The sequence below is a fragment of the Galeopterus variegatus genome, unplaced genomic scaffold, assembly GCF_000696425.1.
Source record: "Galeopterus variegatus unplaced genomic scaffold, G_variegatus-3.0.2 Scaffold4603, whole genome shotgun sequence".
In the NCBI taxonomy this organism is placed as follows: Eukaryota; Metazoa; Chordata; class Mammalia; order Dermoptera; family Cynocephalidae; genus Galeopterus; species Galeopterus variegatus.
Window position 1 is genome coordinate 24,758 of NW_007730714.1, and position 72,089 is coordinate 96,846.

At 36.5% G+C, this 72,089-nt stretch overlaps 1 protein-coding gene across 2 annotated transcripts; it reads right to left on the reverse strand.

Moving 5' to 3' along the window:
• Nucleotides 1-898: 898 nt before the first annotated feature.
• SNX16 (sorting nexin 16) lies at nucleotides 899-41,558 on the reverse strand. Of its 2 annotated transcripts, XM_008587936.1 has the most exons (9): nucleotides 41,455-41,558; nucleotides 39,124-39,371; nucleotides 38,897-39,036; nucleotides 32,825-32,911; nucleotides 28,062-28,210; nucleotides 16,525-16,594; nucleotides 3,143-3,279; nucleotides 2,417-2,536; nucleotides 899-1,705 (listed from the first exon to the last, which is right to left on the reverse strand). In XM_008587936.1, exons 2-9 carry the CDS (start codon nucleotides 39,269-39,271, stop codon nucleotides 1,609-1,611), a joined length of 948 nt encoding a protein of 315 aa, XP_008586158.1. In that variant the 5' UTR covers nucleotides 39,272-39,371; nucleotides 41,455-41,558; the 3' UTR covers nucleotides 899-1,608. The 2 variants fall into 2 exon arrangements, with proteins under 2 accessions (XP_008586158.1, XP_008586157.1); XM_008587935.1 differs by having other exon boundaries at nucleotides 38,897-39,371.
• Nucleotides 41,559-72,089: the final 30,531 nt, after the last annotated feature.

A 72,089-nucleotide genomic window follows, 5' to 3' on the forward strand; every position in this document is an offset into this window, starting at 1 on the left:
TTGTTCTTTTGTAAAGTAAAATAATTTTAAAATAAATTAGCTTACCTGTTTGTTTATTATATTAATTTCTGTCTCTAAGGATAGTAAACACATTTCTAATATACTTTGTGGAAAGTGTGCATTCTGACAAATACTTAAAATTTTTTGGTACTTTGGTAAAAAGTAGTCTCCTTTTTGGATCACAGGTTAGCAACAGCCATTGGATATGATGATCTATGTCAGTAGAATTTTAAACAACCACATCTTAATATGTACATCTAGATACAGATAAACTTTTAGATAGTAAAGAAAAAAAATGGAGATTGTTATGCTATTTCCCCAGTAAGTTTCCCTCAATTTTTTAGAAAGCATATGCAGTTCAATATGGCAACTGGGATTTCCAAATGCTAGAATGATTACAATGCATATTAACAGCAATATGCAAAGCAGTAGAAATAGAAAATAAATAACTTCATACTATAAAAATGAAACAAGGCACTTTCAACAACTGTACACAAAGCTGAAATAAGCATGAACATTTTTTTTTCATAAAGCTGACTCATAGGCCCTAGGAGACTTTTGTAAAAAGTGAAATGTAAAGGCACTACATAATTCTTTCTCCTCACTACACTTACTAAAGAAATTCACCAATTAAACTTGGCACAAAAGAGTTTAATTATCATAAAGTGCATCACTTGGCTAAATATATTAACAGAAAAATCAATACAGTAAAACAACATCTTCACATATACAGAAATAAAAATGCAATTCCAGGAGTTAGGAATGTTGCAGTATATATGGCTTTTTATTTGTTTTCTTTTTTTTGTATAACTCCCTATTTGCTTAGAATCTGTAGTATATTCAAAAGAATATGCCTTGATTAGCAAAAAAGGTAGTGTTTTGAAAGAGGCGAACTTACTGAATTCCCAGGTAGAGATTTAAGATAAAGATCATGTGAAAAATAAACAAGTATAACATATTTTATAAACTGGAACACTAATACTATCTTGATATTAACGAATCAGCTTTTAGAATCAAGGCTATTTTCTCACTTTAGCTATAAGACTACGGCTTTTTCAAATAGTTTTCCTTTGGTTCTAGGAAGTCTTCTTTTAAACACCATTAACATTTCAAATAAGCATTTTTTATTTAGAGATGGTAAACATGTCAACATTTAAAACTTAACTCATCTTTATCTTTACTATGATGTTCATTGATTTAAACCATCAATGAAAATATGTCATGACAGAGATACAAAGAAGTATACATATCACCCAGATAGTAACATGCAAATAATTTCTGTTTAATATAACTGGTGATTTAAAACACACACACACACACACACACACACACACACACACACACACACACACACACGTGTGGAGCAATATATAGGCAAAACATCAATAATTTATGCACAGTATTTAAGAATACAGGCCTTGATAACAGAATTCTAACTAGATTTTTTTAGTGTAATAAATACAAGTTTGGATAAAAGATAAGCAGCAGCAGTGAACATATTTCCTATTCCAATAACTTAAAAAAGCTTTATGTAAACTTTATATATGTGCACTCTTGCTCTTTTCTGTAAATGATTCCCAGTCCTTTTCTCTTATCCTTTATAAAGAATTAGTATTCTTCAGCATTATATGCTACTTCTGCTACTTCTATCTCTGATACAGCATTTTCAGGTTCACTAAAATTTAAGCATGGCTTATTATCAGCTCTGCAAAAAGAGAGAAACATTTCTGTCAGTGAAGGGATTGGATGCATGCTATTTTGCTTCATGTTACTTTTATAAATATTTTACCTTATAGAAAGAATATATAAATATTCAATCAGAAATTTAATATTTTTAAGTTGTCACTGCCAGGTAACATCTTTGGAGATATATTTTTTAACTCAGCTCTCCAAATTACCATTTACCAAGAAAAATCTAGTTTGTAACAACCTCTACACTAACATAAAATTTGTTCTCACATTTATAGCTCAACCCCATTACCACTCCAGTATTAACAATTACCTTTGGATTTATATGAAATAAAAATTGTACATGCTTTCAAATACATTATCTTTTCCTTGTTCCCATTAGGTAGGCACAGTTGTTATACTGTCCCATTTTTTGAATGGAAAAAGAGTGATATGAGGGAGATGAAAATAATTTGTCAAGATTTACAAAATTAATGAGTTAACTGGATCAGAGCCCAGTTAATTCATACATAGCTTCAAAGTAAATAATGAGAAAACTTACAGCCAGATGCCAAAGACACATTTTTTGGGAGACCCTAGAATATTTATAGCCCTTCTCTGTTTGCTCAGTAGATTCATGATACAATAGCACTGAGTTCATAAAAAAATAATGACCTCTACAGCATATTAGAACCACTTCCCTACAATATTCAAATGATTAGGCTATAATAAACCAAACATTACATACCGAGATTCTTCATCCAAGACATCTTGATCAGTCTCAAGTGCAGAGGACTCCACCTTTAGGATCTGTCCACCTTCTGTTCCTGACACATACAGTGACTCTTCATGTTCTAAAGACAATGTTCTAAAAGTATGTTACAGCAACAAGTTATTTTCTTTAAACAGGTATGTTTATTGTTGTGAATACATGTAGCTTTAGTAGTCTTCAGCTGTTAAGTCTTAATGTAGTCATATGGCTAACAGCTCACTCTGGGTGTTAGCAAAGAAGTTTGTATAGTTTAAAATGGGTTTTTAGCATTAATTCAATATATGCTGAGGAGAAGGCAAACTAGAGCTTTTATATGTGAAAAGTCAGCATAAATGCCTTGATTTTGTTAAGATGTGAACAGATATGATGATGTGGGGAGAGGGAGGAAAAGGAGGAATTGTTAAAGGGACATAAAAATTAACTATATTGTAGATAAATTAAAATAAAGCTGACATTTAAATGGGTGAAATTGAATAATGTTTATCTTGTTGAAGAGCTAGAGGCTTTTATATTCCTCAAGTCTCCCATCTATCAAATTTTTAGCCTCCTAAATAATCAAAAGACAATTTTCTCAATCTATAAGAATCTACCACTTTCAGAATCAGAAATTTCCTAAATCATATTAAAACATAAAGGGCATTTAACCTAGAATATTAAAAAAGTTAAGTTAGTCAGACTAAAAATGCAAGTATCACTACAAACCTGATTCTGTTCTCTAAAATGTCTATATGAATTTGCTTCTCATTAAGCAGTTTCTTCAGTGACTCCACCTCTTTTTGTTTTTCAAGTAGTTCTTTCTGTAAATGGTAGTTAGTCTCTTCTAAAGTCTCACAGAAAGCCTTGAATAAACAAAACATATGCAAAAAAAAAAAAGAATAAAATGAATTACTTATGCATTATCTTTCCTAAGAGCATTACTGAAGAGTTAAGCAATACAGACAATCAAAATAATATATGTAAACCAAATGATTGTTCTCTACCCTCATGATTTAGTTCACTGTTATTTTGACTTTTTTGGTCCTTATCCACCAGGGGGACTTATAAGTACAAGTTCCTTTTCTTAATAATTACAGGAGTAAACTAGCATTCTTGAAGAGAGTATGCGATATCCCTCTAGTGCAGAATTTGGAAAAATAACCTGTATCTTCTGCGTTAGTTTTTATTCTCCTTAATCTATTTTTGCCTAGTCCTACATAATTATACCTAAAAAAAAAACCCCAAACAAACTGGCTATTGATTCCATTTGTTAAACTCAGTAGAGATACTACTGTAACACAGTATGGACAGCACCTGCAACACTGCTTGCCTCTTGCTTCTTTCACCATATTCACTCAAAACTGACATTCTATACATTATACCCAGTATGCTAAACACTGCTGAAATAAAGATTAAAACAAATAAACAAATCATACCACCACAAAGAGTGATGCCATGAAAATACTTTGGTCATTTACCTTGATGAGGCTTTCAGTGTTGCTGATCAAATTCTTTTTTTTTTTTTTTTAAAGATGACCGGTAAGGGGATCTTAACCCTTGACTTGGTGTTGTCAGCACCACGTTCACCCGATGAGCCAACCAGCCATCCCTATATGGGATCTGAACCCGGGGCCTTGGTGTTATCAGCACCGCACTCTCCCAAGTGAGCCATGGGCCGGCCCGAGATCAAATTCTTTTAATTGCTCCTAGTTATCTGTCTAGTGGTAGTTATCTATCACTCCCTCTGTGACTATTTTAAACCAAACCCTCCTGAAAATCTTCCACACTATGTTACTATTGCTGTTCCCAAGCTGAGCTTATGATTTTGATTCCTACACCAGGGGAAAAAAAAAAATTACTGACTCCCATTATCCTAATTACATTTTCATCCTGTCCTTGTCCTCAAGAACACGTGGCTGTGAAGTTAAGCCCTACCTCCTTTGGAAACTTGCTGTATCACTTATATTCTCTCTCAAGTATTTAACCTTTCTCCCTTTTGGCCCCAGTACTTAATTAAAGTTGGTTAAAGTTTATGAAGTAAACCATAAAAATATCTCTATGTAAAAAACAAAGTCATTTCCATCACTCTCTTGATCACAAGTCTCTCTGGATACTAATTCATTTCCTTCGTCTCAAAATGAACTCCATGAGAAGTTTATTTATAAGTTCAAATTTAGCTACATTTATGCCACCAACTTCCAATTGTTTTTATTGATCTCCAGCCTAGACCTTTCCCAATTATATGGACAATATTCAAATGCCTACTGGTCCTTTTCAATTGGATGTATCAACAGCAAGTCATATAAAAAATGTTCCCAAAGAACCTCTGCTCAACCATTTAATCATTGAGCTACAGGTAGGAATGTTAGATTACCTTATTTCCCCATTTTCTATGGCTCAAGGGTAACCCATTCTTTTCTACTTTTTCATTCCTCTCCTTCCCCCATACCACATCAACGTCTCTTGTGTTTTTTTTTTTTTTCAACGTCTCTTGTGTTTTTGACAGTACTTTTCTATCCCCATTTCCACTGCCGTTAGTTCTCAACTAAACTACATCACCAGTGAACTAACTGGCTTACTTTTGATGTCTGTGGCACTAGTCCAGTACAAATGGTTTTTTACAAAATGGATCTGAGTGTGTTCCCTGTGACTCAACCCTGACTACAGGATCAGGTCAAGTGGCTTAACTTGGCACATGAGGTACTTTATGATGTGGAACATGCCTCATCCTAACTTCACAGCTTGCTCTATTACCTTTGCCTTCCTCTGGTCCTCCACAAACCCAATGTTCCAACCAAACTACTTTCAGTTTTCTCAAATATTTGTTTATATATAGATGAGAATATATAATACCTGTTACTCTGTGTCTTGTTTTTTCACTGAACCATTTCAGATGGATATTATAAATATTCCTACATTTAAAAATCTGGATATATTCATACCATGATGAAAAAAAATGAATAGTTTTCAACTATCACACAAATAGAAGTTAAGGCCATAGAAAAAAACAAATCAACAAAAAATAGCTTCTATTAATAACACTAGATAAACTGAAGCCTCTAGCTATAACATACCTAGCTAAACCCCCCATTTTTTTTTTTTTTTTGTCCTTTTTGAGACCGGCCGCACCCCGCACTCAGCCAGCGAGTGAACCGGCCATCCCTATACAGGATCCAAACCCGCGGCGGGAGTGCTGCTCTCTCCCGAGTGCGCCACGGGCTCGGCCCTAAACCCCCAATTTTTAAAATAGCTATATGAACAAGAAATACAGGTAAATCACGGAGGTAATAATGAGGAGAAATGAAAACAAGTGCCATAAATATGTGCATTGACACTATAAGCTGTAGAGAGTGGGAGGAGAAGGGGTGAGGAAAGGCTGCTTTTAGGTAACTTTGACACTTGGAACACCAGTTGGGTTGGAACGCCAGGATCCCAAAGAGCTAAACCAATAATAAAAGTCACTCATCAACATAGGAATATATTAACAAAGATTTTTTGTGTCATCCTGGTCTCTAGGAGAGTGAAGCAAAGTTTCCCTTGAAGAATCTAAAACCATGGGTCAATGCTTCATGTGGATTTTGGGAAGAAGAATGCATCTCAAGGAAGACAAATAAATACATACCTAGATACAAGATAAAATTCCAAATACCAAAATCAAATGGAAGATCTCTAAAATGGCAGGAAGAAAAAACAGTACTATAAAGGGACAATAATGAACTGAGAGTAGACCTTTCACAACAACAGTCTATGTCAAAGGCAGTGGAAAACACTTCACAGAGCCAAGAAAATTATCAAGGTAGAATTCTATACTCAGTTAAATTATACTTCAACAATAGAGTAAGCTTTAAAAAAAATTCAAGCAAAGACCTACACATTATCAACACAATTCACTGAAAGAACTGTTAGATGCTATACATAAAGAATAAGTTAACTGGACCCCAAAGGAAAGAGTGAGATGAAAGAAAATGGTGAAGGAAAACAGTGATAAATACTCAGGTAAATCTAAAGAAGCTCCAACTGTCTAAAACATAATAATGGCTACCTTTGGGGAGGGCTGTAAACAGCTTGATTTTAAAATATTAGATGAGAACAACATATGCCATTAAAAGTTGACTACAGAACTTTGAAACCAAAAGTAGAGAAAAAAAGGGAAGAAAGAAAACCCATTAAATAGTATAAAAGGGAGGAAAGAAAAAGCAGTATTAAAAAAGCAGTGTAGATGTGGTGTATCACATTTATTGATTTGCGTATGTGGAACTATCCTTGCAATCTGGGGATGAATTCCACTTCATCATGGTGTATAATCTTTTTGGTGCGTTGCTGTATTCTGTTTGCTAGTATCTTGTTGAGGAGTTTTGCATCTATGTTCATCAAGGATATTGGCCTGTAGCTTTCTTTTTTGTTGTGTCTTTGGTCTTGGTATTAGGGTAATGCTGGCCTCATAGAATGAATTTGGGAGAATGGCCTCTGTTTCAATTTTTTGGAATAGTTTGAGAAGGATTGGTGTTAAATTCCTCTTTAAAGGTTTGATAGAATTCAGCAGTGAAGCCATCTGGTCCTGGGCTTTTCTTTGTTAGGAGAATGCTGATAACTGCTTCAATCTTGTTACTTGTTATTGTCTGTTCAGGTTTTCTATTTCTTCTTGGTTCAGTCTTGGTAGTTTGTATGTGTCCAGAAATTTATCCATTTCCTCCAGGTTTTTGAGTTTGTTGGCATATAGTTGTTTATAATAGTCTCTAATGATTCCTTGTATTTCTCTAGTATCAGTTGTAATGTCTTCTTTTTCATTTCTAATTTTTGTTATTTGGGTTTTCTCTCTACTTTTTTTTAGTTAGTCTAGCTAATGGTTTGTCTATTCTGTTTATCTTCTCAAAAAATCAACTTTGTGTTTCATTGATCTTTTATATCATTTTTGGGGTCTCTATTCATTTAGTTCTGCACTAATCTTAATTATTTCTTTCCATCTACTGATTGGGTGGTTCGATTGTTTTTGTCTTTCTAGTTCTTTGAGATTTAATGTTAGGTTGTTTATTTGAAGTCTTTCCATTCTATTGACGTAAAGCACTTATTGCAATAAACTTCCCTCTTTGTACTGCTAATAGTACTGATTTGATTATCACATACTGTACACAAATACTGATAGGTCAACTCTGTACCCCATAAATATGTATTTAAAAAAGGCTAAATAAAAAGCACAAAATAAAATGGCAGAAAGAAATACAAATATATTGGTAATTAGTATATGTATTAGAATATACTCAACTGTTCTAAAATATAGATTTTTTCAGATTGTATCAAAAAACAAAAATATACCTCTATGATGCTTACAAGAGACACATTTAAAATATAAAAGTAGAGACGCACTTATCAGGCAACAGGCAAATATTTGCCCCTCCATCCAAAATTATAGTTTTATTAATATCTGACCAAATGCATTTCAAGGTGAAAAATATTTTTAGGCATAAAGAGTTATTATCTAATAATAAAAGGAATGCTTCACCAGAAATATTTTGACTACATAATTACAAGGAGAAATTTAACAAATCCACACCATGGGCGAAATCAATATAATACTCTCAGTAATTAATGGATTAAACATAAAAAAAATCAAAGCTTGATCCAACAGACATATATTGAACCCTGAGTATAATAATAGGGAAATACACATTCTTTTCAAGCACATATGAAAAATTTAGAAAATTTATCACATATATGCAGATTGCAAAGACTACAAAGAACTCTCAAAAATAACAAAGAATCAATGTCATAGAGAACACAGTCTCTGAAAAAAAATATGTAAGTAGAAGAAAAGAGTCAATACAGAAAAAATGCTTGAAACACTTAAAAGGATTCTAAATTTATGGAGCAAAGACGATAGTATAAAGAACATTATAAAATGTGACTGGATAATGAAAATACTATTTATTAATATTGGTAAGATGCAATTTGAGTGTAATTCAAAAGAAATGCATAGTTTAAATGCATGTAATAAAAACTTAGAAAGCACCCAACTCAAGTAGTCAAAAAAAGAAGACTAAAACCAAATAAAAGAAAGAAATTAATAGGGATAGGAGAAGAAATTAGTCAAGAGAATGAAAACAAAAAACGGTTCTTTGAAAAGACTATTAAAGTATCCAAATCCAAGAAAAAAAGACTGGTAGAAAAATAGTAAGATTAAAAGTGGATATATCATTAAAGACATATTAAGAGATTTTAAAAAAACCATCTGAGCATACTAAGAACAGATTTTCATCAATGTATTTTAAAACCTGTACAAAATGGTCAATTTCCAGAAAAATACAAGTTATCAAATTTGATCCTTCCCAAAATAGATAATCTGAATGAACTATAGTCATTAAAAAAATGGAATTGGTTATGAAAAATCTACTTGTAAAACTAACAAACAAAAGAAAATATCAGACCTACGTTGCTTTACAGATGTGTTCTAACAATCACTGAAGGAACAAATAATACTAATCTAATTCAAATGGTTCTGGAGAACAGAAAAAGAGAGATTATTCCTCAATTTATAAATTATAAAAAAATTTATAATTTCTCAATTTATAATTTATAAATTATAAAACTGGTATATTTTGATGCCAGATCCAATAACAGCAGTAACACAAAGGAAAATTATAGATGCAAAAATTCTAAATAGAATCATTACAAATCAAATCCAGCAATTAAAAAAAATGCTGAATTTATGAGTCAATCCCACAAATAATGGTTTATCACTTGAAAATGTAATTTATCACACTAACAGATTAAAGAAATTAAAAACCCATATGATCATCTTTATAGATGCAAGCAAAAGCACTAATCACATACACCCCTCCCCAACCTTTTAGCAAACTAGGAATAGAACTTCCTTAACCTTAAAACAAAAACAAAGACAATAAACAAACATAACCCACAAGTATCAACAGCCTACAGAAAACACCATATCCAATGGTGAAATATAGGATCATTTCCTTTAAAGTTAGGAAGAAAACAAAAGGATGATCACCATAATGGCTTTGATCCTAGCTAGCACAATATAAGAAAATGAAATACAAGATGTTAAGGATTAGAAAGGAAAAAATATAACTGTTAATACTGCAGGGGAAATGATTATCTTATATATAAAGGTATCTACAAGGATCCAAAAGGATCTACAGACTAATTAGAGGTTTCAGCAAGGATGTGACAAACAAAATAAATACACAAAAATCAATAATACAACATTAATAATTTAGAATATAATAAAAATACCAATTATGATATCAATAAAATAAGAATGAATCCTATGGCTTTCCTTGGAAGTTTAAGTAAAAAAAATTTAAATCTTTATTAAAGAACTTTTAAAGAAGACCTAAGTGAGCAAAGATATATTAATAGGAAGATTCAATACCATAAAGATAATACTCTTCAAATTTAATCAATAAATGTATTATAATTTCAAACAAAATGCCAACAGTTTTCATAGAACTCACAAGTTGATTCTAAAATTCATATGGAAGAGCGAATAGCCAATCTGATGAAGAATAAGAAAGGGAACCAGTATCTCTGTTAAATACTAAGATTATTTATAAAGCTATAGTAATTCACACAGTATAGTACTAGAAGAGGGACAAAGAAAGAGACTAATGAAACAGAACTGAGTGACCACAAATAGACCCATGCATAATGAACGATTTATAATAGAGGAAGAATTTCTAATTAGTGAGGGAAAGATGAACTTTTCAATAAATGATGTTGGCATGGGATGAACTTTTCAATAAATGATGTTGGAATGACTGGTCATCTATACAGAAAAAGCTAAGTCAACTAAAGGACCTGAGTGTGAAGAGCAAAAATTTAAACATATTAGAAGGAAATTTAGGAGAACATCTTTTATGTCCTGGGGTATAGGGAAGAACAAAAACCATTGAAAATATGACAAAGGATGTGAATGTGAAATTTACAGAAGAAAAGTCCCAAACAGCTACAAAACATAGAATAAATGTCTAAGCTGACTAGTAATCAAGAAATTAGGCTAAAATAACAGTAAGATACTCTTTTATACCCATCAGACTGACAAAAAATTAGAAGTTTGACAACTAAGTATTAGTGATGATATGGAGCAACAGGTGTAAACTGATATAACAAATCTAGGGAGTAACTTAAGCATATGTAGTGAAATTGAAGAGAAGAATATCCAACAACCAAACAATTCCACTCCTAGGAATCTACATTATATAAATCCTTGGGTTTCTTCCAAGATTAAAAACCATCCCAATAAGAAAGTATTATTATCTTAGAAAAGATGTATATAGGAGTAGCAGACTGTGTCTTTAGAACAGTAATTCGAAGAATATCTTGATGTAACTAGTTCTAGTAATGAGACCATTAAAATAATTTGTATTCCTAGAAAATAAAAAATAAAAAACAAAACTGTATTATGCAATTAATTATAATGTTAAAGGAGAATCTGTGATATATATAATTTCTTCTGTAATAGAGATCAAACTGCTCCATCAGTACTGAAAAAATTTATTTATTTTTGGTAAAAGGGCAAATATAAAAATAAACTAAAAACTATCTTGCAGGAAAAAAAATACTATATTTTAAGGAATAAAAATCGAATCCTTGAGCTAAAAAAGAAGTGATAAGCAATTATCTTTTTTAGCCCAGTGTCCACCTAAAACAGAACTCTAACTTTCCAAATTCTAGATCAAAGCAACAAAACTAAAAGTATCCCAGAGGGTGAATGGAGCCCAAGACATTTTGTTTCACCAGTTTTTATATATAATTTTAATGCCTTTAGAGAGGACATGCATTCTATATTTTGCCACTGTACACACATAGGCTATCATCATGACCCCTAAATGAATTTTTTATTTCTGATCCTTGTTCTAGATCATTCTAGGGATGAAACTTTTTTGAAACAGAATTCCATTATTTGCATTAAAGATTCTAAAATATCCATGTCTAAGTTAGAGAAGATACATATTTCTAAATAAAGCTGGATTTTTTTTTAAGATTGCCATCAATGGCACATAATGGTAATATAATCATACATATGACATATGTGTGTATATAGGCTCACTTAAGAGAACATGTTTATGTGAAACTGATCACTGACAATCTTGAATAATTGATTTCAAATGGAGATATTTTACTTCAGTCTGCATAGTATAGAGAGATGGCAAGACCCATATGTAGGGCATATTACCTATCTGACTATAGTTCAACTAGGGTAGAGCAGGCCATGAAAACCAGCAGCTAATGTCAGAGGGGCTCACTGATTTGGAGTACTGTTAGTTAAAGTGGCAATCTTTGTGGTAAGCAATGATCTAGCCAGGATTTGATAGGAAGTTCTGGGAAATGACTATCCATGGGTCCTTGATAAGCTCTTCACATATCCTGTGTTTACCCAAGGCTGTGTGCATGCACAGCAAAAACCAGAGTGAACCCAAAGCCACCCTCAGTGACAGAGCCTACATGCATGTGCCATCTACAGAGCAGATGGGAGAGGACCCAGCAAAAACTAAAAAAAGCTGGGCATACTTGAAAATGACCTTCACTTCAAATGTACCCTCCAGCCCATACATAGATACTTTACTAGTGAGTAAAAATCTTACTAGTTTGACATGTTTAAGCAAAACTTCTGACGAATTATTGGCTGAACACCAGGCTATGCAGAAATAGGGATGACCATAAGAAAGCCATGCTTAAAAAATAAAATGAGGGCCGGCCCGGTGGCGCACTGGATAGTGCGCCGCTTGGGAAGCGCGGCGGCGCTCCCGCCCGAGGGTTCGGATCACACGCACCCAAAAAAAGCTAGTAGGGAAACTTGCCAGAATTTGAACCCAGATCTGCCAAAACTCCAAAGTCAGACCATAATTGTGTCTCCCAGTGTGTAAATATCTATCAAATACTTTGTGCACATGTGTGAACATGCCAAACTTTGAATGATTTAAGTATAACCTGTATTTTAATACTTAGGACAGCATCATAAAATTAATTTCTAAATGAATATTGAAATTTATCCAGTTTCTATGTTTAGCAATTGGTGTTAATTTACCTCTCATAAGTGCTAGAAAGGTTCTACAATACCTCCTCCAGCCCTTTTATACTATTCAAGCTTTTTATTAGCCCTAATGTTGATTGCCTTCCCAGGGCATCTACTAGTTTGAGTATAATTTGTCTAATTAAATTTAAAGCTTGAGTAGAGAAATTAGTGACCACATACTGCTAGGGAGACAAACATGACAAATTTAATCCAGGCGAGCTACTAAACAACAGACAAAACAACAACCACTATCACTCTAGTGCGGCAAAAATCAGAATCAAGAGTTGCTACAATATAATACCTAAAATATCTAGTATTCAAAAAAACTTATGAGATGTACAAAAAAACAAAGCAAACTAAGCATATTCAGGAAAAACAGCAGTCAGTGGAAGCTATCTCTGAATGATCCCAAATATTGGGTATATTAGACAATGATTTTTTTTAAAGCAGTTATTATTTACACTAAATGAGCTAGAATATTGAATTAAAGGTAAGGATGATCACAACAGCTCAACCAACAGAGGATCTCAATAAAGAGAAAGATTGACAAAAAATAAGCATATGGAAACTCTGGAAATAAAAAGGACAAAAACTGACACAAAAAATTAACAAGAGGGGCTCGACAGCACATTTGACATGACAGAAAAATGAATCCATTAATTTGAAGACATACCAATAGAAATTATCCAATCTGAAGAACAGAGAAAGAAATAACTGTAAAGAAAATGAATAGCACTTCAGAGACATGTGGTACAACATGAAGTGTACAAATATATAAGTAAAGGGAGTCCCAGAAGAAGGAACAGAGAAAGGGTTTGAAAAAATATTTGGAACAATAATGGCTAACAAATTCCCACATCTGAAATAGAACGTTAATCTACCAAGTCCAAGAGGCTCAAAGAAGCCAAAGTATGTTAAACACAAAGAAATCCACACCTTGATACATTATAATCAAACTGTTGAAAGTCAAAGAAAGAGAAGATCTTTAAAGCAGTAAGTGCAAAAGACTCATCATGTACATGGAAACAACATAACTAAAGGTTGACTTTTTGTCAGAAACAATGGAAGCCAGAAGGCAGTGGAATGATGCATTAAAAGTGAGAGAAGAAAAAAACCTATAAGCAAAACTATTTTTTGAAAATAAACATTTCCAGATAAACAAAGACTATGAGGATTAGTTGCCAGCAGACTCGCCTGACAAATTCCAAAGGAAGCCCTTGAGGCTGAAAAGAAGTGATAACAGATGATAACACCAATCCCAAGAAGAAATAAGAGGGCCAGAAATAGTAAATATGTGGATAAATATAAGAGTCTATATTTTTTTCTCATTAAAAGACAAAAGATTGTATAAAGAAATAATCGTTACACTGTATTATGGGGTTTATAACATACACAAATGTATAATATGTAATAACAGCAACACAAAGGATGGAGGGAGGAAAAGGAGATATATAGGAGCCAAGTTTATATTTCACTGAAATTAAGTACTATTCTGAAGTAGACTATGGTAAGACATATACTCTAATACCTACAGCAACCACTAAAAAATAACTAAGAAAAACTAAAAAATTCTACATAGTAATCAACATGGCATTTCACACAATACAAAGGTACTTCAAAAGGTTCATGGAAAGATTTATACTATCTTTTAATTCTTCTTTCAACAAACTTTTTGCAGTATCCTCCTAGTAGGCAATAATGGAGGAAGAGGACCGAAACTGATGAGACAAATAGAAAGCAAATTGCAAAATGGCAGATGTAAAAGACAGAGAAGTCTGAATGAAGAGAAGACCAAGACCCAATTATATACTGTGCACAAGAGATAGAGCTTAGATTGAAAGACACAAAAACATTTAAAGTAAAAATCCAGAAAAAGATATATTACGCAAACGGTAACCTAACCATCAGAGAGTTGCAGTAAACAAGAAAGTATCATATTGGCATAAGGACAGGCAAATAGATCAATGGACTAGAATTAAGGGTCCAGAAACAAACCCTTCTTTTTATGGTCATGTGATTTCTGTCAAAGGTGCCAACAAAATTCAATAAAAGGTACTAAAAAAATTAAGATATCTATAGGAACTTAAGACCTTTACATCATACCTTTTAAAGAAGTTAACTCAAAATGGATCATACATCTTAATGTAAGTACTAAAACTATAAAACTTCTAGAAAAAAATATATGAGAAAATCTTTGTGAACTTGGGTTAGACAGAAAGTTCTTATGATACAAAACACCAAAAGCATAAGCCATAAAATAAGTGATAATATGAACTTCATTAAAATTAAAAACTTTTGCATTTCAAAAAACACCATTTAAAAGATGAAAAGACATCATACAGACTAGGAGAAAATATCTGCAAGTCATAGATCAGATAAAGAAATTTTATCCAAAATAAAGAACTCTCAGAGCTCAGCAAGATAAACAGCTCGGCCTAAAAAATGGGCGAGACTTGAACAAGACATTTCATCAAAGAAAACATAATAATGGCTGAAAAGCACATGAAAAGGTGATCAATATTAAAAATCATTAAGAAAATGTACATTAAAACTATAATGAAATGTCACTACATATCAATGAGAATGACTATAATCCAAAAGGCATGTTTGTGAGGACATGGAGAAATTGGAACTCTTCTACATCATGAGTGGAAATGTAATACTGTATAGCCACTTTAGAAAACAGTTTACCAGTTTCTTTAAAAAGTTAAACATAAACTTCCTATATGACCGAACAATTCCACTCCTAGGGATTTACCCAAGAGAAGTGAAAACATATGTCCACACAAAGCATTCTATGAAATTGTTTGCAGTACTTCTCAGAACAGCTCAAAACTGGAAACAATTCAAATATCCCTCAACTGGTGACTGGATAAACAAAATGGGATATATGCATATAATGGGAAACCATTCAGTAATAAAAAGTAATGAAATAATGATAGAGGCTGTAACACAGAATACCCTCAAAAACATGCTTATTGAAAGAAGCCAGATGCAAAAGATTATATATACTGTATATTATTTGATGCATTCAGTATGCATAAAAGATTATGTATATTGTATACTAATCACACACACACACACACACACACACACACACACACACACACACACACACACACACACGCAATGTACAATTATATTCATATGAAATATCCAGAAAAGGTAAATTTGTAGAGACTGAAAGCAGATCAATGGTTGCCTTGGGCTGGGAGTGTGGACTGACTGCAAAATAGTTTTTACAAATTTTTTTCAAGGTAATGGAAATACTCTAAAAATGGATTATGGTGATGGGGGCAAAGCTTTATAAATTTACTAGAAATTATTAGATTGTATGTTTACAATGGAACAGCAAACAGCAAATGTGTAAATTCTACGAATGAAAATGTTTCTTCAATAATGCTGTTTTGAAAAAGCTGTGGCACTCACTTTAACACAAAGAACTGACTCAGATGAATTGAAAAACATTACAAACCTATCAATTAAATCTGTTCCATTTAAACACCATTAAACATTTGAGGGAAAACTTGCATAAAATCCTAGCTAATCTATTATTACCAAATCTGTTTTGTGAATCTAGCCTATTGCTTGAAGAAATAGGCCACATGAACACGTCAATTAATGTAATTTGAGTAGCATAAGCATGAGCTGAACTGATAATGAGACTATCACTTCTACCTTTGAAGATAAGTTTTAAATTTGATTTTTAACTGTAGGTTCTTTACTTTGACACTCAGACGTAAGAAAACTCAGCATACAAATAGTACTGTTAAATGCAGTAAACATAAATTCCCAAATCATTTTATTTTTTCTTGAAACAGTAAAAATTAAGAATGCAGGACTTAATTTCAGAGCTTCATTGACTATATGACATGTACGATTTTTATTTTTTCATAACTAGGTCCGTGTATTTCAGTAAAAGAAACCTTTGACTCAAACGTTAAAAGCTTTCTGTGCAAAACTACCATAGTCTGAAATTATATTTTGCTGTTTGCTATTCCATTCAAGAAACAATGTAGTTATTGTAATGTATTATTTGTTCCTCTTTTCATGTGATACATAATACAGAACTTACCCTGCTTTCTTCTAGGCTATCAAATGGACCAGGTGGATCATCCAGACAAAGAAATTCTCTCACTGCAAGGCTTTTCAAAAGAAAAAAAAAAAAAAAATTAGCTGGGGTAAAATAACTTTACCAAAGATAGCAAAAAGCAAGTTACTTTGAAGCTATAGTGTTTTAAGTATACCAAGCTGTACAGTGTTTTATTAATATACCAATAACAAGTTGGTATGTGTTTTCATACAAGGAGCCAAGTACAAATATCAAACTACAGGGGAGACAAAGATTTTAAGCTAATTTCTAAGATCTTATAAACAGAGAACGCAAATTTATTGTTACATATAGTACAAACTACAGGACTTAAAACCTAATATGGAATAACGGTACAAGAGATCAACCTAAATATTGAATACCCTCTTTATGACCTTCAAAGAAACATCAGACTGAACTAGTCTAACAAAGTCATTATCCTATAATAAATAAATACAATTTCTAATTTATACTTCATCTGTTTCTCCTTCAGTGGAGGCTTCTAAAGTAACTTAAAAGCATTTACTCTAAAACAAGTTAAAGATTGACTTTGCAATTACATTTATTGCATTAATTTACTTGAATATTTTCCCCAGGTAGTGCAAGAGAAAATATTGTGACCATCCCATTTCTGTATTGCCACACATTTTAAAATAACAATAAAATAATATGGTATTGTTGGGCTTATACTTTGCAATGATCAGAAACTTGATCATTGGTTAAAATAAACTTCCTTAACAAAAATTCACTTCAAAAAAAGCAATTTTGAGCTGAGAGAACTCTGTGTGCATGTCAAAGTATAAATGTGGAGCCTTAGATTTTTTTTCAGTTGTGAAAAAACAAGAATATGATTTCTTGATGTACCACATAAAGGAAGATGTCAACCTGTGCTGAAAAGGAAATGGAGCTTTTGGGTTCATATTGGAGCTGACAGATTGATGATGACAGGGGGTGTTCATAAGCAAATGAGATTTCTAGTGAAAACTTTCCAAAAGAAAAAAACAATATAAATTAATATAGAGAAGTGGTGTTAAGAAAATAATTCAGAAGGTCCCATAGACAGAAAAAGGAAGTTGTTGGTGATGTGCCACTCGAAGAGCAGATTTCTGTATTATAAAATCTTGATAATATAGGTAAAAAAGGACACATTTGGGAAAACCAAGAATAGGCTTGAATATTCACAATGATGGATAAATACAGATGGAAGGGATCTAAATGTGATCTTCAGTATGCTTTTTACCCCTTTAACATGTTCAGCCAAGAGTATACCTAAACATTGCCAGAGATAGGGAATATACTACTTCTTGAAATAAACCATCCCATGTTTGAATAACGCTGAAAATTAGAATGAATTTCTTTCACTGAGCTGAAATTTTTCTCCCTGTAGCTTCTATTTACAAGTCTTAGTTCTGCTTTTGTGGGCCATTCAGGGTAAATCTAAGTCCTCTTTCACATGATAACCCTAAACACATATCAAGAATGTTATACTATTTCCTCTAATCTTTTATTCCCAAGAAGCAATGCTAATACAATAACACTTTCATAGTACACTGTACACACAGGGCTTCCACATACCCTATTTTATTTAATTTTCACAACAATCATAAGAGGTTAGGATATGCATTATATCTCTATTTTACAAATGACACCAAAGTTCAGAGCGGTAGAATGGCGTGCCCAAGATCACACAGTGCAAGCAGTAGAGCTGGACCTTCAATGTGTCTTCTGAGTATAAATATGTGTCCTTTTCTACCTTTAAATTGTTTTGTCTTATGTTTTGATTCATTTGGATTCTTTCTCTTTGCTGGTCACTTCTCTGTGAACACATTTAACTTGTCTGTATTCCTCTTTAATTGTAGCCTACGGAATACTAATAGTCTAATAGCACAGAATATAACAGAACTACCACATGGTCATCTGGTATTGTACTTCTATCCACCTATTATTTATACTGGAGTACCTACGATTAGATAAAAACGAGCTACAGGTAATAAACTAACCCTGCGATTGAGATGACAAAAGCTAAGAGAATAGCATTTAAGATTGCAAGAAAAATGCTAAGAAGCATATGGAAGGGTCTTGTTTAATACTTTCAGTATATGACAATCCAGTGTAAGACATTATTTTCTTACATGTTTATGCATAGATTTCCATATACTTCATAACATTCTTACGTTCACAAATTAATTATTGGACTGCTGCTGCTAGAAGAGGAAAAGTAGGTAAAGGAGTCTATATATCCCTTTCTATACTTTTGGTTTATAGTAGAAATTTAGCCTAGATGAACAGTGATGTTGGGCCGGCCCCATGGTGCACTTGGGTGAGTGCAGCGCTTGGGTGCACAGCGGCGCTCCTGCCGCGGGTTCGGATCCTATATAGGGATGGCCGGTGCACTCACTGGCTGAGCACGGTGCCGGCGACACCAAGCCAAGGGTTGCGATCCCCAGCCAAGGGCTGCGATCCCCTTACCGGTCACACACACACACACACACAAAAAAACAGTGATGTTGACAATGTATCTACCTGAAGAAATCTTTTTTGGAGTGGCTATTCTAATTCATCTTCTTCCCTAAAAATCTTCATGACCTTTAGAATCTTTAAGTAGAGTCCTACTTAAATGAAGTCCACTGGATTCCCTGTGTTTTTTCAATATAGTTCCAAGGTTATAATCCATGCCCTACTTTTTAAAATCTGTAGTATAAGAATGAAATTTCAAACTCACTTTACAATTTTAATTTATATAGCTTTTCAGTGATTCACTACATTTCTTCTGCTTCAACAGGACTCACTTGGTAGAAGACGATAGTCGATACCCTCAAACACTATTCCTATCCAAGGAGAGGACACACTAGAATCTCTGGGAGATGACTGTTTGAGAAAAGAACTGCTTTCTTCTCAGAAGTTCTGGTAAATTTTTTTTTCCCTAGGAAAGGAAGCCCTCAGCTCTGCTTGAGAATCACTGACTAGAGAATTTTATTAAAATTCAATAAATATCTATTGACTGCCTACGTGTACCATGATTCTGTGCAGTCATTTTTCTATATATTATCAATGCATGGTTTATAAACCAAGTGGATTCAAATAATATGTAAATACCAGAGTCTATATTATTAAATGGTATATGGATTAAATGGAAATTAATTTAGAAAAAAAAGACTTACTTTTTTTTTTTTACTTGTTCACTGATAAATTCAATATATACAGCCCCCTAATCTCTGTTCTGTGTTCAATCTTTAATACTTTTGCTTCCATTGGACTGTGATAATGAATAGGTAAGAAAAACCTTAGGATAGGAGAGAAACCTATGTAAGAGAAAATCCAACAATCTTGAATTAAAAGGCAAGGAAATATTCTTTCTATTTCTTTTATTAACTGAAGTACCTTTTTAGTGTGTTTGAGAAAACTCTATTTTAAAATTGGGATCTGCTGTGGCCTTATATTGCCTGACGACAAGGAGACCACAGGTGGAATCCTTCAGCATTGCTTTCATTATCAGAGCAAATTTACCTATAACTTCAACTCTGATTCTCTTGCAAAAGTTATCTTTAAAAGAGTTTTGCTGTATTTTCTAACTATGCTCTTAATAAACATTCTATCCAGTGAAACTTCACCTTATATTTACTATTACTTTTTCCTCCTTTTTTCTTTCATAGGTAGGTATATTTTTATATTTCACAATTTTTTTCAAAAGGCCAGTAATTTAATAGCTAAATGTGATCTTTATCTCAAAATAAATTTTAAAAAGAAAAAACAAAAAACCCTAAAAATAATGCCTACAATTCATTTAAAGGTCAATTAAGAATTAAGTAAAAAATGTACTAAAAATACTAGATACCAATTGTGCCCAAACCAAATTGGGCAGTAAAAGTCTTTGCATAAAAATACTACTGAGGAATTTCAGATAGAAATGTTGTATTAGTTAATATTTCTCTTCAGTATTCTCCACTAGTTAAAAGAAAATGATAAAAAAAATAGATATTAAATAATCCTTGAGGATAAGGACTCAAAGCTAGTGACAGAGAGGTTCATAGTGTATGAAACAGGCGGGCGGGCGTGATGCTGAAGGGCTTGCACTTAGCTTCCTGTGGTAGATGCGAAAGTCTGGCAGTGGGGGCCTTGTTAAGACCTTGGTCCTCTCTCACCTAGATAATTTTAACCCACTTGCATCTCTACTATCGCTTCTAATCCGGAATACTTCAAAAACCTATATCTGTGGCTCCTTTACCAAGAGGAAACAAAGCCAATCTCTTGGTGTTGGCATAAAGCACCTGTCTACATTCAAGTGTTAACTTCTTTTCTCATTTGACACTCCAGCAATAGTACATGCTCATACTTAGCGTGCTGTCATGTTTCCACGCCTTTACTCATGCTTGCCGCTATTACCCTGGCCCATCCTTCCCAACTCTACCTGGCTAACTCTTACTTATTCTTTATACTCAGCTCATCTGTTATCTACTCATAATAAAAGCCTTCTCTAACTAAAACCCTCTTCCCTACACTCTACTAGGTTCAGTATTCTTCCATGTATTACCATAGCGGCTTGAAGAGACCCCTTTCATAGGATTAATTATGCTGTATTATTAGTATTGTATATTTATCAAGCAGTCTGCCCCGCTAAAAGGCAGATGACAAGTTCCCGGACTGTGCAGATCCTATCCAAATCAACTAGCCATAGCGCAGAATAAGAATTCAACAAATAATAAATTCATTTGTAAGAGGTATGCAAGTAGAAATAAAATTTACAAAACCATTAAGAATATCAGAACAAATTTCTATTACTGGTATAGATTAAACACTAGTACAATTCTCGAATTTGAGCTGGATTCTAGTTTTCAACAGATACTCCTGTTTTCACAAGAAAGTAGGCTCAGGAGAGGACCAAGTAAGACCAGAACGTCTTAAAGATTAAAAAGAGGTTAGAATTTGACTGTTTTACTGATGTTACGACCTCAAGATTTATCAAGAAGCACAACAAAATGAATAGGAAGTGAGAAATTAAGAGTTGAAAGGGGTTTTTAGAAAACTAACTGAAATATCTCATCTTCCAAATGAGGGGACTGATTAAAATCAATTAAGCAATTTGCCTAAAATTATTTTGTCATTAAGCCCAGAAAACAGTATTGCAGAAGGTCTCTAAAACCCAATTTAACCAGGGAAGAGTTTGCATGTATCTGAATACAAATTATTTGGTTTTATTGCATATTTTATAATTATCTGTAATTTAATTTCTACCAAACAAACATATTGTGGCAAAACCAGCCAACCAACCTTACCAATAATGTGTTGATTCTCATGAGATGGCATTAGTTGAGTTACTGCATACATAACTGAATTCTTTCATTTTGTAAAAATAATAAAATTAACCTAACTTCTCTTTGATAATATCTTCATATACAAAAACAACTTAAAATCCCTTTTTTTTTGGGCAGCTGGCCGGTACAGGGATCGAAACCTGCCTCCTCATGTTATCAGCACCACACTCTAACCAAATGAGTAACCAGCAAGCCCCTAGAGACATTAACAATAATATTTCCTGTAAGAAGACAGTTCAGGGTAAAAATGTAAAAAATAGTTATCTTTAAGTATTTTTGTTCAAGAAGTATAGAGTTATTGAATTTTTATAACTAGAAGAGACCTAAGTCACCATCTAATCAAGTGTATTCCACTTAATAATTCCCTCTTTAATACCATTGACAGTTATGTACTCTCTTCAAATATTTATGGTGAAGAGAAACTCACTTTTCAAAAAGCAGAACATTTTTATATTGGATAGCTTGAAATGATAGGTAACTCTTTTTTATCTGAGTTGATAGTACTTTCTCTAACTTCTCAATATTATTCTTAGTTCTATGTGTTAGCCTTGCAATTCAAAATAAGGTCCCTAGACCAGCAGTATCAGCATTACCTAGTTAGAAATGCTGAATCCAGCCCAGACCTGCTGATCAGAGTCAGCATTAACAAGATCCTCAGGTGATTCACAAGCACAACACAGGTGGAGAAGCACTACTCTAAAGCTAAGTAGATTTGACTAATCCTTCTCCCCATCACAGTCTTTCAAATATATGAAAATGGCTATCATATCCCCCAAATACTTTTTCTTTTTACAGGGCAAATATTCTCATGTCTTTCGATTGTTCCCTCATATAATGTTTGAATACTATATTTTTTTTAAACCACAAACTGCTGTTAATCCAAATCTATCTTTAATGTTTTTTAAAAAATAGATATAGAATTTAAAACACTGAGTTTTGGTACTCATCCTATAGATGGATGGTAATATGAGGAAAAATATATCTTTAACTCCTACATTTAAAAAAAAAGAGGAAAAATCTGGTAAATGGGATCTATGTGGAGTTCTTCAAAGAATAGTAAAACATTTGCTATGCTGATTGATGTACTGATTTCAAAGTAGCACAAAACAGCATGAAACAGTAAATAGCTATATTTTAACTATATGAAACTATGTTTGCATATCTTTCACCTTGACAAACTGAGTTACATGCTGTTTCTGGCACAGGACCTGTACTTTCTTGGTTTTGCATTTTGATTATAATATTCCCTCTCATCTGTAAAGTCCTTCACCTTCTCTTCGCTGGTCCAAATATCACTAATTCTTGGGCTGGCCCTGTGGTGCACTCGGGAGAGTGCAGCACTTGGGAGCGCAGCGGCGCTCCCGCCACGGGTTTGGATCCTATATAGGGATGGCTCACTGGCTGAGCGTGGTGCGGGCGACACCAAGCCAAGGGTTGTGATCCCCTTACCGGTCACGAAAAAGACAAAAAGAAAAACAAACAAACAAACAAAAAACAAATATCACTAATTCTTTAAAGTCCAGCTCAAATGTCACTCTTTGGAGAGCTTTCTTTATTTCTCCCAGCCAAAAGTTCTCTCTTCCTCCTCTAAAGGAGATATAACTCTATTCATCATGGTTTTGGGGGGCAAGTCTTCTTTCTTTCAGTTTCTTTGAAAATAGAATCAGCATCTAATTCACCTTTGTGTAGTCACAACACCTTTTATATTGTAAGCTCTAAATAATTATTAATTGAGCAGATGAAACCTCTAATAAATCTTTTTATTGTGAAAACACTAATGTTTTTATCCATTTCCTTATTTTGTATTTTCTACATGCATCTGAAAACAATATTCTCTTGAACCATTCAAATCAACAGTCCTTAATATCCTTTCAGTTATTTTCTTCTATTTTGCTTTGCTCAGCTGAAGAAGTTGTAACATTAAGAGCTGCAAGCTCTTAGCCAACATAAAGGTTAAGAAATAACTGTGTTGTAAGGTGCTGAGGATATAACAAAGGAAAGTGAAAGAACACTATTGATACATAAACAGTTAATATCAAATGCTTCTTTGGACATCTAAAGACTAATTTTTTCTACAGCCATTCCGACTGTAAAAGGCATCCCAAGAAGTAATGTACAACTAATTGATGTTTTACACAGTGTCTCTTAAATGCAGTTTCATATTTTCATAAAGAAATGTTGGAATTTTGACTTTTCTCCTTTTCTCTCATAGAAGAATTTTCCATCTTCCTTTTTAATTGTAAAAAATGAAAGAATCTTCTTTCACTTTTCTCCTGTACAATCAGGCTTTTGATTGGTGAACTATCTAACAACCCAACTACTATTTGAGTTCAGATTATAGACAGAGTTCAAATCCTGTGTACAACGGTAACAGTTGTACTATGGCAAAATCACTGTAGTAATTCAGTCCTTGACACAGCAAGAATTGGGTATTTATTTCACATAAGGAACAGTATTGAAGGGAGAGAAGATACAATCTCAAAAAAATGTAGTAAAGTACTATGTTGGTTATAATGGACCAACCTTCAATTCATGAACAGCTATGTGACAACTTCAGACTTTCTACATATCTTCTAATTATTTGTGTCTAACTCATATCCATCTTCCTACTCTTAATCTAGCCTTTCAGGCTCTCAGATCCTACTTCCAGTATTGCTTGATCATTGAGAAAAACACTGATCTTCCCTTTCTCTGAGTTCCTGTTACTTTTAAAATCTGTATCATAGCAAGTGGCAATTCATAAACTCCCTTATTTTGTTCAAACAGAAGCCTAATTTTTCTAAAAGAATTTTAAGACCAGTGAGTATATCTTCCCTTCTTTTATACCCTTCTTACCATGATACAGGACAAATGCTTAAGATACAGATGAATAACCCTTCCCCCAATCATGTTTTAAACAGTAAGTTATTAAGAAACCTTTTACATTGTGAAATAAAAAATGCTACCCATCACCCATAAGAAAGATAGTGGGTACCCAACAGTAAACAAGGCATAAATACCCTATTGTGAATTCAATTTAAGTTATCTCACTGTATTTCCTAAACGTCTGATGATATGACAAAAGTATGTAGGCAAATAAGTGCAAGGCACACTAGATTCTTTCATGCAAAATTTCTTAAAACCTTTAATACTCTAGAAATATCAGATGAAACCTCTCCCCAACTTATTTGGCTAAGAAACCTCTTTCTTTGAAATGCCTATTTATGAATTGAGCAAGATCACAACCACTGTTCTGAGGTATGCAGTTTTAGAAATGACATGATCTCGAATGTCCCCAGTAATGTTTACCTCAGAGACTGAGATCTATATTAGTAATTTAAAAAAATGTATCTGAATATTTCAACCAAGGCACAATTTTGCTATTTAAAAAAATCAAGAAATCACAAATGATATAATTAATGTGGTTCAAATTATTTAATACTTCATTAGATAAAATAGTCATTTACAGAATAAATTTGGTTTTAGTTCACCACATTTTCAATACATAAAGGTTTACTGAAGAAGGGACAAGAGAAAGGGGATAGGATGTGTTGACTTCTTAGCTGTTAAGAGTCTTTTATGGTATAGTACAAAATATATTTTCTTCAAAGTCTTTATGATTTTAGTGTGTGTTCGTTTTTATTCCTGCTTGGTTTGTCTGAATTAAAACCAATACTTTTCTTTTTTCTTTTGAGAGATGTAAAATATATAGAAAAGTAGGAAGCACCCATATTCTCACCACCTAGAGCACATAATTGCTAACTTTGTCATATGTGCTTCAACCTTTTTTTCATACAAATGGTACAGAAGTGAATTTCAACAGTTCTGTCATTCATTCAAGAAGTACTTATTGAGAGCCAACCATGTCAGCACTGTGCTAAGCACTGGACATTGAACGGTGAATAAAATAGCCACATGACCTGTTATGTATCTTACCATCTAGTGGGAGAAACACAGTCAAATCACAGAAATAATAATAAGCTCAAATGCTATAAAAATAAGGTACCAACCAGCCTTTATCAACTGGGATCCATGACAGAATTAAACCCTACTGCTATGGTTTGAATGTCCCCTTCAAAACTCATGCTGAAACTTAATCCCCAATGAGGCAGTATTGAGGTTGGGCCTTTAGGAGATGATTAGATCATAAGGTCTCTGCCCTCATGAATGGATTAATCTACTAGTGGATTAATGGCTTACCATGGGAGTGTACTGGTAGCTTTATGAGAAAGACCTGAGCTAGCATGTTAGCATGTCAGCATGCTCAGCTCCCTCTCCATGTGATGCTCTGTACTGCCTCAGGACTCTAGAGAGTCCCAGTCAGCAAGAAGGTCCTCACCAGATGTGCCCCTTTGACCTTGGACTTCCCAGCCTCCAGAATTGTAAGAAATACATTTCCTTTCTTTATAAATTACCCAATTTCAGGTGTTCTGTTATAAGCAATAGAAAACAAACTAAGACACCTCATAATAATGATTTAAGTGATTATTTTCTCAATCTTCTTAAGACCAGTACACACCTAGTATCACTAGAAGCAGAGGAGGGAAGTTAATTCACTACATACAATTGGTGTCCTAAAGCATTCAAAGTTGACTCTCAGACCCAGTTAAAAAGGGCTGGTACAGACATTGTGAGAAAGAACTGACCTAGGCTGTGGTGGTGGTGGTGGTGGTGGTGGTGGTGGAGGATGAGGGCTCAGTTAGGAAGGCCAGTTACTTAAGGAACTTTGTATTGAAATCTGAAGGATACATAGGAGTTATCTAGGCCAGAGCTGGGTGGGGCAGTAATGTGAAATGTTGCCCTTCAATGGAACAGCATATACGAAAGCCCTAAGGGATAAAGGAGCAAGGTGATTTTGGAAAACTGAAAGAAGACCAATATGGCCGATGAACGGAGAATGGAGGTTGGGGAGGAACAATAAAACCTAAGGTTGGAAAGACAAGCAGGTATGCAGGGAGCAGAAAGAATGACTTAAGCTACATCACAAAAGATCAGTGTGGCTCTAATGGATTACAGAAAGAAGAGTAGATAAGGAAGAACAGCAGAAAAGTTTCTACAGCAATTAAGGCAAGAGATAATTGCTTGGACTAGGGTGGTAATGACAAGGATGGAGGAAAGTAGACATATTTGAGTGATACTTAAAATGTAAAGGAAGGAATAAAGGTAGTGAGGATGTGTCAAGGATGACTCACAGGTTTTGGGTAGATGATGCTGCTGAAAACTTGGGGAAAAAAGATTGAGATCAAGTTTAAGTCTGTTTTAGGTTTGAGGTAACTTTGAGAAATCTGCAGGAGATGTCAAGAAGGCAACTGCATACATCAATCTGGAGAACAGAGAAAAGATCTGACTTGTAGTTTTTTTATTAAGAGGAAAATGAGGGAGGATGAGCAGGGATCTTGTGAAGCCATCAAGCTTAGGCAGCACACATTGGAAAGCAAGATGTATGAGTACAGTGTGTATGCATGTTATAACACAAGAAGGTAATATACATAAAGACCAAGAAAAAGGGGTAGGAAAAGTTAGATAGGATGGTTTTATTAATTGTTTTCCATTCTTATGTGAAAAACTACTGGACAGTTCTGGATACAGACATCTATACAATATGCTATTGCTGCATTATAAATGCTCTCTACTTTTTTCAAAATAATTCTAATCTATCTGATAATGTAGGTTCCAAAATTAGATACCCAGCTTATACTACATCATTCAACAATTTTCTTATCTGTTCATTAGCAAAAATCCCACGTAGATCCTTTCTCTGCCTTTTATTTAATGGTTTCTAGTATTTTCATTTCACCTCCTATGTAAATTAACCCAACTTCACAATGTTCATATTTTTGCACTACTTTGGAGAAATATAAAAAATATTATCCTTAAAATCATATAGTATCGTGTTAACCAAAAATTTACCAATATGTAAGCCATTTTGTTTAAATGATTGGTAAGACTAAAATCGATTGCTAAACACTAAAATCAAGTTTACTGCTGAGTGATTTGAGTAAGTGATATGCTAAATTTTTCACTTTACTCACTTTTTAAAACTTTGATAAAAATGAAATATCAAAGTCCTTACTGAAAGCAAGAAAATCCCATGTAGTAAATTAGAGGACAAGTAATTATACTCCCACTCCATACTTCTGTGCTTAAATAATTATGGTCCTAGGTTTATTCTTTCATTTAAGCCACTTGTTAGAATGCTCTTATAATCTTTTATTTCAGTTTGTTACATACCAGTTAGCAATGTCCTTGTGAGCTATTAAATTTTGAAGAAATGCTTGTAATCCTAATTGTCTATCTTCTAAAAAGTCAGCATCGTAATTATCTTTAAACCAGCGTTTTGGTGGAAGTGCTAATCGAAAGCCTGAAAACATCTCTTTCAACTGAAAAAAAAGAAAAAACACAATGTTTAATTCAATTATATCAGTTCTACAAAATCAATCCTGTTGACTATGTGCGATTATTCATAAAATAAGCTTAAAATAATAGAATAAAATTCAGCTAAGCTTTTTATGCCTTCATTATTTTCTTAATTTCTACCAGTAATGTATACATAGATGTTCTACTCATTCCATGTCCTTGCCAAAACTTGGCATTATTCATCTTTTGAATGTTAGGTATTCCAGTGGGTATGTAGTACCATGTCATTGTGGTTGTAATTCATATTCCTCTTTTTTTTTTTTTCCTTTTTGTCTTTTTCTGTGATTGGTAACAGGATCGCAACCCTCAGTGTCACGCCCGTACCGCAACCGGCAACGGGATCACAACCCTCAGTGTCGCGCCCACACCGCGCTCAACCAGTGAGTGGACCGGTCTCTATATGGGATCCGAACCCTCAGCGGGAGCGCCGCCATGCTCCCAAGCGCCGCACTCTACCGAGTGCGCCACCGGGCCGGCCCCATATTCCTCTTTTGATAAATGATGTTGAATATCTTCTCACTTGCTTATTTGCACATTCATATCTTCTTTAGTAAATTATCTATTCAAATCTTTTGAGTCCCCCAATGTTTTTTTTTTTTTAAATTGGGTTGTGTTTTTATTAAGTTGTAAGAGTACATTATATATTCCAGATACAAGATTTTTTCAGATATATGCATTACAAATATTTTCTCCTAACAGTGGCCTGACTCTTTAACAATCTTAGCAAAGCAGTTGCTTTTAATTTTAATGTTATCTAATTCATCCATTTTTGTCTTTAATGGTTTAGGCTTTTTTAGATTGAAAGAAATTTTTACTCACTCCAAGGCTACAAAGATTTTCTTCTGTGTTTTTCCCAGAAGTTTACCGTTTTAACTTTTATATTTTGGTTTATAATCTACTTTGCACATTTGGCCTAAAATTCATTTTTTTAGGGAAGAATTTCCCAACCTTCTCAACTAGGTTAAGGCTGTTCAAGTTACTATTACTGTGTAAAAAATTACCTCAAAACTTCGTGGTATAAAACAACCATTCATTAGGCTCATGGATTCTTTGGGCCAGTAATTCATACCATGTAGAGAGAGGATAGCTTATCATTTTTTTACAGTGAATGGGGGCCTCAGCTGGAAGACTTGAAGGCTGGGAGCTGGAACTGTCTGAAGTTTACTCACTCACATGCATAGTGGATGATGCTGGTTTTGGGCTGAGACCTTAGCTGGAGCTGTCCACCACAACCCTGACACTGGCCTCTCCATGTGTCCTAGACTTTCTCATAGTACAGAGGCTGGGTTTCAAAAGGGAGCATCCCAAGAGAGAAAGCCAGGATGTAACTGTATACTTCTTATGATCTAGCCTTGAAACTCACATAGCATTATTTCCACTATTCTCCATTGGTTCAAGCAGTCACAAGCTCATCCAGGTTCAAGGGGAGGGGAAAATGATTTTACCTTTTGATAGGTGGTGGTAAGATTCTGGAAGAGCATATGAGACTGAAGATATTGCTGTGACCACTTTTAGAAAAGATAACCTGCCACACATTGTCAAATCATTAGTTTTTTTTTTTAGTAACATTTATCACAATGTAAATAATGCTAATTAAATTTTGCCTTTTGGTGAGTGGTGGCCAGCACAGAGAAATGCCAATGAAGGCCTCAGGCTCACAGCACGAATTCAAGGTGGCGCTGCTTACCCACCCCCAAGTGCTGCATGCTGCCCCTCTACCGCATATAAATCTTTCTGCCTTAATCACGCCTTCGCCAAATTTCACTTCTGATACTTTGCATCTCTGCCAAAGATGATGAAGTCTTCAGGGGAAATTGTCTACTGTGGACAGATGTTCAAAAAGTCTCCCCTGCAGGTCAAGAACTTCGACATCTGGCTGCGCTACTGACTCCCGCAGAGGCTCCCACAACGTGTACAGGGAATACCGGGACCTGACCACCATAGGGGCTGGCACTGCGTCCGTGCTGACTCCATCCAGATCGTGAAAGTGGAGGAGATGGCAGCCAGCAAGTGCCGCCGGCCGACAGCCAAGCAGTTGCACAACTCCAAGATGAAGTTCCTGCTGCCCTACCCAGTCCCGTGTCGCCAGCATAATAAATCATGCTTCACCACCAAGATGACCAATACTTTCTAGGTGCAGGGCCCTCTCACACCAGGTCTGACCAAATAAACTCCTCGAGAATGAACACACACACACAAATTTTTGACTCTCCTACTAGACCAGTGATTTTAAACCCTGGCTGCACACTGGAATCACCTGAGGAGTTTTAAAAGGTATTTATGACTGTGTTCTACCCCTGACAGATTAAGATTTAACAATTTGTAGTATGGCCTAGGTATTGTAATTTGCAAAAGCTTTCCAGGGGAGTCCAAAATGCAGTTATGATTGAGAACCATTTTACTATACTGCAATTATTATGCTTTATTCATAGTTGCATCCTCAGTGTCTAGCATAGTGCCTGCTACATAACAAGCAGTCAACAATATGTTAAATAATGGATGAACAGAATGAATTCATGTACATTCACATTTCTATACTTAAAAATAAAACTAAGTATCACAGGTATGAAAAAAGACTAGCAAAAGACAAAAATGGACAGGGTAAAATTAAAATGTTAAATAAAAATGTAAAATATAACATTTTGTCTATACTTCTGTAAGTAAGTGAACAGAAAATAAACAAGACAAAAACTAGAAAGTAACTCATTAAGTGAAAACCCTGACTTGCTTTAAGATATAACTGATATTTGATATTTGTGGCCTTGAGATTTCTTAATCTAATGTGTCTGCAATGGAAATAAAAGTCACGAGGAAGAAATATATCATCTTTTTATTAATTTTAAGCTTTATAATTTAAATATCATATATGTCTAAATATATGACTTTCCTTTAAAAAATTATCCACAGAAAAGACGGAGCTGTCCCACAATTAAGTAATTCAAGAAAGAGGAAGACATGGAATAGAGGAAAACAACATCCAACAAAAGAGAAATATTAAAAAATCCCCAGAAAGACAGAGAAAGGCAATTTCAGAATGCCACTTATGAACCACATGTGAAGGGCAAATCAGTTCAGGACAGAGCAGTGTGACTGAAAAGCCAGACATATCAAGGACTACCACTAAATTTCTTTTTAATGTGAGGGATGAATGCTTGATTGAGCCCTGCCCAAGTTTTCATATGAACTTGGTTTTTCTTGACAATGAGTTGCATTGGTAACGGTGCTGCTCCTTCCCTCCCTATGCTGTTGTGCCTGGGACCAACTGAGAACAATCATTTTACCACACAGAAATGTTTCAGCTTTGGTCAACTGTAATAGTCATGATTGTGTATGTAGGTTAAATCCCAGAAATGCTATTACTGTGTTAAAATCATGCAAAACATTATGGTGTCCCCTAGGAAGATGCATACTTCCAACACTGGATAATACCATTTAAATGTCTGTCAACTTGACAGGTGAAAATTAGTTTATTTTTCTTTTCTTGGAATACTCATGATATTAAATGCTTTTCAGATTTATTGGTCACATATATTTCTTCTGTGAATTACACTGTTCATATTATTTGTTATACTTTTTACTTTTGGGTTCACTTTTAAAATTTGCTGTTAAGGATTTTTAATATATTGAAGTTTATTATTATCCTCTCTGTTTCTCATGTGCAGCACAGAATTCTAGATGGTTCCATGACCTTTGTCTCTGGTGTTGCTTCTGTTCTTCTGTTATGTTACGTAGCAAAAGGGATTTTACAGCTATAATTAAGGTTACTAATCAATTGACCTTAAGATAGGGAGATTATCTGCGTGAGCCTAATCTTATCGCATGAGCACTTTAGAGTCTTTTCTCTGGCTAGTGGCAGAAAAGAAAGTTGGAGAGATTCAAGGCAGAGAAAGGTCTTGGCCCACTGCTGCTGGCCTTAAAGATGGAGGGGCCATGTGCAAGGACCAGAGAACAGTCTCTGTGAGGTATGAATGATCTCTGGCTGACAGCCAGCAAGGGAACCGGGACCTTGGTCCTACAACTTCAAGAAACTAAGTTCTGCCAATAACCTGAATGAGCTTGGAGGTTGATTCCTCCACAGAGCATTAAGAGACCAACCAACAGCTTGATTTTGACCTTGCTCGATCCTAAGCAGCAAACCCAGCTGCAACCACCCAAACCACTAAATAAACAGGTGCTATTTTAAGCAACAGAGTTTGTGGTAATTTGTTATGCAGCAATAGAAAACTAATATGTTAAAAAGATTTTTCTGTTCATTCTCTTGCAGTCATATACAATTTTCTAATAGGTCGAGGATCTTATATACACGTTTTTCAAACTCACAAGATTATATAAACAATCATTTTTCTGTCAGCAATTTTAAATTCACGTTTTTACACTAAAAATTTTTTTCATAAAGATAAAGTTTTGTGTAAAGATAGGCTATTAAAGTGAAATCAAACATTTAACTTTCTTATGAATTAGCAAAGATTTGAATCGATTCCAATAATTAAAAATGAAGAAAAACACAAATAACAGAAGAGCAGAAATTACATAACTCAAAATTGAAAAGTTAGTTTTGAATTTATTAAAGTACTTACTTTGTCATTAAGCCTAGAGAAGTCAGTGTATCTTCTGAAAACTACCCAGCTTTCTTCTGGGGTTTTCTTTACTAGTATTTTATACACCTTTTCAGAGAGAGAGAGAGAGAGAGAAATATATATATATAAAATTAAAAATAATTAAAAATTTAAATAAATATTTCAAAACTTTTACTTGATAATCCAGATTATAACAATTATTATGTAAAAAATATCTGTATCAGAAATCATTTAGATCATCAAATGCACAAATAATCAATGCAGGCACCAAAAAATTTTTTTCCTTAAGAAATATGAATATGACAAATTTGAGACAAAATGCTTCTTTCTGTGCACACTAATAATAATGAACTCATCAGCTTTCCAAGATATGTTTTATGCCAACATATTCTAATTGATAAAAATAAAATTGATAAAAGAATCAATCATGCTTGAAGAAGCTGTGAAAAATTGACACTTTTGTCCTATAAAATTTATTTATTTATACATTTATTTCTAAATATAAGATGACTGGTAAGGGGATATTAACCCTTGACTTGGTGTTGTCAGCACCATGCTCTCCCAAGTAAGCCATGGGCCGGCCCTATAATTTAATTTTTAAACTCAACTATCAAGCAAAGTTTTCAAATAAGTTCAATGTTGTTCTAATCTCCAAGGCTGAAATATAAGCCTGAAATACAAAAAAAAAAAAAAAAACCTGTATTACATAAAAGTTTACATTTCTGTAATTATGTATAATTATGTAGGCTACTGAAAAGAAAAACTTGTTTGAAGCACACAATAAGAAAAAAGTAGATTCTACTGTTAGAATTTATTATGAGAATGTGTTATTTATGACAGAATCTCAGAGAAACATCTCCTAGTTGTTTTCGGCACAGTATTTTGGGCTAAGCAAAACACATAGCACATATGAGGTACTCAATAAATATCTGTTGAATGAGTGAAACTCTCCTAAAAAGAGTAATTTCTTTTCTTGAAGTCTGTTGTGCAATAATTTTCAAATGCGGCTGCAGAATTGCACTTTAGCCACGTGTGGCTACTGTGCACTCAAAATGCAACTTGCCCAAATGTGCTGAGCACAAAATACACACTGGATTTCAAAGACTAAGTGTGAAAAAAAATGTAAATGGTTTTTATTAAAATTATTTTATATTGACTATATGTTGAAATGATAATATTTTGGACATATAAGGTTGAATAAAATATACTATTAAAAATAATTTCAACTGTTTCTTTCTAGTTTTTTTAATGTGGCTACTAAAAATTTAAAATTACAAATGTGATTCACATTTGTGGCTCACATTATATGAGTGTACTTCAAAAAGTTCATGGAAAACAGAAATAAAAGACAATATGGCAGATGGCCGGTTAGCTCAGCTGGTTAGAGGATAAGACCAAGATCCCCTTACCAGCCAGCCACCACCAAAAAAAAAAAAAAAAAAAAGACTACAAATACGTCCATGAACTTTTTGAAGTATTCTCATACTTCTATTGAACAGAAAGACAACTCATTATTTAGGGATGTGTAGATTATCCTTACCATCTTATTTTTTCTCATATAGACTTTTCTTTCAGCTTTTAAGAGGGAGTAAAAAAACAAATCAAATAGTTTATGTTTGTAACAGAAGGATGGGGAACAAGATAATTTGGATACCCTTTAAAAGTCTGTAGAAAGTCACAATGGGGATATGAAAGAAACATTCTTTTTAGGAGTCTCTCATTAAAACAAAACAAACTGACTTCAAAACTTTTGAGTATGAATGGCTGTTGCATGATAAAAATCAACCTCATATAATAATTCAGTTTTTATACAGATAATCCATATTAACTTTATTTTCCTGTTTTACAAAATAAAACCTTCCTTCCGACTAAGCTACTTTCTAGTGCAGCCCCGGAACACTCCTATTTCTCTAAAAAAGATATACAGATCTTTGTATTTTCTCTTTTCTAGAAAGTTCTCTATCTTTCCACTTGTTTAAGTAGTGCTTTCAATGGAAACTTTATAACAGTACTGATCATTCTCCTCTCTATAACTGTAACAGTAGTTATTGTTCATACTTTTTACTTGAAATTTAGTATATATTACTTTGTACTATCTATCTTTTATGTAGTCATTGGGGATTTTTAAGTGAATTACAACATATGCAGAGGCATATATTGAATTATAAAATATATATAGAAAAGTGCACAAATCATAAATATACAACTTGATGAATTTTTACAAAGTGAACACAGCCATGTAACTAGTACCAAGAACAAGAACCAAAATACTATCAATAGAAGAAGTCCATCTCATGCCTCCTCAGTCCTGTTCACCACCCATCCTAGTTCATGCCTCCTTCTCAGTCCTACTCACCACCCATCCTAGTCACTTCTTGCTTTTAAACACCTTTCCAAAGACTTGACATTCTTATGAAATCTCAACATTCAGTCCTAATAACTTTCTTCAGTTAAGGGATCAAGTCAAAGAAAATTATCTAGGAGAAATTATTTTACAAACCTAAGACTTCCAAGCTTATTATTTCCAGTTCAGACCTCTCTCCTGAACTCAATTTATATATACACACACACACACACACACACACACAATACATATATATGTGTACACATTCACGCACGCACACTTGACATCTCCATTTCAACGTCTAATAGGTATCACAAATCTAGCATGTCCAAAAAAAAAAAATCCTGATCTTCCCCTCAAAACCTGCCACCTAATTAAATGGCAACCTTATTCTTCTCAGTGTTTAGAGCAAAATCTTTGAGGTCATCTTTGACTTCTCTTTCTCTCACACCCCACTTACAGATCATTAGAAAATACTGTTGGGTCTACCTTCAAAATAGATTTGGAATCTGATCACTTCTCAGGACCTCCTCCACCACCAAAGTCCATGTGACCATTGTTTCTCCCTTGAATTTGTGCAAGAACCTACTAACTGCTTCTTGCTTCCACATTTTCCCCAGACAATCTAGTCTCCATTTGCCAACCAGAATGATCCTTTTAAAACATTAAGTGAGATCACATGACCTTTCCTTTAAAAGCTTTTTCCAAGATTCCCATCTCATGCAGAGTAAAACCCGAAGTCCTTACAATGGCCTACATGCCCCACGTACTTTGTGTGCCACACCCCCTCCCTTACCTGTTATCTCATTTCTGACACCTCTCCGCATTGCTTACTCTGCTGTCAGACACAAGGATCTGTAAAAGATGTCTCACCTGTGTGGAAATCCCCAGATATTCTCATGGTTCACTCTCTATTAGTACTAACACCTTTTCTGTGAGACCATGATTGATAACACTATTTAAATCCCAACCCCAGTTTCAAGGAAACTCCCTGTCTCCCTTCTCTTTTTTATTTCTCTCTATAGCACTTGTCACCATGTGACATACCAGCAGTCTTTCTTATTTACTTATCTATTATTCATTCACTCTTGTAACTATACCACTATTACCTGGAACGGTGCCTGGTACATAACAGGTAATCAAAACATGTTGAGTTAATGAATACATTAATATGACTAATTTCATATCTGCCATTTACTTGTTCCTTTATAGTGTCCTGAAAGACTTTCTATATACCACTGCCTTAAATTTGACTACAAATTTGCATTTTCACACATATCACCTATCTTAGTTTGTACTGGCTGCTATAACAAACTACTATAAACTCGATAGCTTAGAAAGAACAGAAATTTATTTCTCACAGTTCTAGAGTCTGGGAAATCCAAGATCAAGATGCTAACAGATTCAGCATCTGGTTCATAGATGGTGCCTCTATAGCTATGTCCTCAAGTGGAAGAAATAAGGCAGCTCTCTGGGGCCTCTTTTGTAAGGGCACTAATTCTATTCATGAGGGCTCTGCCCCATGATGAAATCACCTTGTAAAGGCCCCACCTCTTAATACCATCACCTTAGAGGTTAAGTTTCAACATACGAATTCTGGGAGGACACAAACATTCAAACCATAGCTTTACCTCAACAAATGCTCATTCCTTCATAAGTAAGGTAGACTAATGTAATGAAATGAGCCATCACTATATTATAATTTCTAAAATTTCCCCCCAAAAAGATACTTCCATGCAGATTACACATCATATCACCAGTCTTATAAATTAATTTTAAAGACAATCTCTTCATAAATAATCTTGATAATTTTTTCTTGGTGGTCCTCCAATCCTGTCATAAATTTATAGCATGACGTAGTGAAGTAAACAACAATTATACTGCAAAAAAATCAAAAAGAACAAACTCTTTGAACTAATAAGTGAGTTTAGCAAGGTCTCTGGATACATAAACACACAAGGTCAAAATATATAAATTAGTAATGAGCAAATAGAAAACAAAAAAAGATGTCTCTGAAAAGAACATCAAACAACATCCACATCCGGAAATAAATCTAAACAAAAGAGGTAGAACTCTGCACGGAAAACATCAAAACACTTTAGAAGAAATTAAAGACTTAGGTCAATGGATTAGGTTCACAGATTTGGAGACTCAGTATTGTAAAGATGTTAGTTCTCACCAGATTAATCTATAGGTTTAACAAAATCACAATGCAAAGGGTCAAGGATAGCCAAAGCAATCTTGAAGAACAACAACAAAGCTAAGGTATTTAAACTACTAGATATCAAGACCTATTATAAAGCTTTACTAATTAAGACTGTGGAATTGTTAAAAGACAGAAAACTGGAACATAGAAGCAGACACATTTATGGTCACATAATTTATGACACAGGCAACACACAGATGTGGAAGAGAAAGAATAGTCTTTTTAATAAAAGCCTAATTAATTGAAACTCTTATGGGAAAAAAATGGCTTGATCTTTACCTAACACCATGGACAAAAATCAATTATGGATTGTTTACAAATCTAAATGTGAAAGGCCCAACAATAAAAGCTTTTAGAAGAAAACATAGGAAAATACCTTTGTAACATTAGAGTAGGCAAAGATTTCAAAAAGTACCAGCCATAAAAGAAAAAAATTAACAAATTGTACTGTATCAAAATTAAGAACTTTTGTTTATCAAATGTATTAAGGAAGTGAAAAGGCAAACTATAGCGTGAGAGGATAGTCACAATACATATGTATCTGAAAAAGGACATATAGACACATATCCAGAATGCACAGATAACCACACATCAAAATGAAGACTTCCTAAAAGAAAAATGAACAAAATCTTGAACAGACATTTCACAATATCCAAATGGCCAAAAAAAAAATCAATTTAATTAGTCATTAAGAAAAATTCAAATTAAAATCACAACGTGATATCACCCTATGCTCACTAAAATATCTAAAATGAAAAAGATGAGAAAATACCACCTGCTGGGAAGGTGGGGAGCAACCAGAACTCTCATACACTGTTTAAAGGAGTATAAATTAGTACAACTCTGAAACATTGTTCATCAATACCTTCTAAAGCTGGGGATATGGTCCAGCGATTTTACTCCTAGGTAAATAGCAAACAGAAATGTATACGTGTGTTTACTAAGTGATGAGTACCAAAATGTTCAAAGAAGTAGTATTTGTAAGAACCTCAAAATGTAAATTATTCAAATGTTCTTCAACAACAGAATGAATAAATTGTAGTATATTTGTATAAAGGTATACTATCAGTAATAAAAATAAGCTATCTACAATGTATGCAAGATCAAGAATGAACCTTACAAACATAACCCTGAAGAAAAGAGACCAGACCCAAAAGAATACACATTCAATACTTTCATTTATATAAAATACAACAATAAGAAAAAATAATAGAGGCTATCAGAAAAGTTATTGGGTGAGTGGGTACTGACAGGCAGAGAGTATGGGGGCTTTTAAGATGCTACTAACCTTTCTTGATCTATGTACTAGTTACATAGGTGAGTCTGGTTTGTGAAAATTCATTAAGGTAAAACAAAAGTTTACTACAGCATGACAAAATTTAGTGGTGTAAAAACCATTAGAATTTCTTGTTCAAGAAATTGTTAAGTACAAGCCTACATTAATAACTTTAACACTGCTTCAAACACACAGGTTAGCCAATCTCTCACATTCTACTGATTTGCAGCAGAAATCAATACTTACAGTAAATTTAGCTCTTTCTTCCATCACCTCATAACCCAGTATAGTAGGTGTAGAAGGTCTATCTTCCCAATTTACTGTTTCAGGATTTTGTTCTTCAGTTTCTCTTAGTCTAGCAGAATACTCAATGGAAGAATCTGCACCTGTAAATTTAGTCCTAATGAGGGGACTGCTACAGGCAGATGAAGTACTATCCACTTGATCAGGGGCACTTGTCTGTTTAAAATTACCCATATTTGAGTCTTCTAACTGGCCTTTGGAAGAGTTTGAACTTGTTGAGATACTGCCAAATGAAGAACTTCTTTGATTTCTGTTGGTTGAAAAATTGGAAGCAGAGTTTCCTATGGGCATAGGAACTGGGACATAAGGAGTTGCCATCTTCTTTAGGCCTTTGCAACAAACCTGCACACTGTTAAGTCCAAACACTTAGAGAACAACTAATATGCAATCCATTTTCTTCTTCTGAGGAATTCACTATCTAAAAATGAGAAGGACATATTGAAAGATTAGTCTTTAATCTCCTGCATGATCCAAAAGAAAACAAAATGTTCTTTTCAATTTTGGGACACTCTTATTTTATTTGGAATGAAAATGCCTCAAACCCCTTCCTTTAATCCCAATTATCTTTAAGGACTCCCATTTGCAAGGCAAAGAGAGCAAAAGTATTCCACATCCTTTCTCTTCACCCACATGTTACATGTTAACCTTTTTCCCCGACTTTATTTTCTTGTGATGAATTTCTGTCATGTTCATTTAAAGCTGATGTCATCTATTAAAAAAGAGATGGTAGGAGAAGAGTGGTAAGGACTCTCCTGAAGATTTATTTTAGCTTATTGTCCTGACAGTATAGGGAGGTAAGGAGAAAAGTGAAGGAAAAAAGGGGGTGATTATTCACATTACCTTCTGATTTATTTAGTGAAAGTCTAAGGACTTACAGAGTAGTAACAGTGAACCAGAAGCTTAAATGCTACCTGGGTAAACGTCAACTGCTATTAAAGTAACATTTTATAGAAGCAGGGATCGACTTATTTGAAAAATACAGCTGATCAAATTAATCAAATAAAACCCAACGAATATTAAACTTATATGCAACAAAATTAAATAATTAAAAGCCCAACTGCTCTTTAGAGTTTCTAGCTCGTCACTAATTCTGCTTTGCAATAAACTGAGGGTACTTAATAAATCTTTATAACTCATACTCTATAATCTCTTATCAAAAGAACGAGTACGTCTTGTATCGGAATAATTTCATAACATAAAGAAGAAATGGTTTACCATTAAGCTGTTAAATAATAAACTCATAAGAAATTGTATTAACTACAAACCAAAGAAATAACAGGCTGCACATAACAACGGGTCTGCCTGCCCAACTTCATCTGCATAACTCTACTGGTGAGAAAGGTAGGAAAGGAGTCGCCTTGACTTGGAAAGATGCTGAAATAAGAGTTTTAACTCAGCACGTGGCTCTGGGCAACCTTCCCCATTATGAAAATTTCAAGAAACTTGAGCTGCTGATTCATCGCTCCTGGGTTCCGCCTGATGGCCTCCCAAAAAAGAAGTAAATAAAAGATCTGTAATCTCAACCTTCTCAAGGCCTGTGGAATCGTCCTGCCCTCTGCCACTCTACCACCTGAGGCTGCAGGCTGGCGGGGGGAGGTCGCATATCAATACGACCAAAGAAGTGAGAGCCACCGAAACGGTAAGAAAACGTATTATGCTCATTAGAAGCGTCTCCACTTTTGCCCTGGAGTGGAGGTGCTCCGAGAACGATCATCTCGGGCTCACTTCTGGCAGGTGAGGTGGGCAGGTGAGCAACCAGGTGGGCGAGAAGATGTTTGGTGGCGAGAGCAAAATGGAGAACCCCCGGCGCAGCTCTAACCTAGAGGTCTGAGCGTGACCTGGATCTTCGGCTCTGTGGGGGTCGAGACCCGCCGCTCTCGGGGCTTCCTGGGGTCCCGAGACCCTGCCGGCTCTGCCGCAGACCCAATTGTAAGCCATAGATAAGTGCTTGTGGGTAGCCTGGCTGAAGGCAACGGCATCTGGTTACAAGATGAATGATCTGGACTTGGGAACACATGGGAACCAACCAGTAGATAAGAAACACTTCTTCCTGGCTGCCTCACTTCTGTATATGGCATCACTCCCAGTCACCCACACGAGAGAACAAAACCACCCTTGGCCCTGCCAAGTCCTCCATACCCTCACAATTTAGACCTCAAGTAATAGTAATGACAGTAACATTAACTAATGCAATGATTCTGCAGGAATCCCCTACATGGCAGGTGCTGGACGAGGCACTTCATGTGTGTTACTTCATGTAATTCCGACCATGTCCATTTTAACAAAGAGGAAAAGGGCTCAGTGTTCATTCTCCTGAATAAATACTGTGATTTCATTTCTTTCAAAACCAGAAATGAATCTCTTTGAGATGTAGATTTCACCTCTGTTTACTCCTTGTTCCGAAAATGTGTACAGGGTACTTCAAAAAAGTTCGTGAACCACCGAGGGTGCAGGTGTCACCCACACGAGAGTCTGGACAGCGCCCGCCGCCCCGCCCGTACCTCAGCCCACTCCTCAGCCAACTCCGCGATCGTGTTAATACGCGTTTCCGGGCGACGGTTAAACCGGACTCTTTCACTGCAGCTTTCCACCTCCTCCCACAATACCGAGAGACCTCACGTGACACTCCGCCCCCGAAAGCAGCTGCTCCTCGCCTCTGCCCGCCTCAGCCCGGCGGCGGGACCAGGATCCCGGCAGAGCTGGAGTGAGGGACCGGCCTGGCACGCCTCAGCCGGAAGTGACGTCACGCCGAAGGCGGCCACCCCGGGGCGCCGACTGGGATCATCTGGCCTGGGCTCTCTGGTAGGTGCATATCAATACGACCAAAGAAGTGAGAGCCACCGAAACGCTTTCCACCTCCTCCCACAATACCGAGAGACCTCACGTGACACTCCGCCCCCGAAAGCAGCTGCTCCTCGCCTCTGCCCGCCTCAGCCCGGCGGCGGGACCAGGATCCCGGCAGAGCTGGAGTGAGGGACCGGCCTGGCACGCCTCAGCCGGAAGTGACGTCACGCCGAAGGCGGCCACCCCGGGGCGCCGACTGGGATCATCTGGCCTGGGCTCTCTGGTAGGTGGGTTAAATTTAGTCCTGTGGCCGGGGGTCGATATTCTTTGCACTAATTTTATTTTTCGAAGGGAACTTTTGAGAAAAGGAGGCTACGATAGCTAGTTTGCCTGACAGGTAACTAGAAGACTACAGTTCCCAGGAGAAACCACGGCAAACGTGCGGGCTTCTGCTTTGCTTCATGGGACTTGTAGTCGTCACTAGCTTGGGCTGGTTATAACAGGTTATAGATTGTTTTCCAGAATTAGCAGCGCTTTAGGGGATAACAATCGATTCGAAGTGGGAAGATAGAGCACTACAGAATAGCGGATCTGACCTACATAATTCAGAAGTCTACATCAGCAGAGAACCCATGGAATTCTTTAGTGTCTTTTTTTTACTCTGGGGAGCAATTTTATCTGAAATGATGAGATTCTTAAGTGTAGAGTATGCATAAAGCAAATGTACTTCACAGGGCCTGGTTTTCCAAAGCCTTGCAGTTTCAGATATTGACCTTGCAAAGGACAGGAAATTTTCCCCAGGCTATAGTCTCTGTTGTAAGATATAGAATTAACACAGCAAGGTTGCTGACTCAAAGACAGACAGGTTACTGACTGATGTGTAAAGACACCGGGAAATTGCTGTAAGAAGAGAATGTTTGCTAAAATCAAGCTTTTGTTGAAAATTGCATTATAGAAGGTCACCTTGCTTGTCTTACCTAATGTTACCAGCTTCTATTGTTAAACTTGTTAAACTGTACTTAGAAAAAACCCCACCTATGTTCTCTTCCTGTAACTTCCTGGTCTGGAGAATAAATGTGGGAAGAGAACCCCAATTTGGGGTTAATTTCCCAAATGGAAGGAATGTCTCTATCATGAGGATTCCAGGAGATTAACCCCTTTTCAGGGCTTCTCAGTGCTCAGAAGAGATGGGCTTTGAGTAATCTTTGGCAGCTCTGTCACCCAGGGGAAAAAGGATGACAAATCTGTGGGAGGCAAAGCAACATTAAGCTTGTTAGATTTGCGCATCTGTAGACCTATAAGGTTATCAGGAAAGCTGTTCTTTGACAGCCAAATGCCAATATTCAGACCAGTCTATAGGCCTGTTCAATAGAATTGTGCATTTGATTTAAGGAACATTACATAATTTCTGAGACTTTAGAGCAGTCCCAAGACGGGAAAAATTGATAGTGTTAATTTCATAATGAACACAGGAAGAGAATCCGGTTTGTGGCATAATGATGATTTTGGTTTGAGAGATGTTGCCCTGTCAGTGTGACTGAACCATAAAAATAGAACTCTGCAGGAAGAGTAGACTAAAAAATAGGCAGTGTTCAAGATATACTTGGCAGTCTTGGTCTTGAGGTGGCAGTTATATCCATGTGTTCTGTAACTGAATAAGGGTAAGAGAGAAAAGAAAAGAAAAGTGAGCCTTGGAATATTTTCCTTATTTGTGAGCAGGGCTGCAGGTGATAGCAAAAGAGGTCTGTGATGAGGTAAACCTGATAGTTCAATATCTAGGAAGCCAAGGAAAATCAAGCTTTGAAGAAGTAAGGGTGTACAGATATCACAGTTAAGAAATGGATAAAAATCTAGAAAAGGTCATTGGAATACTCCAAGAACATCCTTCACAGATTATTGAATGGAGCATAACAAAATATACATAGTACATGCTTTCTTTATCTTCCAGAATATCTGATATTGATAAATGTCTAGATGTAATTTTCAAGAAATGAACTTAACATCTTTAGTAATCAAGAAAATATACTGTGGTTGATCAAAGTAAGAGTTACTATGTTGTCACAGACCATATCTCATGACTAATCCCTATTTATGGAATATTTTAGTTCAGCTCCTGAATGACTCTATACAGTGCCTACAATCGAATTGAACTGTTTACATTTTAACTTGTGGAATAAGAGATTTTTTTTTCTGCCCCTTTTATTATTTTAATTTTATATAAAGGCATATAAAAAATATATATATTTATATAAAATTAAAAATATATATAAATAAATAAAAATATAATATAAATATATAAAAATAAAAAAAATATATAAATAAAATATTTATAATATTTATATATATATAATATATACCCCTAAGGGCATTTTGAGCCCATCAAAGGTATAATTTTATACAATGATATATAGATATTGATAACTGAGGGCAGGGGGGTGGAGGAGAAGATAAAAACCACAGCTGACAAAAGCATGTACAATGGGCAGGCATCTCTTGAGGTGGTTTTCTAGATCCCAACATTTCCTCCTTCTAGGGAATTGGTCTCTTCTACAAGAAGGGTCCCTGCTGGCCAAGTTTGTAATATATCACTCTTTTAACACTTTTTGTCATACTTGATTGTACCTAAGGAGGACATTTGGCCCAAGTTGTGTTCAATAGCTGTTATTTCCTAGGAATTAAAATTTGAGGGCAGGGAGAGAGATATATGGTGGAAGTCACAGGACCTAAAGTCAGACTAAAGGAAATTCTGTGGTGAGAAGGTCCGTGAAGTTCCATTGCTAAGGTCTCTGAAATTGATTTGGTCCTTCCCCCTTCTTGACTTTTCCTTGGACTCTATGCGATAATCTAGTGTTCTTTTGATAGATTAGATTTTTGCTTAAATCTAGCCAGAGTTGGTTCTTTTGCTTAAAACCTAAAGTACAACTAATACAGCAAGTTGGAATGAGGCAATCTGCAAATGAGTGGTAGGTGCTGATAAAATACTTTCCTGATCTTTACAAATAGCTGTCAACAATTCATAATCTAAGATCTCAAACTATGGTATTTCAAATGTGTTGTCTATTTATAACATAAACAACTCCTCAATAGTTTGTAACTAAACTAACATAAGAATAACTCCTTCGTTAATTATTTTGGTTTGATTTTATAGATTCCCTAAGTCATGTATGTCATTTTCCACAGGCAGTGTTTCTTTAATCTTAATATTCAGGATCTGTTCTTCACCTGCCCTCTATGAGGCTACTTCAAAAAGTTCATGGAGGGCCGGCCTGGTGGCACACTCGGTAGAGTACGGCACTTGGGAGCGCGGCGGTGCTCCCTCCAAGAGTTCGGATCCCACATAGAGACCGGTCCGCTCACTGGTTGAGCGCGGTGCGGGCGTGACACCGAGGGTTGCGATCTCATTGCCGGTCGCGGTGTGGGCGCGACACTGAGGGTTGCAATCCCGTTACCAGTCACAAAAAAAAAAAGACAAAAAGACAAAAAAAAAAAAAAAGTTCATGGAAATCTTCATACTATCTTTTAATTCTATTTTCCACAAACTTTCTGAAGTACGCTTGTGTTTTCTCACTGCTATGAAATTGTGAGTCCAGAGAAAGAGCCACAACCTATTCTTAGAGTAATAGGACATGACCAAAGTAGTAACAGGGCAACACGATAGCTGACTTTATCTTAATGAACTTGTCACCTATGCAATTTCCTAAATCCAGGGAAGGAATCATATGATAATGGCATAGAGATGACACTCTTCAATACTGCTACTATTGATTAGTGATTTTCCAATAGTCATATTACAGAAGGAAAATTTTGAAAGAATGTGTGGAAATCCTACCAGAAATATATCAAAGAGATTAAATTCTTCCTCAAACTCACAGAGTCATAATGTTAGAACTGAAAGAAAGCATAATGATCATAAGGGTAAGCTTCTATTTTATAGCTAAGAATACTGAACAAAAAGCAGGCTGAACAATTTGCCTGAGATCACAGAGCCAACTAATCTTTGACTCCCAAACTAGTAAACTTCTCACCACACAATATTGTACCCTCTCTAGAGCACTTCTACACTCTGTTGTGTGCTATGTGTCATTCTAGTTTTCAAAATGTCTAGCCACTGTTATGTTCTCAATTAGCGTTTGATGCCTGAGTAGTCTTCAAGAATTTTATGCATGAGGAACATCCGCACTGAGCCTTTAAGGGTAGGTAGGAATTAATAAGTAAATGAAGAAGGCAGGGCACACCAAAGTGGAAGACCTGAGAACATGGCAGAGTGTGAGGTGCCAGGTACAGTTAGACTAACAAAATTGGATTGAAGGGAGTAGCTGGAAATAAAGAGATGAGCTCCTGCTCATCCCTCAAGTCTACCTCAAATATAATCTCATCAGTAATAGCTTCTTACTTCCCTCAGATGGAATTAAGTAAGCCCTATGATCTCATTTTATTTACTACAGGAACAGAGGTAGTCATCACATTATATTGTGAGTACTTACTTATGTGTGCATCCTCAGGGCCAGGATCATGTGTTAGACATCTGTGTGCTCATAGTATCCTTGTTTGGTACCTGAGTAAGCAATAGTCCCCATAATCACTTTTTTTTTTTAACACCTCGTCCACTTATTCACATTTCTTACAAGATCCCTGTAGACGTTTGCATTTTCAACTCCTAGTTTAGAGAATAAAATCCAAATTCTTTAAGTAGGCTCATAATCCCTTTCACGAACTGACATTTACAGCCCTGTTTCCTTCAAAATAATGATTTAGTTGGTCAATAAATTAACCAGCTGTTTGTTGAGGACCTACCGTATGCAATGAACTTCAAAATCCAGCCATACCAATTATTTCCCATTTTGAGCTCTCCATCTTTTCTGTTGCTCATATTTGTAGTTGCTTTGGCTGTAACTCTCATTTTCTTCATCCCATTTACAAGGCTCAGCTCTTGGTCATCTCCTCTCCAAAAGCTTGTCCCAATCCCCCTTCACCCTGTCCTCAAGTCCCTTCTTCAAGCCTCTGCTATGTCCTTCCTGCCATCTGATGTGGTTATCTCTACATATCTGTCTCTCTGACTAGAACATGAGCTCCTTGAGGCATAGACAGTGTCTTTTTCTTCTTCTCCACTGGTTGTCAGAACCTCTGCCACATAGTGGGTTTAAAGTGAATGAATAAATGAATGTAAATGAGTAAATAAAGTTGACTTATTAGATTAGTTCGGTGGTTTAATATGAGGGTACTTCAAAAAGTTCATGGAAAGATTCGTATTATCTTTTAATTCTATTTTTCCACGAACTTTTTGAAGTACCCTTGTATACATAAACGCACGTACACATTCTCAGTGGAATTTTGTTTGAAGACACATTAATGGAAGTTCAATAAGTAAAATAAACAAAAGTGAAGCAGCTCTGGTTGAAGAGAAAGGATTCCTTTAATTACTCAGAGTAATTTGTAAACCACTGGACTAGATAGGTGATTTCCAAGGTCTGCTTCAGATCTTACATTTTATGAGTTTATGTATATCACTTGAAATCTGAAGTAGATAACAAAACAAATACCATAGCCTAGTTAGCAGTGCTAAGATCCATAAAAGACACTAGGCAGAGCAAAAATAAAATGAAAACAAAACAAAAGAGCTAAACTTTTGAAATTAAACAGACCAAATAATCAGACATTATTGTATATTTAAGTCTTTGCCTTAAGTTTTGAAATATATTTAACTCCTGGCATATGTGTGGAGATGAAATCTGTTCTCTGAGTTCCCCGGGCCAAGGGTTTGAACATCACGGTTTGTAAGAGACCCTTCCAAAAAAGAAAAAAAACAGTTTTCAGGTGGAAAACAGAGGCTAGAAAGGGCAGCAAGTCTCCAGTCTGTCAACTCCAGGACTCTTGCTTATTTTCTGTGGGAGCTTGATATTTCTTCAGGGAGGACTTGTGCATATGGGTTACCCTGAGTCTTTTGTCTGAGTTTCTTTGAACTTTTTTTTGTTTGTAATATAGTGCAATAATAGTCCTTCATGGGGTTATTGTGAAAAATAAAGATCATCATGCTTGTTAAGTGTTTAGAATGGTGAAAGGAACAATAACTATTATCATTATCTCCTGAGTCAACTAGATAGCTCAATTATTTAAAAAAATGTAAACTATTATATAGATATTTGTTGAATGAATGAATAGCAATTAACTGAACAAAGAACTATGCTATTGACATTATGTGTATTAATTAATTTTTTGACTCATATTTCTCTGAGTTTTTTTCCTACCAACTTTACTTGTTTATTTTTTTCAGCTTTATTGAGATACAATTGACAAAATTGTATAAATTTAAGCTGTACAACATGATGATTTGATATTTGCATGTATCGTGAAATGATTGTCACAATAAAGTTGATTAACACATCTCATTAATGTATTTAATCCTCACAATGATCCCGTGATACAGTACTATTATTATAATTATTAATATTTCACATATTGAGTCTCTGAGAGGTTGATTAGCTTGTCCTTTTTATATAGGAAAGTTACTTTGATAGGTTATTTCGTTTGGCCCAGTTGGGACTCAAGCCCAGTTCTGTCTGTGCCAAAAAACTGTACGCAGATCCCCACCTCACCATACTTCTCTGTCACTGTGGATGATGGAGCCCAGACCTTCAAAGAGCCATACTTAGCAAAACACTGCTTGAAAACCAAGTCTCTGGACATAGTTCTAGGAATTCCTGGGTTCCTCATGCCACTTACTACACATGGTATCTAGCCCAAATGATTTCATTTGTTTTTTCCTTCTCTTTTGCCATCCTAGCTTTGGCTCCTAAAAATATTTGTCTTGATAAACTGATGTTATCCTATACCTGTTCTGTCCCCAGCTTTTCTATTGTGATGCTGGCTTACTCTGTGGTATTGTTTCTGATGTTTCACTTCTTTCATTTTCCTTATTGACAGACCAGATGAACGGAAAAGAACGGGAAGGAGTTGATCAGGTGAAGTATGTTTCTGTAGGGAATAGGAGGGGAGTAGTTGGAAGGAGGAGCATCCCTGGCAGAAAGGGGTAAAGGATATTATATAGGAATTGCTTAATAATGACAACCAATGTTTTTGAATTGAAATAAAGACTTGTAGACATAAAGTTTGAATTTTTATGTGGTTTGTATCAAATGGCCTCTGCTCTGTGAGGAGCCAGAACTTAATACTCATTCAACAAATATTTGCTGCGTGCTTACCATATGTGCCAGTCATTGTTCTAAGCCTACAGGAATTTACCAGCAACAAGACATGTAAGGTCATTGTTCTCCTGGAGTTCACATTCTAGTGAATGTTTATGCAGGGACAGTCAATATACATAAGAAATAAGTTTTAAGAGTTTAGTTAGGTTTATATTCTTTAAACACAATAAAATAAGGTAATAAGATAAGAATGGTTGGGGAAAGTGAGGCAATTATAGATTGGGGCATCACATCACATGTCTCTGTGAATGTGTCTTGAAGGCTGAGATTTTAATGTCTGAAGAAAACCTTGCAAAAATCTGGTAGCTGAACATTCCAGGAAAGTCGCCTCACGTGTTCTGTAGAAGGAAAAAAAAAACAGATAGCAAAAGTGCTCTCTTTTCTTTCTCCTGAGAGCTCCAATTCCAGGAAATAAGATGCCAGATGTTTCTCTAATCACATATGTGACCCATATGTCCCTAAGACATTGGGTTTCTAACATTAATAACCAGTTCTTGCTCATTTCAAACCCTGACTTCCTTGTTAAGGAATTCTAGTCTCCTGTACATTTTCTCTTTTCTAAGTATTATTGGTGTCCCCAAGGGGTATGCTCTATGCTCCGTGCTCCAGGGAATCTGTTCTGGTTATTGCTCCCTGTCTCTTTTGCTAGATGAGCTGCTGTCATTGCCTTTGCCACTGGCTGTGTCACTTCTTGTCTTGACGGGTCTACACTAGCCTGTGCCCTAACAGAGATTAGACAAGCAGTGGTTCTTGACTTAAACTCTGACACCACAGATGCAAGCTGGAGATTGTCCGGTAATGCTACCTGCCTTTGGTGAACCAGAAACCCACAACACAGCAGTCTGCTGCCAATTGAAATGGAGGAGCTTCTTTCACTTTAGCTTGAGTACTGAAGTGTTATAGAGTTTGGTGAGCCAGCCCTTTTGGTTTTGTTCATGGTCCTCTTCCCCAGGGAGCACCATACCACATGGGTGGTTGAGTTGTCTGGCAGAAGCTTCTGTAACAACTCCGTAGTAGACCTTACTGGCTGCTAGCTCTCTGAATCTTTTTCTTTTACTAGGAAATTTCTGTCCTGTGAATCTTGGTAGGAGGTCAGAGTTCACTTCCCACTATAAAGTTCTAAATTGCCATACACTTGCTTTCTCAGCCTCCCTTGCAGCTAAGCTATAGATACACGCTCTAGGCATTGCTAATCAGATGAACCCTTTCCCATGCCTGCCATGTTGGTGTGTGAGGTACAGGGTCTAATGTTAACTGGTAGCAGCATACTCATAAGACTAGTTTTTTTTTTTTTTTTTTTTTGGTCTTTTGTCTTTTTCCGTGTCCGGCAACGGATCGCCCCATACCGGACCGGGGACCGGCAACGGGATCGCAACCCTCGGTGTTGCTCCCGCGCCTCGCTCAGCCAGTGAGCGGGAACCGGTCCGTATGTGGGATCCGAACCCTCGGGCGGGAGTGCCGCTGCGCTTCCCAAGCGGCGCACTATCCAGTGCTCCACCGGGCCGGCCCCATAAGACTAGTTTTTTATTTGGTTTTAAGCTTTGTTTCTGGCTACATTGTCCCAAGCATCCTAGAATTTCTGTAAGCTAGTCAATTTTTAAATTTTTTTAAAAAAAAATCTTCCTTTTTAATTTTTTGTGTTTAATTATTATTATTTTTTTTACATTTCATGATGTTGTTGTGGAGCAGTTGGGGGTGAGGGGGAGAATGGAAGGGGGAAGCAAATAGGGTGGGAGAAGGAGGAAGGAGGAGGGGCAGGGTTGAGGCCTGTGGCACCCCTCTCATTCCTGCAGGGGAGACAAGAGGATTTCCAGCAGTGTCTTGGTCATTGCTGGCCTGAGTGCAGATGTCAGAGGGGTGTGACTGAAGCCCTAACCTCCCCGTTGCCCCAGCTTGGGAGACCAGGGTGCTTCTTGCAGCAACTTGGTGGTCATTGCTGTGCTGGTTTGTGGGTTGAGGGTGTGGGGGGGAGTGGCTGAGGTTCTCGGCCCCCCACCACCCCAGCTCCAGAGAGCCTGGGCTGCTTGCTGTGGTGGCTTGGTGGTCTTTGCTAGGCTGGTGGCGGGTGTCTGGGGGCATGGCTGAGGCCCCCACCCTCCCTTCTCCTTGGCTTGGTAGCCCAGGGGAATTCTGGTCCTTGTAGGTGTTACAGGTATTCTTTGGTGATGTGAGACCTTTACTAGTTAATATCAAACTTTGCCTCTGGTTGTGGGTATTTTGTTTTTTCTTCCAGTTCTGTGTTGGATTATTTGCTGTTGTTACCACTTAAAGTCTGCACTGGAACTGATTTGTTGTTCTTTGCTTACTAAAATGAGGGAACTTCCTGTGAGGACCAGCACTCGAGCTCTGTGGTTGTGCTAAATTCTTGCTTTGCTGCTGATTCCCTAGAGAAGGCTTTTGGTGCAGTTCAGGTTTTAATGATTGACTTTATAGGTACTTCTGGCTCTCGTGAGATCTGGTGCACCTGGGTTGTGTGGAAACTCTGGTCTGGGCCTGAGTCTTTTTATCAAACTGCACCCTGTGCAATTCTATATTCCTGACCAGTCTCCACTGAGTGGTCCTGTGCTGATTGGGAGGCAGATCAGCTGTCCATGCTGTGACCCAGTGTTCCCCCAGTGGGCCCGTCTCCTCCACTGCCCACACTCTGAACACTTCCCATGGTGCAGGCCATGTGCTAGTCCCTTGTGATGACTCACTGGCCTCTGAGTGGCTCCTTTTTTTCAGTTGTTATGGCCCCTCACTCCTATGTGGGTCCACAGGAACCCTATTAGTGGTCTTGCTGGCCTGGGGCCACCAAGGCCCTCTTCTGCCCTGCAGCCTCCAAACAACTTCATCCAAAGGGCACAGCCTGTGGCTTTTGCCAGCTCCTGCTCCGTGTGCTCACCAGCTCCAGCTTTGAAGTGGCCGGGGTTTGAAACAGTCGAGTCTTCTTTCTTTCTCTTTCTCATCACGGCTTCTCCCGCCTTCATGCACTCTGTAGGTCTCTCCTCCTTTTCGCCTGATCTCTAGTGGCCCCAGCTTGGCTGTCATGCTTTTTTATAGTTGTAAATTGGTTGATTTGTGGGAGACAGTGATGCTGGCGACTGTCTATTCCACCATCTTGACTGGAAGCCTATCTTTCTTTTTAAATTAAATATCTTTTAAAAAATATCCTTTTTCTTAAATTGGACAGAGCCATTAGCAACTGTATCATCTTGCAACTGCAAGGGAAATACTTTGTAATGAAGCCAATATGAGTATGGCAGAGTGAAGAGGGATGAAGCATCTGGATGATATCATTGAGCCTTTGATTGTGCTGCACCTGGAGTCTGCCCTACTTCTGAACTTGAAATTATCAGAGCTAATAAATTTTCGATTGATAAATTGAGGTTTTCTGTTGTTACTACCTTTACTACAATAAATACAAATGATAATGCCTAGCCTTTACTGAGACCTTAAAATTTTGCAGGAACTTTTTATTCATTCAATAAATATTTATCAAATACCTGCATATATTAACTCATTTAATCATTATAGTAACTCTAATATTGCAACAATATAGTATTATGTATGCAGCTAGATGTATACGCTAATACAAAGACATATGCATATGTATAGATATGTATAGATAAATAGATATAGATATAGACATAGGCATCTATATGGATATATGTATAGGGTAGCTATAGCTTTGGGTATAGATATAGGTATAAACAGAGAGAAAGACATGCAACTAGGTGACAAATGCAATTTCTATGTTGTCCTGAAATCACAGCTAAAGTTCAAAGCCATGGATGCAAGTGCTGAGTACTCCATGTCCTAGTATATCAAGGGTATAGTGCACAAGTAGTTGGAGTCAGTAATATTCTCCAAAATTCTTATTGAAGGGTGTCAGTTAAGAGATCTGGCTCACTCACTATCACCTAGGTACTATTAAAGGAAGTCTGAAGAGAGCATGGTGTGCCCTTTTGAAGAATGTATTGGTTGTGAAGAGAGGCTATTTTTTCCCCCAGTGTAACAGCTAACAATTTAATCAACAAGTTTTCAACCTCATAATCAGGATGTGGACTCCTCAGCCTGGGATGTTTCCCTGCACCCACTTCCCTCACTCAGCCCGTTTCACATTTCAATACAAGGTTCTGAATTAGTATGCTTTGTGGGTATAAGTAATAAAAACTATTGTTCAAACTTACTGAAGCATTAATAAGGAAATTTATTGGCTCAATTACCTGAGAACCCAGAAGTAGAACAGATTTCAGGTTTGGCCGATTGCATGACTTAATGGTTCTGTTCTGCTTTCTGTGGATGTTAGGCTAACAAGCCTCATGGATGTAGGATGGCAGCCAATAGTAATCAAGCATTCGTGTTTCTCTTTTTATTCTAGTGAGCAAAATACCTTCTGTCTGAATATTCCAAGCAAGGGTCCTGAGATTCATCCTGAATGAACTGTTTAAGTCACATCCCAACAATACACGAGTGACTGTGGTCTGGGGAATAGAATATGCTTGGTATCTTAAGTCAACGAAGGTCTACCCCTGAATTTGGAGACTTTGAATCAGTTTTACCCAAAGTACACAGGCTGCATGTGGCATGGAGAGGGATATCTGAATTAAAATCTGAAAGCCATTAGAAAGGGACAGTGGAGCATAGATGCTGAAAAACAATCAATAATGCTCTCTCCAAGGAGAGTTAATGACCTAATGAGAGATGAACAGTAATAGGAATATATGGAAATCCTAAATAAGAGGCAGAAGAACTTGGATGGTGTCCCAATTAACAGGCAAAGATGTGCAGCTTTTAGTGGAAGGTTTGGATAGCTTTGAAGAATTTTTTCTCAGTAAAGGTCCTCTTACACTTTCACTGGGATCTGCATTCATTTAAAGTTGGGTTAGGTGACGTCTAGAACAGATTGAGGAAGGCTATCTCTCCCTCTAGCGATCCATTGGTAGAGGTGCCAACTTCATTGTGGCTGCTTAATGCTGAGGAGCATCTGCCTGATGACAACAGTCCACATGTAGAAATGGTAGCATCAACCCCTACCCCAGTTTCCCCCTCCAGAAGTGAAGAGATATACTCGGTGAAAGAGAAAAGGAGGAAGCACTCCACCTAGGCTTATTTCCAAAGCTGGGTGAGTGTTTCTACCTGAATGTCCCATCAGCATTTAAAAGTCATCAGTTCTTCAGTGTCTCTCTCCTCTCTACCTTGGGTGGTAATGATATTGCTACCTACTAGGTCACCCAAACCCAAAAACTTGAGAATTGTCTAGATTTCCCCTGCTCCATTTCTCACACCTTGTCAGAAGCAATCCCTGTCAATTGTGTTCCAAATATCTTCTAAAATTGTTTTTTCTTCCATCATCACTGCAAATAAATTTTTTCAGCATTTATGTTTATTGCCTTGGACAAATACAATTAGCCTCGGATTGGTCTCCTTGACACTGGACATCCATTCTCCCCACTTTGCTACTAGAGTGAGCATTCTGGAACACAAATCTACATGTGTTATAATTTACCTGCTAAAATCCTTTATTATTTCAGTCACTTAAGAGATAAAGTTCAAAAGATTTAGCCTGACAGTTGGCACCCAAGGACCTTTATGATCTGGCCCCTGCCTCATCATTCCCAATTTTCTTTTTCTTTCTTAGACTAAGTAGTGGATGAATCTCTTATCACAAATATGAAATGCCTCTTTTCCTGCATCCATGCTGTTTCTTCCCTCTCCACTGAAAAACTCCATTCATAAAGCACATATTTTAAATCCTCCATGTGGTTTTTCATAAGTTTCTCAAGATTATTTGACATTTCTTCCTCTATGCTTACATGTGTCCTTTGTATAGATTTTGGTCTTTATCACACTGTACTGGAATTGTTTCCATCTTTATCACCCTATTCATTCAGTCAACCACATTTCTTGAGCATCTTGTATGTGTGAAGAATAATTCCAGGTGCTGACCATATAAAAATAAATATTGTATACTTACTGACTTCAGTGAGCAGTTAGGCATTTAAATCAATAAATATGAAAGTATTCTAGATGCTAGGATGGGTCTTTCAACAGGGCACCTGATCAGTGTAAAGAAGAGAGGGGCAATTTTACTTGGAATTGGGGATTATGTGTCAGGTTCAGTGCTAGTCACTTTATATATGTTCATTTATTCTTTTTGCCAACAACAGATATTTACTGAACAGTTATGGCTGCCACACTTTGATCTAAGAGATACAGTGGTTACCAAAATAGAATTAATTGTTACCCTCATGGCGTTTAAAGTATAGTTAGGAGGAGACTGACCAAGCATTCATTAATGAAGTAAGTTAGACACAAAAAGACAAATACTGCATGATCTCACTCATATGTGGAATCTAAAAAAAAAAAAGTGGTTCTCATAGAAGTAGAGAGTAGAATACTGGTTACCAGAGGGTTACCAGGGGAGGTGGAGGAGAAGTGGTAGACTAATGTGTACAAAACTCTGCTATCTACCCTAAGTGAATCATGCGCAGTATATGCATGTATTGAAACAACACACGGCACCCCACAAATATGTAGAAGTAAATGTTAAAGTATTTTGGATAAAAACAAAATCCAGTGCAGTAAGCACCATAAGTGGGTAAGGTAGAGGGTGCTCACACAAAGAATGTGCGCCAACCCAGGCTGCAGGGTGCGTAGGCAGTGAACACTTCTGGAATGTTCCTTCCTGAATGTCTAAGTTCATACCTGAAGGGTGAGTAGGAGTTAGGCAGGTGAAGTGTATGCAGATGGGATGGGGGGAATAGATTGTTATATGCGGAACAGTATTTTCCCAGGTCTGGAAATAAAAAACAGCGCAGTAGAATGAAGTGTACTGGGGCAAAACATTACGAATGCGTTAATAGATGCAACTTTCTTTGTACCTAGACTTCAAGGGGGAGGGGTTAATCTTGCTCATTAGGTCTTTTGCATAACCTAGTCATGGGCTAATTTTTTTTTTTGGTATGGAAAGCAACAGAGAGCAGAAACTGTCTTTCCCAGGAAGTTCCATATGTGCTTCTCTTCTGAGGAAATGAGGGAAGTCTAGAGGTGTGAACCTGCTGGGTTCTCTGGTTGTCCTAGACCATTCTACAGTGGATTAACTTGGCTGTTGAGCTTGAGTGCAGGCCTGGGGGATGGGGTGGTGCATGATGTGGGAACGGGGTAACATGGAGGGAGGAGCTCTCTGACTGTATCAAGAGAGAGATAAAAAGACTTTTAACCAGCTACTCATAATGGGAAACATTCAGGGAAGAAAGAGTTAGGTAAAGGACATGTTTAGGTATCTTTCTGTGGAATTCTGTATAAGACTCTTGTGCCACCACTTTAAGAACCCCATAGTTAAGATCAACCCTGTCCTTCATGCTTTCAGAGACAAGGCTCATGTACCTGCAGCTGGAATACCACATAGAAACTGGACACTGTGGGACCCTGGGAATTATATTTCAGAAGTAAACGTAAGAAGAGCAATAGAAAAAGTTCATAAAGCCCATTTCACAGAGAGTAGAGCAGGGAAGGCTGAGGATGGAGCAGAGGAGGTAAAAGAGGATCATGCCATAAAAGGCATTGGAAGCAAGGTTGAGGAGTTTAGTAATTAACTGTTGGGAATGGGCAATGGGAAGACAAGGAAAGAAACCCAGGATCAGTTTGGCATGTCAGGCAGATTGCTCTGTCTCTGGGGTCCAGAATAAATAGGAGGGAGGCAAGACTGAAGACAGTGAGATGATTTGTGAGGGTATATAGCAATCCTTAGAGGGCAAATATTATTGCCTTAGATTTCCAGATGCAGCAGCAGAGCTCAGGGAGGTATTTGGCAGTAAACAGAAAAGATTGGGACCCTGGATGCTGGATACAAAGTCCAACCTTTTCCTTAATAGATGTACTTCCCTTTGTACTAGGCTGTACTGTTGTTTGAAGGAAGAAACTGAGTCTTTCTATTTTCGGATTACAGTGCCTGCTCTGGTTATCCATTAATGCTTAACTAACCATGACGAAAGTTAGTGACTTAAAGTGATAGCATTTATTTCACTCCTGTATCTGCTATGTGAGCAGGGTTTGGCAGACAGCTCAGTCCTGATCTCCTCAGTGACACCTCAGGCGGTTTGAAAGCTGGGAACTTGGGATCACCTGTGGCCTCATTTGACACATGTTTGCCAGTTGATGCTCACGTTGCCTGGAACCTCAGATGGGGCTTCTGGCCAGAGCACCTCCACATGGCTTTTCCTTGTGTTCTGTCCTGTTAGCTCCAATGTATATAGCTTAGATTTTTTTCTCCTTTCCCCAGACTGGCTTTCTTTCAATAATATTTACATTAAAAGAACATTTAAGAGACTATATTCTCTATGGAAATTTGTTTTTTTTAGAGCTGCTTACATGATAGTTAATTTAGAGCCACCTTGTGGCAAGAATCGGCATTTCACATTTATACATTTTTAAAGAAAAAATAAGTAGCTCAAAAGAAATCCGCTGGATAGCAAAATAGAAGTTATTGATGTTGTATACAAACCAGATAATATGGTTTCTGAGATGTGTAGTATTAATTTTAACATTAGCAAAAATTATTCTAGGCTTTTTGAGAAGCCTAGATTAAAACTTGCAAAAGATAATACATCCACAAATGAGTTTATATTTAAAATGCTTCATTTCAAGATCCCAGTTGTCCCTGTACTCTCAATTTCAGCACTAATATGGGCCTTAAAAATAAAAATTTAGGGCCGGCCCGGTGGCGCACTGGATGGTGCGCCGCTTGGGAAGCGCGGCGGCGCTCCCGTCCGAGGGTTCGGATCCCATATGCAGACCGGCTCCCGCTCACTGGCTGAGCGAGGCGCGGGAGCAACACCGAGGCTTGCGATCCCGTTGCCGGTCCCCGGTCCGGTACGGGGGCAACACTGAGGGTTGCGATCCGTTGCCGGACACGGAAAAAAGACAAAAAAAAAATAAAATAAAATAAAAATTTAAAAAGTATATTAAATTAGGTTTTTTATTGATTTCTAATTTTAATAAAGCTTAAATTTTATATTTCAATATATTTGCATAACATCAATTATAATCATGTGTCAAGAATCAAGAATATTAAATTTTATTTTTTCGTTCAATCTTTACATTGACATATTTGCAAATTTTTCTCATTTTCTTTTTTAGACCTTGGCAATTCACTAAACTCTTCTTTCAACTAATTGCCAAATTTCCAAGTTTATCATAAAACCTTCCCCATTTAATTGAATATGGTATTAAACATATAACTCCTGATGAGTAGTCATAATGGACATTCAGGTATGAGCAGCCATACCATGGTAGAGCTTTCATTCTCTTTCCCCTCTCCACTGGCACTTTGAAAAGTCGCTGGGAGCTCAGAGGTTAATTCAGCATCTTACTAACTGCCTCTCCCTTCTCCCACCCCTTTTTTACTTTCCTTCATTCTTGGTTTCCAAATTTCATCTGACAGTGCCTAACTAGTAGTGGTGGGGTCAGGACCGGGTGTAGGTGTTGGCATGAAATACAGCAGGGAGATCTGGAATCTAAATATCATAGTCAAGAGGGCAAGGAGCAGTGAGCAGGAATGAAAAGGCGAGAAAGGGAAAACACTGGGCCTTGCTGTTACTCCTCCCTAGCAAAACCCTCTCTTTTTGCCTTCTGCTTCCCTTCTCACTTAGCCGTAGACTTCTGCCTCTCAAACCTTCTCTCATCCAAACTTTAGTCTTGATTATTTTCCTTTCACAAGCTCTCAGTTTAGAAATCACTCTTAAAAGAGTGGTTCTCAAGCTTTGGATCTCAGGACTGCTTTATGGTGTCTAAAATTATTGAACCCCAAACAGAACCCCACAGAGCTTTTGTTTATGTAAGTTATACAGCCTTGAGCTAGAGCAGATTTGTATTGGTTCATGACAGCACTAATTAAAATTTCAGGAATTTGGTTAGGTGGTTGTTTAGCAACCAGTTCACAGGTTGAATTCCATAAAATCTTAACTCAATAAATTCTATTTATTATAAATATAATAAGCCATTCAAAACTCATTACTTTCTAATTATTTTAATATTGTTTGTATTTTGCTATCATTGCATCCATTACATTTATAAGGTGGAAATGTGATATAGTGATATGCTATTGCATAGGTCTTATAGACAACACGTAGTAGACTTGAAATGTGCCACAGTACTGCTCTTTACAATTGGCAAACACTGCAAATCAGGGCTTGATTTATTGTTTTGTTGATTAGCTAGATTTAATAATGTGTTAAAAAAATGCCGGACAGGCAGATTAAACTTAAAAGTGTTTTATATCTAGTAATGAAACTGAAAATTTCAATATAATGAATACAATTTTTATAAGACTGAGAAAAAGTCTAACAGTAGATCACCTACAGATTTAATGACAATCAGTGTGTTGAGAAGACTTAGTGGATCACGATGCAATTCTATCTGTTAAATAATGGTTGAATTGCAAAAATAGGTTCGCTAGAGATACGAGAGTTAGGCAAACTCAATAAAGGAATGCTATGAGACTCAATTAGCTCTATGGAATTTACAAGACAGAGGACACATATTTTATTATCATTTGTAGACTGTGGGCTATATATCCTTCGTACCAATAAAATTTATAATAAACAAATGTATGTGTATATAAACACTTATTTTTCTTCCTGGAAAATTGGTTGTTATACATTTACCACCACTCCGGTTTTTATACCTATTGCTATTTACCATATTATAAACTAAAACTGAGAAATTTAAAAAATATTTATTAATGTATTAAAAATAACAACGATAAACTCATTTTTTGAGAAAAATACTGTATTTTATAAAACAAAAAAAAATAGTGGAAAGAGTGGCATTGATTTACATTTTTGCAAATCTCATTAATAGAGGACACCTGGATTCTTCTATATGGTTCGGTATCCCATTTGTTTTATATAAATAAAGAGTATTTTAATAGCCTTTCAGGTGATTTTTGATTATTCTTCTTTGATACCTCTCCAAAGCTCAAGTGATAGTTTCCTAAAAGTCAGTTGTAATGTGGCATATGAAACTATATCAATGAACTTTTCATTTCCTGTTAGAATTTTTTTGAACATTTACCTGTACATATTTGTGGCATATACCGTTGTATCAATACATGCATGTACTGTACAATGATTCACTTAGCGTACCTTGTATAGTTTTGTACCTATTAGTCCTCCATTTGTCTGCATTGAATCTGTATCATTCTGCCTTCATGTTGGTTACTTGAACATTTATTGTAATCCCATTTTGATTTATGCATAGTGTTATTGAGTGTATTCCTTATATAGCGTTTTTAGTGGTTGCTCTAGGTATGACATTATTTACACATAACTTACCACAGTCACTTTTCCAGTTTGAATCCTTACCTTTTTTGATATCCCTTTACCCTCGCCTGGTGTAACTAATGAATTATTTTAAATAGTTCCTCTACATACATTTAGAACCACCTCTGTGTTTTTGATTTTACTTCAACCATCAAATATAGTTTATAAAACTCAACAGGAGAAAGAATTGTATTATATTTACCTTTTTTCTTTCTTTTTTTTTTTGCTTACTGTCATGTTTCTTTATTTCTATTTCAAAATTCCTTTTTAAATCATTTCCTTTCTGTTTAGAAAACTTCCTTTAGTCATTCTTTCAGGATAATTCTGGCAATAAATTCTCTTAGTTTTACTTTATCTGAGAATGTATTGATTTCCTCATCATTATTGAAGGATATTTTCATTGGGTAAATGACTCTAGATGGCTAATGGTTTTCTTTTATCACTTGAAAAATACTGTGACATTTCCTTCTGGCTTCCATGGTTTCTGATGAGAAAACCATTTCTGTTTTCTGTTGCTATTTGAATTTTTTTCCCCTTATAGGTAAAATGTTCTTTTTCTCTGGCTGCTTTCAAGATTTTTTCTTTGGGGCCGGCCCGGTGGCGCACTGCGACAGTGCGCCGCTTGGGAGCGCGGCGGCGCTCCTGCCGAGGGTTCGGATCCCACATACAGACCGGTTCCCGCTCACTGGCTGAGCGAGGTGCGGGCGCAGCACCGAGGGTTGCGATCCCGTTGCCGGTCCCGGTCTGGTACGGGCGCGACACTGAGGGTTGCGGTCCGTTGCCGGACACGAAAAAAGACAAAAAAAAAAAAAAAAGGGAAAAAAAAAAAAGATTTTTTCTTTGTCATTAGTTTTCAGAAGTTCAAATCTGATGTTTCCTGGTGTGGATTTCTTAGGGTTTATTCGATTTGGGATTCATTCTGCTTCCTGAATATATAGAGTTATATCTCTTGTCAAATTTGGGAAATTTTTAGTGTGAACTTTTTTAGCACTGCCCTCTCCTTTTGGGACTCCAGTGACACAAATGTTCTATCTTTTGTTTTATTTCCACGTTCTTGAGGCTCTGGTCTTTCCCACCCCCCTTTGTTGTTGTTGTTGTTCAGACTAGGTAATTTATGTTGTTCTGTCCCCCCAGTCAGTGATTCTTTCTTTTGTCTCCTCCATTCTACCTTGAACCCATCCACTGAGGATTTTAATTATAGTATTTTTCTGTTCTAATTTCCATTTAGTTCTTTTTTATATCTTCTATTTCCTTATTGATACTTTCTATCTCTTTGCTAAGGCTTTCTGTTTTTTATTTGTTTCAGGTGTGTTCATAATTGCTCATTGAAGCATTTTTTTCGTAGATGCTTTAGAAATCTTTGTCAGATAATTCTAACATCCCTGTCATGTCAGTGTTGGCATCTATTGATTATTTTCTTTCATTCAGTTTTGAGATCTTCCTGGTTCTTGGTATGGCAAGTGATTTTCAGTGGAAACCTGACTTTCTTTGACACTAGCAGGAAAAATAATGGGGGAGGGCTGCCTTATTACTACCAGTTGGGGATGGAAGTCTAGATTCTCAACTCAGCCTCCATTGGCACACAATGGTGTGCTTTCATTATCACTGGGTGGGGGTGGGAGTTGGCTTCTCATGTGGTCTCCACTGACAGTGCAGTGGGGTGTCCTCATTACAGATGGGCAGTGGTGAACACCCTGACTTTTCACAAGGGCTTCTATGATCCCAATCCAGTGCCCCTTTACTGCTGGCAGGGGAATGAAAATCCCAGCTCCTTTCTTGGCCTTCTCTGACACCATTCTGGTGGGGGTACTGGGGCATAAGCAAGGAAGTCTGGGCTCCCCATTCAGCTTTTGCTGGCTTGGGTGAAGATGGGTGTCACAGTTCTTCTGTGGTATTAGGCTCAGGAGAATGGATACTGTGTAAAGTTTGTCAGTCTTGCTAGGTTGCTCTTTTCTTGAACCTTTGGCTAGAAAGAGCAGTTGGATTTTTTTTTTTTTTTTGCCTGTGTCTGTTGGTATTTCTGGATTAACAACTTCTTCAACTCCAAGTCTTGGATTTTTAAAAGAAAAACTTTAGACAAATTACATTTAGCAGAATTTATTTGAGCAAAGGATGAATTATGAATTGGGCAGCACTCAGAACCAGAAAGTTCAAAGAGCTCCACTCTGCAGTATGAGCAGAAGCAAAGTAGAGAAATCACCTAACTGCTTACAGGTAGGTGTCTACCTTATTTGGGCACAATGTGATGAGGTGTTTACCTTATTTGGCATGGTCTGATCAGTTGGCTGCTTGTGATTGGCTGAAACCCAGCTGTTTATTATATTCCTAGTTAGGTTTCAGTTTTTTTACATACTACGTTAGGTTGCAGTTGGTTATGTAGGAACTCAAAGTATGGGGACAGCCTCAGGCTAATGGGCTCCTGCTTATTTAATCTAACAGGATATATAAGCAAAAACAAAACCTGCGGAATTCATTACTATGTTGTTGTTCCTTGGGTCTCTTAGTCCTTAGCTGATCTGTCTTTTTCTCTCCATCTTTGAGTTTTTTTAATGTTTGTTTCATATATAATGTTCAAGGTTTAAAGTTGTACTTACAGGAGAAATAGGGAAAAGTACATCTACTTATTTTTCATGGAGGTAGAAGTCCTAATTTACTTAATTTTTTTCCAATTTACATTTTAAAAATCCCTTTCATTACTATGTGAATAACAAATTCAGAAAGGGAGGAAATATAGAAGCAGGAGAAGCAGAGGATCAGTTAAAAAGTTGTTTTAATCAATCCATTAGAAGATGATGTTGACTTGTATGAAGGTAGTGGCAGTGGAATGGAGCAAAGTGTATGTTTCTGCTTATATAATGATAAACTATTACTTAAAATTTACTTAGAGGTTTTTTCATTCAACATATATTAACTGAGCACATTCCATGTGTTCCTGTACTTTTAGACTGCAAATCTTCAAGGGTAGAAACAGTGTAGAATACATAATTGAATTATTAGTACTTACACATCATCTGTCATATACAAGGTGCTAAGTAAAAGTCTGTCCAATGGATGAATGAGTGAATGGACAGAAAAATGAAATGCTTAAGCTGATGCTCTGAGTTTTCAGAATGGGGCTTGACTTTTCTAGCAGGGAGGTGGGGAGAGAAGGCAAAATAACGTAGAATGTAGCAGAGAGGACAGTCTTGGAGAAGGAATAACATGGTAATAGTAACTTCCACTTATTTAGTATCTGACATGTGCCTGGCACTATATTAAGCACTTTGTGTTGTCCCATTTAATCCTCAAGTAACCCTTCAAATGATGTTCTTATTCTGTTCTTACAGATGAGAAAATGGAGTGTTTCTATTGCTATGTCTTTTTAACAAATGACACCAAAAAACCCCATTTATTATGCTCATGGATTTTGTGGGTCAGGAATTCAGACAGAAATGTCTTGTTGCTACTACACAATATCTGTAGCCTCAGCTAGAAGATGTGAAAGGCTGGGTTTGGGATCATCTGAAGATTCATCCACTCACATGTGTGATGCTGACAGATGGATGCTGAGGATCTTTGTGATATTTTCACATAGGTTACTTTGCACTTTCCAAGAGCATGGTGGATGAATTACAAAAGTGAGTGTTGATGTTGACAGTAGAGAGAGAGAGAGAGAGAGAGAGAGAGAGAGAGAGAGAGAGAGAGAGAGAGAGAGAGAGAGGGGAAGGGAGAGAGAACTGTCAATTTTTAGGACTAGGCTCAAACATTATGGCAGCATTAACTTCTGTCACATTCTATTCATTGAAGGACTATGAGGAATGCCCACTTTCAAGGGGAGGGGAATTGACTACTTCTGTTGATTGGTGAGTGGCAAAGTTTGGAAGAGAAACACTAATGTGGCCACTTTTAGAAATTATGATTTACCACACAGAGGCTCAGAGAGGTAAATCATTCTTCCAGTCCAACAACTACTAAGTAGAGCTTCCCTGGTAAGAAATCAGATCTACTTGTCTGTAACTTTGTGTGCTTATTGCCATTTGACCATATTGCACATTAGAATGTTATAGAATCAGTAATTTCATTATTTATTTATTTATTTTAAAGAAAATGTAATTTTATTAATATAATTTTTTTACATTCTACGATGTTGTTGTGGAGCAGGTGGGAGGGAGGGGGAGAGTGGAAAGGGGAAGGAAATGGGATGGAAAAAGGAGGAAGGAGTAGGGGCGGGATTGAGGCCTGTGGCACCCCCCTCATTCCCACAAAGGAGACGAGGGGTTTTCCAGTGGTGGCTTGTCATTGCCAGGCTGGGTGCAGATGTCAGGAGGGTGTGGCAAAAGCCCTCACCCCCACCACCCCAGTTTGGCAACAAGGGCTTGGTGGTCATTGCTGGGCTGATTGCTCATGTCAGGGGGTGTGGCTGAGGCCTGAGGCCCCCACGGCCCTGTGTCAGGAGAGCTTGGGGTGCTTCCTGAGGTGACTTGGTGGTTGTCACTGGGGTTGTTGCACATGTTGGGGTGTGTGGCCAAGGCCCTTGCCCTCTACCCTCAGGACTTGTTGTGGGTATTGGGGAGCATGGCTGAGGCCCCTGGCCCTCCCCCGTTTCTGGCTTGGTAGCCCAGAGGACTTCCGGTCCTTCTAGGTGTTATAGGTGTTCTTTGGTGAAATGAGACCTTTACTAGTTAATATCAAACTTTGTCTTTGGTTGCAAGTACTTTGTTTTTTCTTTCAGTTCTGTGTTGGATTATTTGCTGTTCCCACCACTTAAACTCTGTACTGGAACTAATTTGTTGTCCTTTGGTTACTTCTAAAATGGGGGAACTTCCTGTGTGGACCAGTACTTGAAGTATGTGGTTGAGCTAAATTGCTGCTTTGCTGCTGACTACCTAGGGAAAGCTTTTTGTGCAGCTCAGGTTTTTTTTTTTTCCTTTTTATCTTTTTTTTACTGACCGGCAACGGGATCGCAACCCTCGGCGTCACGCCCGTACCGGGGACCAGCAACGGGATCGCAACCCTCGGTGTTGCGCCCGCACCGCGCTCAGCCAGTGAGCGGGAACCGGTCTCCACATGGGATCCGAACCCTCAGCGGGAGTGCCGCCACGCTCCCAAGCGGCGCACTCTCCAGTGTGCCACCGGGCCGGCCCATGCAGCTCAGGTTTTAATGGTTGACTTTGTAGGTACTTCCGGCTCTTGTGTGATCTGGTACATTTGGGTTGTGTAGAAAATCTGGTCTGGGCCTGAGTCTTTTCATCAAACTGCACCCCATACAATTCTATATTCCTGACCAGTCTCCTCTGAGTGGTACTACACTGACTGGGGTGCAGATCAGCTGTCCTTGCTGTGCCCCAGTGTTCTCCTGGTGGGCCTGTCTCCCCCACCACCCATGCTGCAAACACTTCCCATGGGATGGGCTGTGCCCCAGTCCCTTGTGATGACTCACGGGCCTCTGAGTGGCTCCTTCTTTTTAGTTGTTGTGGCTCCTTGCTACTGTGTGGGTCCATGGCATCCCTATTAATGGTCTGACTGGCCTGGGGGCCACCAAGGCTCACTTCTTCCCTGCTGCCTCCAAGCAATTCCATCCGAAGGGCATAGCTGTGGCTTTTGCCACCTCCTGCTCCATGCACTCAGCAGCTCCAGCTTGGAAGCAGCCGGGACTTGAAATGGTCAGAGCAATTCTTTCTTTTTCTCATCATGGCTTCTCTCACCTTCATGCACTCCATAGGTCTCTCCTCGTCTTCTGCTAAGCCCTAGCAGCCCCAGCTTGGCTGCCATTGCTTTTTTATGTTTGTAAATTGGTTGATTTGTGGGACAGATGATGCTGGGGACCGTCTATTCCACCATATTGACCGGAAGTCCCACACTTTATTTTTTTTAAAAGAACAATTATTGTGGGAGATAAGCAAGGACAGTTATATGAAGAACTACAGTTCAGAGTTTAGAGTAAATATCACAGAATATTCTCTGAGTTTGAGATTTGCAGATCACTGAAACAAGAGTTTTTACCTTATTTTTGTAACTTCTAATGGTACCTATTCACTTCTTATCTTAAATTATGTCACTTGTACACGTATCTTAATACCACCTCCCCCAACACATACACTCTGGCTGCTTTTTTAATTCAGGTAGGGTCTTTGTCTATTTTGATTCATTTTTCTAGCCTGATACTGTGTATTATGAGAACCTGGTTCATAGTAGACCCTCAACAATGCTTGCCAAATGAGTAGGCATGAGTTTATACTGGCATAAAGTAGCAGACTAGTATAACATTGTTACTGTTGATTACAGTTATTGTGAGGGTCCAATTAGGTAATTATAGTGAAAGTGCTTTAAAATGGTGAATGTCAAACACACTTTGTCATTAATATGGTAATGGTGGATTCAGTCCTGGAGCCTCCATACACCTATGAGGAAGACATGGAGATGTTTAATTATATAATTTAATTATATAAATGAGATCATGTTATATTTAATATTTCATATGTTGAGATTTTTCCATGTGAGTATATATAGACTTATCACAATCTATTATATTTCAATATACAATTCTGTGATGTGACATACTATATTAATATTTAAATATTTCCCTATTTATGGACATTAGGTTGCTCCTTTTAAAAAATTGTCTCAATTATAAATAATGCTACAATGGCATACTTATGCATAGCAAGAATTTCTATAAGATGGATTCCTAAAAGTGAATTACTGAGTAAAAGGATATGCTTGTCTAAAAGTTTGATAGATACTGGCAAATTACTCTCTAAAATATGCTTCTACTAATGTTTACCCACATCCCTGTCAATGCTGACATTGATGTGCTTAAACTAGGAAATTGTGGCATAAGTAGGTCAAAGAGTTTGCATGTCAATAAAGGAAAGATTTTTGGATTGATATCTGGTTTAAAATTCTTACTCTGCCACTAAATAGTTGTGTCATCTAGGGTAAATCACTTGTCCTTTTTAGCCTTGATTTCTTCATCAATAACATACGGGCAATGATAATAACCTTCCTGGATTGTTGAAAAGAGTAAAAAATATAGCTACGTATGTAAGATGCTTGGTGAAATACTTGTAGTTAAGAATTATCATTAAACTATTTTTCCTTTCCTTCATCAAATTTTTATTTAAATATATTACCTCAAAATATAATCTTCATTTGGCCCTTACACAACTTAATACTCAGTCCAGGTTCCTTAGTAAGTTTTCAGAAGAATAGCATTTCTTCTGAAAAAAATATATATTTGGAAGAATGCATTTTGATTTTGTTGACTTTAAAAATTCACACAACCTGGAATATAGTCATTTTTTAAAAACTTCCTTTGAGTTGTTCTCTTTGACCATATAACAGTATTATAACAGTAGTCATTATGTTTCCTGATGTATTTAGGTGTTACAAAATGTATTTTAACAGTGCTATATCATAATAATCCTGGAGAAAAACTATAGTTTCCCATATTTGATTTTCATAGCAGACGTATTGCCTTGGAGAGACATTTTTAATAGCAGATGTATTGCCTTGGAGAGACATTTTTATTAATATAAAATTTTCTCAAAAAAAGAGAACAACTTTAAAACTTTGCAACTATATTGTAACCTTTGATTGTGTTGCTTGGGCTGAATAAAATTGTTTGGGTTGTAATGAGTTTTAGAAGAAATAAAGAGAATGGAGGAATTGGAAAATGAAGTATATCTTTTAATTGCAAAGAGACTATGATTGTTTTTTTCCAATCTAAATCAAATTATTGTGACAGTGGTTTCAGGCAATTGGAAAGAGGAATTACTGTCTGGAAATAATGACCTCATTATATAACCAAAAAGTATAAGTAGAAAAAAAACTTTAGTTGTTTTTATACTGAAATAAATGGTTTAAAAGTAAAAATATTTTTATTGTTTATCTGTAGAATTTATTTATTTTTCTGAAAATAATATATAAGAATTAGAAGACAAGTTGTCTGACTCTTTATTAGAATTTTTATTTGTGCCACCATGAGATATAAACTAGGTAAAGGAAGTGAAACTATATATATATATATATATATATATATATATTAAATATTCCATATATATGTATTTAGGGTAAAAGAAATGTTTATGACTTTAATGAATTTATTTTTATTCAAGCTGTCCATAAATTACTTTTAAACTTTACAATCAAAATGAATATAATTTAAATCTTTATGAGTATAATCTGCATTTTTATATTATACACAGTAATACAAACACAATCTTAGTACACACACGCACAAAAACAAATCAAAAACTACATTTGGAACATAGGATGTTCCAAATAAAAGGATGCCTTTAAAGGAAGCACATGCCATCATGCACCATCTGAGAGAAGGAATACTTTCAAGTATTTATTTTTAACTTTAAGGAAAAATAATCTTCCCAAACTCTAATACTCATTGGACTTTTTAATAATGTGAAATCGTACCCACATTTAACCTCAAGAACAAATACTAATTGTCCAAATCTGAATGTTAGATATAATTACTGAAGCCTTCAATCATTTTCCTTTTCCCATTTACTGGTACATGGACCATGCAAATCATTATTCAGGCCTAGCTTTTCAACTCTTGGAGTCTTATCTTGATTGTGGCTTCCACATTTTGGAAAGTGGGAAATTTGGTAAAACAATGTAATAATACTTATCTGTCTATTGATCCATCTATCTAAGTAAAACATCTATGAATCTATTCTCTCTATCCGTCTCTCACCAGTCTACCTGCAGCACATACACTGTGCATGCTACTCTTCCTTCTACTAGACCCATACTATCTTCTTCTACAAGTATAATGGAGTCAGCTCTGCTTCTTTCCCATTTTTGTATAACATTTAATAGATTGAACTTTTAGAACAGAAGCATTTGGGATTAAATATTCATAGATTCACATCAAGTCAGTTTATCCTTGAATAGTGGTGATTACTAAAAAAAAAAATTTATTTTTGTTTGTTTTGAACCAAGACTTCAAATTCTACCCATTGGACTCCATTCTACTCACCACCAGCAGCTCTATATTTAAACAATCTCACCTCACAGTCCTGTTGTTTCTTTCTCCTTTCATTTTCAACACAATTCTTTCCTACAGGCTTTCACACTCAGCTTTGGCGCTTTGTTTTAGGTACATACCTTTAAACAAAAAATATTTGTGTGTGCAAATGTACATATGTACCCCCTCTCTCTAATTACTTTTTTAAAAAATTGCAAACAATTTCTAAAGCTGTCACAAAGATCCATACCAATGCGCAAAGTAGGGGTAACAAAATGAATCTGAAACGATAAATCAGTGTGATTAAAATAACCTCATCAGTCCAATTCCTTCTGTATGCTACTCTCAAAGATAAATCTTCTGAAAATAAGCCTTGCTTAAATCAATTTCTCAAAACCTTTTCCTAGCTCACAGTGTTTAAAGAATGAAGTACAAATGCTGTGTCAAGGCACTACAGACCGTTTAATCCATCTTTACAACTTTATCTTCCACTATTCTCTCATCAAAAACTCTAGCAGAATAAGTCTGCTCTTTATCGCCTGATAGGGTGTTGTAGCTGGGCCAGGATGCCTGTGTTTAATTTTTGCTCTGCCACTTCCTCACAAGTGTACCTTGGGTAAATTAGTTAAATTTACTCAATTTAACTAAAAATTATGCCTCACTAAAAACGTAGTAACAGTATCTATGCCATAGCATTATTAGAAGTAAAAATATTAATACATGTAAAAACAGAGAATTGTGCATGACACATGGTAAGAATTTGATGTACATTAGCAAAATATGGAAGGTATGCTTCATTGAGTTTATTTACACATACCATTCCTTTTTCCCATAAAATCAATACTTTTTTTTCTCTTTTTGTTTAAGCTCTCCCTTCCTTCAAGACACATTTCAGATCGAATCTCCTTTATCCTTCAGTGGCATTTCCCCTTATGAACCTGTGTGTTTCTCTTCTGTGTCACTGATGCAGTGCTTAGGTGGGGTGATCACATTACTTATCATTCAAGCTGGGACTCTGGGTAGTGAAAGTGAGAACTATTGATTATTACAGTGGGACAACAGGTTTAAGTTGGGACTGACCTGGGCAAAGGGACGGATGGTTACTCCATGGATAGTAGAGCCTTAAGTTATCAAATCTGTTATTATCAAATCAAAGCAAGCTTACCTTTATACGTGAATTGTTATGGCAAATCTCCCATCAACTTAATTGTCAGAAAATGAAGTTCATCAAAATGAACCTCAGCTGTTTCTGGCTATTCCTAGAGTACTTGTTCTCATCCGTTCAGGCACAAACCTCTCGCTTTCTTTTCTTCAGGCTTCTTCATGCTTCTGCCTATGTGACACTGGTCCTCATGAGACAGCCAGTCCACCTGGTGCTGCTGTGGTGCATTGCCCAGCTCTACCAGCTCTACCTCTACCCTCCCCACCCTCACATCCTTCTCTGGGCTCTAGAGAAGAGAAGTGGCTCTCACTTGTATCATTTCTTCCCTAAACGCACAAGGCCTTTCTGACAACTGACACCATGATAACTCCTGCTTAGACTTTACTGAAGCCTCATGATAAAAGGAGGGGGTTTATATCATATGATTCCTAAGAACTACTGCCCCAAACCATGTCCACAGCTATAGTCACTTAGAGGCTCATTCTTTGCTTTGCTTTCAGCCTGGCCCCTCTGACCACGGATGGCTCAAATCCTACCGTTTAAACCACTCCATAATTCTCAGATATTTTCATGCATCAGAATACCCCTGTCCAGAGAGAGACAAGTACCCTCTATACACAAGTTCTCCACCTAATCTCTTTTAGGATAATTGACAGTAGAAAAACTGCTCCTTACTGGGAAACTCTATGCCACTCCTTAAAAATCTGGTCTGGTTCTATGTCCTTGAGAAGGTAAACATAGAAGCCTGACGTCATTATAGTTCCCTAAAGGTGGGAAAAACATTTATTTTTATTCATCGTCACCTTGTTACGTCATATCTACTACTTCATTATGTTGTCTTTTCATAAATACGTTCTGTGTCCCTAGCTAGATTGTGTGTGACCTCGGAGCCAGTATTTCCTTTTTCTAGCAAGTTTCCTGACATAGAGACTGTGCTCAATAAATGTTTCTGTGATTGATGAGTACGAGGTGGTAAGGTAACACAGAATGCTGTTGGTTTATAAAGTACTCATTCCTTCCTCAAGTATTATTTTCCTCATCTTTAGACAGTAGTTCATGTGTAGAAGAACTTGCCCATGAATCTGGGTTCCCTTGGCAGAGCCATGTAGTTTGCTGATTTACTCAATGCATCCTCCTTCTGGCCCATGCTGCTTACATTGTAACATAGCTTTCCTCCCAGGACAAGTTGGTCTTATATTTTTGACTCCTACCACAGGTGAGCACAAACCTTGGTGAAAGAAGGGTTTGTTTTGGGATATGAAATCCACAATAGATATGTGTCACAAAATCACCAAGACTGACATTGGGCTCACCATGGTGATTTTGTGTTAGGAAATTTCCACCCTAGAATTATCTTTCTTTGAACATATCTGTCAGTAAAACTTTAGTGGCCTGTTCTGGCAACAATTCAGTTATTTAATGTAGAAATATTTCTCTCAAGTATAAATTTTCTTCTTTCAACTCTAATAGTTTTCACATAATAATAGATCTTTGTCAACCAACACTTTCTGAGTGTGCCCCATTGGATATCAAACATGACACAAAACAAGGAAGGTCTTACTCTTTTACGAGTGCAATGTTTCTTTCTATCATTCATGCTGACCTGGTGTCAGCAGCTACTTTACCACACGCCATCATCAGCACTTATGGTTAACCACAGAGATGTATTCTCAGATTTTGGCCTTTGTTCTACACACTCAGGGCAAAAGAGGAGAAA

What these genes read in the sequence shown, in the direction of transcription:
- SNX16 (XM_008587935.1), bottom strand. Translation starts at nt 39,271, where the DNA reads ATGGCAACTCCTTATGTCCCAGTTCCTATGCCCATAGGAAACTCTGCT. An exon ending in CACAAGGACATTGCTAACTG is followed by an intron (nt 16,595 to 28,061) that starts GTATGTAACAAA and finishes TCTTTTGAAAAG; the next exon opens with CCTTGCAGTGAGAGAATTTC. An exon ending in ATTTTAGAGAACAGAATCAG is followed by an intron (nt 2,537 to 3,142) that starts GTTTGTAGTGAT and finishes ACATACTTTTAG; the next exon opens with AACATTGTCTTTAGAACATG.